Source organism: Oncorhynchus kisutch, linkage group LG17 (assembly GCF_002021735.2).
Source record: "Oncorhynchus kisutch isolate 150728-3 linkage group LG17, Okis_V2, whole genome shotgun sequence".
Taxonomy (NCBI): Eukaryota; Metazoa; Chordata; class Actinopteri; order Salmoniformes; family Salmonidae; genus Oncorhynchus; species Oncorhynchus kisutch.
In genome coordinates, this window is record NC_034190.2 from 28,314,117 (window position 1) to 28,386,205 (window position 72,089).

Consider the following 72,089-nt stretch of genomic DNA (forward strand, 5'->3'; position numbering starts at 1 on the left):
TGATTGGGAACCATACTTAGGTAGCTTTTTCCCACATGGGTTTTGTGGGTAGTTATTTTCTGTTTAGTGTTTGCACTTTACGGGACTGTTTCGGTTTCATTTATTTTCTTGTTATTTTGTATTAGTGTTCAGTTCAATAAACAAAGATGAACACTTACCACGCTGCGCTTTGGTCCGACTACTCTTCCTCATCCGTCAACGAAAGCCGTTACAGGCCTGTTGGACATGGGAGGCGGCTTATGGTAGAGAAATTAAGATGAAATTCTCTGGCAACAGCTCTGGTGGACATTCCTGCAGTCAGCATGCCAATTGCATGCTCCCTCAAAACTTGAGACATCTATGACAATGTGTTATGAGACAAAACTGCACATTTTACAGTCGCCTGTTATTGTCCCCAGCACAAGATGCACCTAAGTAATGATCATGCTGTTTAATCACCTTCTTGATATGCCACACCTTTCAGGTGGATGGATTATCTTGGCAAAGGAGAAATGCTCACTTACAGGGAGGTAATACGTTTTTTTTGTGCATATGGAAAATGTCTGGGATCTTTTATTTCAGCTTATGATACATGGGATCAGTACTTTACATGTTGCGTTTATATTTTTGTTCAGTGTAGCTTTCCTAGTGCAATGGAACCAATTCTATAGTCCCCAAAGTGCAAACCACTCCAGACCGGCTCAGTTGATGAGAAGCTTCTAGGGTAGCATAGAGCCTGGAGATATTTAGAGAGACTTTGAGGCTTTAATGTTTGGACGTGAGAGATCATCGTGGTTTTCATTTTCAAGTACTGTGTAGCCCCTTAATAAAGGTTGGCTTCCCCAGCTTCTTGGAAACTTACACAGTATGTGCTTGAATACTTGAGCCTCACAGAAAAACTAGCAGTACACAGCGCTGAGGTCTCGGATGCTGTTGTCGTCACACTGTGATACATGATTCCAATCGCCTTCCATACATTACAGGACCTTATAATAGGTGGGCTGACAAGAAGACAGAAGAAAGACAGAAACTCTCTAACATCTGCAGCAGAAGACATTTCGTAAGAACCATGACAGTAGCTGTAGCCTACAGTATACGGTTTGGCGGTTAAATGTGAGTTGGAGAAAGGAGGAGGAGGAGGAGGATGATGACGCCCACAGCAGCAGCCTACCAAAAAGTCTGGGTCCTTTACTGTGACGTTGTCTTTTTGTAGAAGGTGGAGGGTCAGAACTGCCTCTTGTAAAAACTGCAGGCTACTGTAGTGGCATGAGTTGTAAATAAACAGAATTTATTTCATTGTAAATACTTTACTGTAAATACATTTGGGTGAGTGAATTCCAATCTTTCCTTTTTAGCTGGACATGAGTCACGATTCATCTCAGGAATATAATTTATTTGTCCGCCACAGAGAGAGCTTGTTCTTATTGTGTACAGTAGGCCTACCTACTAATTACCAGGGTTCGTCTCTTTCACTCTCCTCTCTTCTGTCATTGTCTTACGTCAGATGGCATCACTCCTGCGTGATACTCGTCCCTCAGTGCAGACAACGCTCTTCAGTATTACACAACACAAGTCTCTCTTTCAGACAGGACCAATCAGGAGAGGAAGGGTTCTGACATCACACAGATCTTCTCAAGATTATGCATTATTGAATCTCTTCTGCACCTTCATGTCTACTTTACAAACCTCACACACACTTTTCTCTGAGATGTGCCACAAAACTACACACACACACACACTCCTCCTGGAGACATGCCACAGTTCCCCCTCTCATCTCTCTCTTTTGCTCCTCTTCTGTCCTCTTCTCTTGCTCTCCAACTCTCAGCGCTCCAGTAAAACAAACACACACTCCGTAGCGTCTCAGTAGTCCCGTCGCGATGGCCCCCGTGGTCAGGTGTGTTTACATCATCGTCTTTCAAGAGGTTACTGATAAAGAGGTTCTGAGAATTGAAGCTGAGATTATAGGAAGAGATGGCATTATTCTGCTCCTTGTCCTGCGAACGAGGGTCGTGCAGGCAATTCAGTTATCTAGTTAGGAAATACTGAGACACTTAATAATAAAGAATTGAGGAAACATAGATCTTTAGCTGCCGTATACCTGTTAATTTCTACCATATGTTTACACTTCTATTCTTAGGTTTGACAATATAGAATCTATACCTGGTACCATGTTTGTGAAAGTGTGTTTGAATGTGCTTGCCTACTTTTCATCTAATTTCATCTAATCAATTCAAGTTTAATGGAACTGGATGGAGTGCATTTTTTTACGAGGCATATTTACAAGGGTTATGGATTTACAGTATATGCAACGCTGGTCTCTGTTAGTAGTTGGTGCCTGTTGGGTCTTTATCAATATAAGCAGAGGCAAAGCCAGAGATTTCACTCTCGCCGAACATCTGTCCAAAATAAGACCAATGCGTTCCTATGGGCTTAAATTGGACCTAAACTTGTCGCCTGCCTTCCCGCCTTTGGGACAATGACTTCTATTGTTAGGGCGGAGACATGGGCATCTCGTCATTATATTCAGATCTCAGATATAACCCACAGAGGATTCCTTCTAAGACCTGTAAAGTAGCCTGGTTGCCAGTCTCTGTTTAGCTAACGTTCCACTCCTTGTACTTTGTGTCATGTGACAGAATACAAGGAATGGCAACCCGTCTTCGTGTTTAGACCCACGGTATGTCATTGGATTTGATCCTAGTTGAGCTCCAACCTTGAGTAAAGAGCAGGAATGAACATTTCTCGCCTCAACTCAGCTCCAGTCAACTCTCTCCTCCAAGGTCCCTGCTGAACGCACTCCCAGCTCCAGTCAACTCTCTCCTCCAAGGTCCCTGCTGAACGCACTCCCAGCTCCAGTCAACTCTCTCCTCCAAGGTCCCTGCTGAACGCACTCCCAGCTCCAGTCAACTCTCTCCTCCAAGGTCCCTGCTGTACGCACTCCCAGCTCCAGTCAACTCTCTCCTCCAAGGTCCCTGCTGAACGCACTCCCAGCTCCAGTCAACTCTCTCCTCCAAGGTCCCTGCTGAACGCACTCCCAGCTCCAAGTCATTACAGAAGTAACATTTCAAAGTAGAGCAATTGAAAATGAGAAATTATCTATGATTCAGACATACATTATCCAAATGGGCACTTTATTCAAATGGTTGTGGCTATTAATTTTTATTAGCTTGTTATAATTCATTTGAATGCTGCCTTTAAGTGATAGTTTCTCTCCATGCTTTTCTTGTCGAAGTATAAGGAAATAAGGTTGAAAGCTTAGCCAGAATAAAAGGCAGATTTGGTAATAAATGTTATTTAGAATAGAGGTTTGTACTTTACGTTTGTGTGGGTGTTGGTTTATTTGTGTGAATATTTCTAATTATTATGTGTGCCCATGAAATGCATTTGTGAAATATTGAGTGTGCGTGTGTGTCTGTACAGTACCAGTCAAAAGTTTGGACACAACTACTCATTCAAGGGTTTTTCTTTATTTTTTACTTTTATCTACATTGTAGAATAATACTGAAGACTCCAAAACCATGAAATAACACATATGGAATCATGTAGTAACCAAAAATGTGTTAAATAAATCTAAATATATTTTATATTTGAGATTCTTCAAAGTAGCCCACCTTTGCCTTGATGACAACTTTGCACACTCTTCGCATTCTCTCAACCAGCTTCATGAGGTAGTCGCCTGGAATGTATTTCAATTAACAGGTGTGCCTTGTTAAAAGTTCATTTGTGGAATTTCTTTCCTTCTTAATGCATTTGAGCCAATCAGTTGTATTGTGAGAAGGTAGGGGTGGTATGCAGAATATAGCCCTATTTGGTAAAAGTCCAAGTCCAAATTATGGCAAGAACAGCTCAAATAAGAAAAGAGAAATGACAATCCACTTAAGACATGAAGGTCAGTCAATGCGAAAAATTTCAAGAACTTTTACAATGATGAGGAAACTGTCTCTCATGAGGACTGCCACAGGAAAGGAAGACCCAGAGTTACCTCTGCTGCAGAGGATAAGTTCATTAGAGTTACCAGCCTCAGATTGCAGCCCAAATAAATGCTTCACAGAGTTCAAGTAACAGACACATCTCAACATTAACTGTTTAGAGGAGACTGCGTGATTCAGGCCTTCCTGGTCGAATTGCCGCAAATAAACCACTACTAAAGGACACCAATAATAAGAAGAGACTTGCTTGGGCCAAGAAACACAAGCAATGGACATTACACCTGACGGAAATCTCTTTGGTCTGACGAGTCCACATTTGAGATTTTTAGTACCAACCACTGTGTCTTTGTGAGACGCAGAGTCGGTGAACGGATGATCTCCGCATGTGTGGTTCCCACCGTGATGCATGGAGGAGGAGGTGTGATGGTGTGGGGGTGCTTTGCTGGTGACACTGTCAGTGATATATTTAGAATTCAAGACACACTTAACCAGCATGGCTACCACTGCATTCTGCAGTGATACGCCATCCCATTTGGTTTGTGCTTAGTGGGACTATCATTTGTTTTTCATCAATACAATGACCCAACACATCTCCAGGCTGTGTAAGGACTATTTGACCAAGAAGGGGAGTGATGGAGTGCTGCATTAGATGACCTGGCCTCAACAATCACCCAACCTAAACCAATTGAGATGGTTTGGTATGAGTTGGACCGCAGAGTGAAGGAAAAGGAGCCAACAAGTGCTCAGTGTGCAAAGCTGTCATCAAGGCAAATGGTGGCTACTTTGAAGAATCTCAAATATATAATATCTTTTGATATGTTTAACACGTTTTTGGTTACTACATGATTGCCTATGTTATTTCATAGTTTTGATGTCTTCACTATTATTCTACAATGTAGAAAATTTAAAAGAATTAATAAAAACCCTTGAATGACTAGGTGTGTCCAAACTTTTGACTGGTACTGTGTGTGTGTGTGTGTGTGTGTGTGTGTGTGTGTGTGTGTGTGTGTGTGTGTGTGTGTGTGTGTGTGTGTGTGTGTGTGTGTGTGTGTGTGTGTTTGCGTGCGCATGTGTGTGTGTGTGTGTGTGTGTGTGTGTGTGTGTGTGTGTGTGTGTGTGTGTGTGTGTGTGTGTGTGTGTGTGTGTGTGTGTGTGTGTGTGTGTGTGTGTGTGTGTGTGTGTACAGTATGTGTACATAGAGAATAAAGCAACACAATAATACAAACTAATCTAAACATTATAATGCATAGCCAGACCGTGTCGGCACTGTTCTGGAACTAATTATGATTGTGTCAATTTAATACGGGTCAAGAAGCACCACAATTACAGTGAAAATGTGGTCATCGTGTTTGTGCCTCCATTTGCACAGAGCAGAACTGAAGAAGTGATATTTTGACGTACTACTAAAGAGGGCATGGTTTGTCCAAACATAATCTCTTGTGGATAGACTATGTAAACATCTGACATCTAGATTAACTGGGATTAGTCCAAACAGCAAGCGAGGGTGATGGTTCAGTGACCCAAGCTTTTATGATTTGCCCGTGACCTGAACACTAGCGTTATCTCCCCAAGCTAATGCGTCATATTTTCTCTTGATTATTCCTAATTAGGAGATGTTTCCAGTGTGGTTGGCCAGCATGACATTGTAAGAGAGCCTGCTGTGGTAGTACCATTCTAAAGGTTTAAACTCTCCTCATCCTGTGTATCATTGATCCGTAAGGGGTGGGAACAGCCTAGTCTGGTTAATCAATACCTAATACTGAGAGCAGCATCATTATGAGTCATTAGTTCAGAACAAACAGAACTGCATGTTTAACCTCAGTGGAAACATAGTGGTTTAAATGGCACCCTATTCCCTATCGTGCACTTCTTTTAACTGGCCATCTGGTCAAAAGTAGTACACTATATTAGGAATAGGGTGCCATTTTGGACTCACAACAGACTATAAATGAATAGGCAGGTAGCATAGCGGTTAGATGTGCCAGTAACCGAAAGGTTGTTTGTTCGAATGCCTGAGCCGATAAGGTGAAAATTCTGCCGATGTGCCCTAGAGCAAGGCACTTAACCCTAATTGCTCCAGGGTCGCCGTTGATAATGGCGGACCATGGCCATGACCCCACTCTCTGGGATATGCAAAAAAGCACATTTCCAATTCACACCTGTGTATTAATACACACTTGTACATGTGAAAATAGGAAAAAATTATATTTGACCTTTATTTAAATAAGCAAGTCAGTTAAGATCAAATTTGTATTTACAATGACGGTCTACACCAGCCAAACCCCGGAAGATGCTGGGCCAATTGTGCGCCGCCCTATGGGTCTCCCAATCACGGCCGGTTGTGATACAGCCTGGATTTGAACCAGGGTGTCTGTAGTGACGCCTCTAGCACTGAGATGCTGTGCCTTTGATCGCTGCGCCACTCTTGAGCCCAAATACTGTATAAGCAGACCATAATAATAATAATGATATATACCACGTAGCAGACACTTTTATCCAAATAGACTTACAGTCATGGGTGCCTACATTTTACGTATGTGTGGTCCTAGAAATCAAACCCACAATCCTGCCGTTCTGAGCGCCACGATCTACCAACTGAGCCTTACAGGACCACTGTATTCCATTCAGACTGAGTCTTCCTCTCTTCTATACTTTGTCCATGGCTTTCCCTCATCTTACTTTCCCTTCTCTGCCTCTTCGTGCTCTTCCATCCCTCCATCCTTAACCTCCGACACTGAGAGTGTGTAAACATAATCATGGGTTTAGAAACTCACAACGAGCCTGATGGAGTCAGTAGATTCTCCCTAAAAGGGGTTGGTTGGACAGGAGGAGTGGTGACAGAGACAGTGGAAACAGAGTTAATGTTGTACCTCCTCCCAAGCTAATGTTGCACATTCTAAACACCGTAATTCATCAATGTCACAAACCGTAGGGACCGTTTAATAGTGCTGTAATGTAATTCACGTTTACTCATTTTAGTGTAATCAAGTTTCTGCTGATTTGTTGCTTTCTTGTACAGGGTGGTAGGAAGAGGTAAACCTGTAATGTGCACTCAGAAAACCTCCTGAGGACATAAAAGCCTTTAGAAGTAATTAACAGTCAATCAATAGACTATAACTCTTTCTAACACAAATTAATCTCTTCCCATTTCATATAGTTCAAGGTTAATCTTGTCCACAAGTCAGCTTTCTCTCAGCAATTTGAGGCTGGGGACAAGGTTAGCTCCAGGCAAACCCCCCAAAAACGTTTATTTTAGGGAACAGTCTCTAAAACGTTATATTTTCCACCAAAGGTGAGACATTTTGGTACCATCATAAAGTTACAGAGACATTTAAATGTCTGATGGACATTACGAATCAAGCCTAGACAAAAGTAGGCATTTCCTCCAGATCTCATCTAACTACTCATTATCTCTTGCTGGATACTTCTGAGGGATGTTTTCTTTGAGATGAGACTTTGTGATGTCCCAATGTAGAAAATCCAATTAACTCTATCCTCAACTAAGTTTAGCATTTTTATCAGTAAAAGTATTCCACTGGGGCTCACATCTTCAGGTGAAGCTGAATTACATCATAACCCGAGTCATCCTTCACCACAAAAGGATTTTATTTCATTGATATGCCATAGTGGTAACAGCTAGTTAACCCTTTTAATCATCACTGAACAGTAGGATAGACTTCTCTGTCTCCCTCTAGAGGTGAGGGACTAGGACCTGTCAGCTGCTGACTGATGGACTTTACAGTTAAAGGCACCAATGCTCAAGCTCTCATAGTTAGACCTCATCATAACTAGTGTCCCAGAGTTACCGGGCCAGGAAAAACTCCTGGCCCCAACTCTCTATTTCTCTATTTGTATTTACTGTAATATTTCTTGAGAGGCTAACTCAATCCAGTCACCACTGAGTGTGGCAATTGTTCATTCCAGTCAATGGTGTGCTGGTGAATAGGCATAGCAGTATCAGTGTAAAAAGGCCTGTGTCATCACCTGCCCTGTGTCAACCCTCATCGGTTACCAGGCTGTTCGTCTGCAGAGGTCCATCCTTCCGACCCTCATTAGTGACGTAATCATTATCCGGGTTTGCTTTGTTTCTTCATCCATCAAACACATTAAGAAATTACAGCCTTGTGACGCAGATGGGTCCTATGGTATTGATATATGTTGTAACAGACTCGAGCACTGAAATGAACAGACAAATGATGTATTTCTGTGCCTGGCTTCAACCTGCGTTGTAAGTTAGGCATCGATCATCACACCTATGAATCAAGGAGGACCAACTGCCTCACCATCGTTCACTTCCCCTCATCTATTAGGTTTCCCTCAACTTGGACTATCACTCTAAATCATTTATTTCATAGGCCTACACCGTAGTCTACGGTAGTCCTACACCATTATAGGACAATGAGGAGGCTATAACCATTTAATAATGCAGTAACATAACTGTAGTAGTCCTAGCTGTGTTTATCCCGTCTATATTTTATAACTAACAGAAAGTTCCAAACTCGAATTATGCACAACCTATATTTTATTTGTACGCCTACAATTCACTTGTGCGCATTTAATGATTTGTATGCCTCATGATTTGTTTTATTATTCTGCAATCACAGTGTGAGCTACTTGAATTGGCTGTTGGAAGCAGAAGTCAATTCCGGGAAGAAGCGAAGCAGAGCAGGGAGCACACCGCGGAGCGCGATTTTGTCGCGTGAGCAGAGCGGTGTCCGACTCCAAGACAGTCAGAGGAGAGACGTAACATTGGAATTATCACAGAGCAGCAACCCCAATTCATTCACGCTGGGCTCTTCTCAAATCCGCGGGGTCTTTTCCAACTGCTCTATCGTGAGTCTCGTCCGGTTGAGTGGGTTATTTTGTTAATGTCAGTTCCTTCGATTTAAAACAATCATAGTATTGTTCAGTATTTTGATTATTCTATGCGGGTGTGCAGCAAGTTTACCAAACCTTCAAACTTGCTCCTAATGGTTCAGAAGTAAAGCACGTGACGTTACCTGGGACTGAGTGCACCTGTCCTGGTATAAAGTCAAGTAACCATGTTAGGACCATTTATACAGAGGACGGAATAGACTGGATCATGTATTTTATGTTGACCAATATGCGCTTTCATAACTGATATCGAAATGTGGGGAAGTTCTCTGCCAATGGACACAAACCGAACACAGCGGGTAGGTGTGATAATCATGAATGATATTTCAATGTTTGTACAGACACTTAGACAAATATTTATTCAGCATTTATTTTTGTAAGTGCGCGGCGAACTTGGGCTTCCCGGCTATTGTCGGCTATGCTGTAATGTCCATACATATTATAGGCTAGCTAGCCTAATGTTTATTCACGGTGCATGTTGTGTAGATTTAAAAAAAATGCATTTTAAACCTTCCCTTACAATGAATTATTTGTCCAACGGTCTCTCTCGGTCTCTCTCTCTCTCTCATATCCCTAGGCACGGTAGGCTACGGCAGTGGCTCTTTTTTGCAAGATGGGCAAAATCAGAGACAGGTTGAAAGTTGTCTCCTATATAAAATTAATCTCTAGATTATTTCAAATATAGGCTTTTAAACCGGAGTATTCGGGTTTGACCAATTTGGCTCAGTGCAAGCATTCTGGATGCCAATAATTGTATAACCCCAAAACAATAGGGGCTATAACTGTATATAACGCAATAGAAATGATGTTTCTATTGCAGGCGTCTAAATGTTACCCTCTAGGCTCAACTCTGTCTTGAGCCTATCATGGACCCTTATCAGAGGATCCACCATACAGACTATTTGTTTTTACAGGTGAATAGTCAATACCTGGGAGATTGAGTTATTTTCAAGTCAATGGGTTATACACCCTTTTAAAACAGCTCCTACCCTCTCGAAGGGCTCTCCTTTTACTGCCTGTATGGATTATCTATATATTTTACACTCCTCCCGCATTTCATTAACTTGTTGATGTGTGGTCTGGACTGGGGTTCGGGTTAGGGTGGAAGTATAGGGATGTGGACTGGGGGTCGGGAGGCTGGTACACATGACACTTCTCCCATTTGTCCTATACGTTTCCTGGAGCCACATAGACAGACCATGTAATACGTGAGGATTTACAGGGAGAGATGATTACCTTCAAGGCCGATGCTGTAGGCACGATCAACTTTATTGCCCTCAAGGGGGAAATTAGTCTTAGTGCAGCGATGATGTCCACATATAAACTACATGATACAGCCACTATAGACCACCTACATTTCATACATCACATTCTACCAATAGAAAAACAACCACTGTTTCGTGTGGTTGTGTAAAGATGCAAATGTGTGGAAAACTAGAGAGACTTGCCTGAAAGTGTTATTGTTGATGGACTTCTCATACCGGTGCCTGTACAGAAACCAGTGCTCTACTGTGCATCACAGAGGGCATCAAACAGCGACTCTTAAGTCTTTACCTTGAGGTTATTTATCTGATACTGTACCTTGCATTCTCTCTAAAGCCCTTTGCAAATTAACAAAGTATTGCATTTTTAATAACAAAACAACCCAACTACTAAGATTCCATTCCTTTCTGTTTCAATAGATCATCTGAGTATTGGTCCACTAGAAAGCTCACAGCTCATTTTTGAATATCTACTTTCACCTGGTGCAGTTTATAATTGCTTTTATTAATGGTGTGTTCGTAAATTCAATCAAGGAGTGCTATAGTGCGCTCTAGGCATTCGTAAATTCAGAGCGTTGTCAGATTGTCCATTCTTAAATTCAGAGCCTTTAGCTCTAGGATTGAAAGATGGCGCCGACAGAGATGGTCACCTCGCTTCGAGTCCTTAGGAAACTATGCAGTATTTTATTTATTTATGTATTATTTCTTACTGTTACCCCAGGAAATCTTAAGTCGTATTACATACAGCCGGGAAGAACTATTGGATATAAGAGCGACGTCAACTTACCAATATTACGACCAGGAATGCGACTTTCCCGAAGCGGACCACAACCCAGGACAATGGACCTAATCCCAGAAGCCGACCCAAAACAACGGCACCGCAGAAGGGGCAGACGGAGCAGCCTCCTGGTCAGCCTCCGTAGACTTGCACATTGCCCACCGCTCCCGAGTATGCTACTCGCCAATGTCCAGTCTCTTGACAACAAGGTAGATGAAATTCGAGCAAGGGTTGCCTTCCAGAGAGAAATGAGAGATTCTAACATTCTCTGTTTCACGGAAACATGGCTCTCTCGGGATATGTTGTTGGAATCGGAATCAGCTACCGGGCTTCTACATGCATCGCGGCGACAGAGATAAACTCCTCTCTGGGAAGAGGAAGGGCGGGGGTGTATGCTTCATAATTAATCACTCATGGTGTAATCATAACAACATACAGTAACACAAGTCCTTTACTCACCCGACCTAGAATTCCTTACAATCAAATGCCGGCCATATTATCTCCCAAGAGAATTCTCGTCAGTTATCCCCACCGGTGTACATTCCCCCTCAAGCAGACACCAAGACGGCCCGCAAGGAACTTCACTGGACTAAACTGGAAACCATATATCCTGAGGCTGCATTTACTGTAGCTGAGGATTTTAACAAAGCAAATCTGAGAAGAAAGCTACCTAAATTCTATCAGCATATAGATTGCACTATGCGCAGGTGTAATACACTCGATCACTGTTACTCTAACTTCCGCAATGCATACAAAGTAGAGGTCGACCGATTATGATTTTCAACGCTGATACCGATTAATCGGACGATTTTTATATATATATTTGTAATAATGACAATTACAACAATACTGAATGAACACTTATTTTAACTTTATATAATAAATAAATAAAAATCAATTTAGTCTCAAATAAATAATGAAACATGTTCAATTTGGTTTAAATAATACCAAAACGCAGTGTTGGAGAAGAAAGTAAAACTGCAATATGTGCCATGTAAAAAAGCTGACGCTTAAGTTCCTTGCTCAGAACATGAGAACATATGAAAGCTGGTGGTTCCTTTTAACGTGAGTCTTCAATATTCCCAGTTAAGAAGTTTTAGGTTGTAGTTATTATAGGAATTATAGGACTATTTCTCTCTATACCATTTGTATTTCATATACCTTTAACTATGGGATGTTCTTATAGGAACTATAGTATTGCCAGCCTAATCTCAGGAGTTGATAGGCTTGAAGTCATGAACAGAGCTGTGCTTCAAGCATTGCGAAGAGCTGCTGGCAAACACAGGAAAGTGCTGTTTGAATGAATGCTTACGAGCCTGCTGCAGCCTACCACTGCTCAGTCAGAATGCTCTATCAAATATCAAATCATAGATTTAATTATAATATAATAAACACACAGAAATACGAGCCTTAGGTCATTAATATTGTCAAATCCGGAAACTATCATTTCGAAAACAAAACATTTGATTCTTTCAGTGAAATACGGAACCGTTCAGGTTTTTATCAAACGGGTGGCATCCATAAGTCTAAATATTGCTGTTACATTGCACAACCTTCAATGTTATGTCATAATTATTTACAATTCTGATAAATTAACAGGCAACGCATTGATTATTTGCAACGCAGGACAAGCTAGTTAAACTAGTAATATCATCAACCATGTGTAGTTAACTAGTGATTATGTTAAGATTGATTGTTTTTTATAAGATAAGTTTAATGCTATCTAGCAACTTATCTTGGCTCCTTGCTGCACTCGCTTAACAGGTGGTCAGCCTGCCACTCAGTCTCCCCGTGGAGTGCAATGTAATCGGCCAAAATCGGCGTCCAAAAATGCAGATTACCGATTGTTGTGAAAACTTGAAATCGGCCCTAATTAATCGGCCATGTTGAATCGGTCAACCTCTAATACAAAGCCCTCCCTTGGGCAAATCCGACCATGACACCATCTTGCTCCTATCGTCTTATAGGCAGAAATTCAAACAGGATGTACCAGTGACTAGAACCATTCAACGCTGGTCTGACCAATCGGAATCCACGCTTCAAGATCGTTTTGATCACGCAGACTGGGATATGTGCCAGTCAGCCTCAGATAACCTCAGATAACAACATAAATCTATCCACTGACTCGGTGAGTGAGTTTATAAAGAAGTGCATTGCGGGCCTCCCGGGTGGCGCAGTGGTTAAGGGCGCTGTACTGCCAGCTGCACCACCAGAGACTCTGGGTTCGCACCCAGGCTCTGTCATAACCGGCCGCGACCGGGAGGTCCGTGGGGGGAGACAAAATTGGCCTAGCGTCGTCCGGGTTAGGGAGGGTTTGGCCGGTAGAGAAATCCTTATCTCATCGCGCGCCAGTGCGCACTGTGCCTGTGGCGGGCCGGGCGCAGTGCGCGCTAACCAAGGGTGCCAGGTGCACGGTGTTTCCTCCGACACATTGGTGCGGCTGGCTTCCGGGTTGGATGCGCACTGTGTTAAGAAGCAGTGCGGCTTGGTTGGGTTGTGTATCGGAGGAGGCATGACTTTCAACCTTCGTCTCTCCCGAGCCCGTACGGGAGTTGTAGCGATGAGACAAGATAGTAGCTACTAAAAACAATTGGATACCACGAAATTGGGGAGAAAAAAAAGAAGTGCATTGGAGATGTTGTACCCACTGTGACTATTAAAACCTAACCCTAACAAGAAACCGTGGATGGATGGCGGCATTCGTACAAAACTGAAAGTGCGAACCACCACATTTAACCATGGAAAGAGGTCTGGGAATATGGCTGAATATAAACAGTGTAGTTATTCCCTTCGCAAAACAAGCGAAATACCGGTACAGGGACAAGGTGGAGTCGCAATTCAACGGCTCAGACACGAGACATATGTGGCAGGGTCTACAGGAAACCACGGACTACAAAAAGAAAACCAGCCATGTCAAGGACACCGACATCACGCTTCCAGACAAACTAAACACTTTCTTTGAACGCTTTGAGGATAATAGGACCACCGACCTCGCCCCTCCCCCTTCTTCGTGGCCAATGTGAGTAAAACATTTAAATGTGTTAACACTCGCAAGGCTGTGCCCAGATGGCACCCTAGCCGTGTCTTCAGAGCATGCGCAGATGGCTGGTGTGTTTACAGACATTCAATCGCTCCCTATCCCAGTCTGCTGTCCCCACATGCTTCAAGATGGCCACCATTGTTCCTGTACCCAAGAAGGCAAAGATAACTGAACTAAATTACTACCGCCAAATAGCACTCACTTCTGTCATCATGAAGTGCTTTGAGAGACTAGTCAAGGAACATATCACCTCCACCTTACTGGCCATCCTAGACCCACTTCAGTTTGCACAACGCCACAACAGGTCCACAGATGATGCAATCGCCTGCACACTGCCCTATCCCATCTGGACAAGAGGAATACTTATGTAAGAATGCTGTTCATTGACTACAGCTCAGCATTCTACACCATGGTATTCTCCAAGTTCGTCATCAAGCCGTAGGCCCTGGGTCTCAACTCCGCCCTGTGCAATTGGGTCCTGGACATTCTGACAGATTGCCCCCGGGTGGTGAAGGTGACCCTCAACACTGGGGCCCCACAAGGGTATGTGCTCAGCCCCCCCTGTACTCCCTGTTGACCCACGACTGCGTGGCCATGCATTCCTCAATCATCAAGTTTGCAGATGTCACAACAGTAGTGTGCTTGATTACCAACAACGACGAGACAGTCTACAGGGAGGAGGTGAGGGCACTCAGAGTGTGGTGTCAGGAAAACAACCTCTCATTCAACGTCAACAAAACAAAGGATATGGTCGTGGACTTCAGGAAACAGTAGGAGGGAGCACCCCCCTATCCACATCGAAGGGACAGCAGTGGAGAAGGTGGAAAGTTTTAAGTTCTTTGGTGTACACATCACAGACAAACCAAAATGGTACACCCACATAGACAGTGTGGTGAAGAAGGCGCAACAGCGCCTCTTCAAACTCAGGAGGCTGAAGAAATTTGGCTTGTCACCCAAAACCCTGGCAAACATTTACAGATGCACAATCGAGAGCATCCTGTCGGGCTGGTACGGCAACTGCACCGCCCTCAACCGCAAGGCTCTCCAGAGGGTGGTGTGGTCTGCACAACGCATCACTGGGGGAAAACTACCTGCCCTCCATGACACCTATAGCACCCAATGTCACAGGAAGGCCGAAAAGATCATCAAGGACATCAACCACCCAAGCCACTGCCTGTTCACACCACTACCATCCAGAAGGCGATGTCAGTACAGGTGCATTAATGCTGGGACTGAGAGACTGAAAAACAGCTTCTATCTCAAGGCCATCAGACTGCTAAACAGCAATCACTAACTCAGAGACGCTGCTGCCTACATTGAGACCCAATCACTGGCCACTTTAATAAATGGATCACTAGTCACTTTAAACAATGCCACTTTAGATAATGCCACTTTAATAATGTTTACATATTGTCACGCCCTGACCTTAGTTATCTTTGTTTTCTTTATTATTTTGGTTAGGTCAGGGTGTGACGAGGGTGGTATGTGTGTTTTTGTCTTGTCTAGGGTTTTTTGTATATCAATGGGGTTTTGGTATTGTCTCTATAAATTTAGGTCTATGGTGGCCTGAATTGGTTCCCAATCAGAGACTGCTGTTTATCGTTGTCTCTGATTGGGGATCCTATTTAGGTTGCCATTTCCAGTTTGGTTTTGTGGGTTATTGTCTATGTGTAGTTTCATGTCAGCACTCGTTATGATTAGTGGCACATTTTGTTAGTTTGTTTAGTGTTCTTCGTAATAAAGAAGAATGTATTCAAACCAAGCTGCGCCTTGGTCTCATCAATACGACGAACATGACACATCACATGTATATACTGTATTTTATACCATCTGTTGTACCTTGCCTATGCCGCACGGCCATCGCTCATCCATATGTGTACATATGTACATATTCCCATTCACCCCTTTAGATTTGTGTTTATTAGGTAGTTGTTGGGAAATTGTTAGATTACTTGTTAGATATTACTGCACTGTCGAAACTAGAAGCACAAGCATTTTGCTACACTCACATTAACGTCTGCTAACCATGTGTATGTGACCAATAAAATGTTATCTGATAGGGGCGTTCAGAGCGCACACTGGACGCCCTGGCCGAGGAGTAGGGTTGATCCGAGAGTTCTGACCTCACAACAGTAGTCAAGCACCCACGCTAACTGCCTAATGTTGGCTAGCTTGCTAGCTACTTCCAGATACAAATGAGAGAACACTTCACTCTGACCATTTTACTCACCCTAACAGAGCTGGTTAGGCTGTTTTCATGTTCTCCAGAGCGTTGGGGACTGTAACTGTGCTGCTGACAACAATTTAATTATGCTTTTTTGCCGTCATTTGCTGACACCGGTCAGATTCAACGGGTGTTGAGCGTTCATAAATTCATCAGTTATTCTGCACTCTCAGACGAGAGTGCTATGAAATCGGAGTAGATAGCCAGAGTGAATTTACGAATGCACCCTTCAGGGCTGCCTAAATAGGTCACAATTATCATGCATCCAAGGAAATGAGTGACACAAACAATTTTCTATAACCCCCGGGGCAGGAGATGGACTTTAGAAAATACGTTTTATAACCTGAAAACTTCTATTTGAAGTGAATTCATTAGAATGGATTTTTGGTTTTGTCATTTTCATTACCCCATCTTGGGCTTTCAGAATGTTTATGGTAAATGTGAATTTGTCAAAGTGGTTAGTGAAGCAGGACTATGCTTCCATGTTTCAGTAGTTCAGTCACACACCAGCAGCACTAAGAAGGAAAGAACCAATTCCACAATGTTAGAACAGCCATGGCTGAAAGAGCAGCACAGCAGCTCTCTGTTATCTCTGCAGATAAACGTTTAGTCCTTCAAATATGGATATTGGCTTCTTCCCCAAACCGTCAGAGCACTGTTACAGACACTATCACAGATTAAGTTGGAAGCCCAAATTACTCTAGTATGGCAGGATATGTAGAGTAGACATGTTGCTATGGTACAATATCTTACTATAGAGACGACACGGGACTCCTTTTTGAGAAGGATGGTGTAGTCCCTCCAGCGGTCACAACTGGTGAGCACTACCTGAGTGAGGCTACTTATAGCTTGCCACCAGTGCAAAGTCACAGAGGACTAACTTGTGTTTCACATCTGTCAGTAGTCCTGCATGTAGGACCAAGCATTGTACTACCCTCAGATTGATGATCTGTCTAACTAGCAAGACGGCACAAACGGATCTGGGACCAGGCTACTGTCTCAGCATTCATTATTATGTTGACTACTAGTCAAAGGTCCTATATGTATGAATACATGGTCCATTATAAAGATGTAGGGTCTTAATTTGACCAATATTGTTGTTGCAAAATAATCCTGCAGCAACAGCATTTTAACTTTAGTCCATACTGTTGCTTGATCGGTGGTTAGGCTATTAGCTGGACAAAAGTAGGCTACATGAAAAGTGCAACTCTGTTAATATAACCGTGTGTTAGTGCAAGTTTTCAGTTCATTTATGTAAATCACTGAGTTAATCTGTATTTCATGCAGTGCAGGAAAATTGTCAGCAGTAAGAGTGATCAAATTTAAGATGCTACACCTGTAAGTGACTACAGTGTATGGTCTTTAGGTCTCCTGGGTGTTATGTTACGGTCCATAACCAACCACCTCCTCTCAGGGGTGGTGTTCTGTGCATTTATGGACCTGTCATTTTCTGAGCACACAGAGAGAGAGAGAGAGAGAGAGAGAGAGAGGGAGGGGCCAGTTTGACTGACATTGCTAACCAATGACATTTGTGTACACTACACAGAAGACTTTTATCCATCTGCTTGTATGTTGCAAATCTATTGACATACACAGGGTTGGGAGTAACTGATTACATGTAGTTACATGTCATCTGTTTCCAAAAAAACTCATTGTAATCAGTTAAGTTACCCGGAAAAATATTGTAAGCAGATTACAGATACTAGAGTATTACTTGGATTACTTTTAAATTCAGAAAGGATGTTTGCAAAAAAAAATACCTGTTTTGTCAATGATATTCAATTCAGCATTGAAAAAAGGCGTAAATGTAAGTTTGTTCCACATGAGCGAGTCTGACCACAAGTCAGAGACCATTGTGATGACAGGTAACGAGTAAATGTATCGAATTAGAAAGTAACCTACCCAACTCTGGACAAACACACTCAATTATCTGCACTTGACCCTGAATCCATTCCCATTTTTGTGCCCCTTCTGCCCATTGTAAAATAAAACAAAGAGCATGTGGTAAATACATTAGAACACACAAGGCTTCAGCAGAAGATGTGACATTTTATCTGGAGCTTATTTTCCCCTCGGTTGTCCCATCAGTACGTGTGAAAGGACCGTTACTGAGCCAATCCACCCAGGCACTGGAGCGCACTGACACGTTTCACTGTGTTTAATCAGCAGGTGATGGATACTCCTGGCCCAACCTTGTTTTCTTCTGGACTTTCTAAATCTGCAGTTGTCTTTCATGCATACACACTACAGCATTAATACATATATTCTGTCATGCTGTCACCTTGTCTGTCTTTCTCTCTGTTTCTCTCCCTCTCTGTTTCTCTCTCTCTCCCTTTCTCCCTGTCTCTCAGTCCATGCACCTCTGTCTTTCTGTCTGTCCTGTCACAGCAGTAAATTGTGTCCAGGTCAAATCATTCTCTGTTTGTAGTCTTGTCCCTAGCTCGTTAGGTTGTCATCTTTGCCATTAGTGTAGCAGCTTTCAACGCTCTACTTCAGTTGCTGGAGAAGGGACTGACTTTTGTTTTTACATTGTAGAACAATAGTGAAGTATGGAATAACACATATGGAATCATGTAGGGTTAGGACATCTACTTTGTGCATGACACAAGTAATGTTTCCAACAATTGTTTACAGACAGATTATTTCACTTATAATTCAGTGTATCACAATTCCAGTGGGTCAGATGTTTAAATTCACTAAGTTGACTGTGCCTTTAAACAACTTTGAAAATTACTGAAAATGATATCATAGCTTTCTTTAGAAGCTTCTGATAGGCGAATTGACATAATTTGAGTCAATTGGAGATGCACCTGTGGATGTATTTCAAGGCCTACCTTAAAACTCAGTGCTTCTTTGCTTGACATCACAGGACAATCAAAAGAAAGACCTCAGAAAAAGGGAAGACCTCCACAAGTCTGGTTCATCCTTGGGAGCAATTTTCAAACGCCTGAAGGCACCATGTTCATCTGTACAGACAATAGTACACAAGTATAAGCACCATGGGACCACGCAGCCGTCATACCACTCAGGAAGGAGAGGAGTTCTGTCTCCTAGAGATGAACGTACTTTGGTGCGAAAAGTGCAAATCAATCCCAGAACAACAGCAAAAGACCTTGTGAAGATGCTGGAGGAAACAGGTACACAGTAAAACGAGTCCTATATCGGCATAACCTGAAAGGCCGCTCAGCAAGGAAGAAGCCACTGCTCCAAAACCACCATAAAAAGGCCAAAGTTTGCAACTGCACATAGGGACAACGGTCGTACTTTTTTGTATAAATGTCCTCTGGTCTGATGAAACAAAAATATAACTGTTTGGCCATAATGACCATTGTTATGTTTGGAGGGAAAAGGGGGAGACTTGCAAGCCGAAGAACACCATCCCAACCGTGAAGCACGGGGGTGGCAGCATCGTGATGTGGGGGTGTTTTGCTGCAGGAGGGACTGGTGCACTTCACAAAATAGATGGCAACATGAGGCAGGAAAATTATGTGGATATATTGAAGCAACATCTCAAGACATCAGTCAGGAAGTTAAAGGGTCGCTAATGGATCTTCCAAATGGACAATGACCCCAAGCATACTTCTAAAGTTGTGGCAAAATGGCTTAAGGACAACAAAGTCAAGGTATTGGAGTGGCCTTCACAAAGCCCTGACCTCAATCCAATAGAACATTTGTGGGCAGAACTGAAAAAGCGTGTGCAAGCAAGGAGGCCTACAAACCTGACTCAGTTACACCAGCTTTGTCAGGAGGAATGGGCCAAGTTCACCCAACTTATTGTGGAAGGCTACACAAAACGTTTGACCCAAGTTAAACAATTTAAAGGCAATGCTACCAAATACTAATTGAGTGTATGTAAACTTCTGACCCACTGGGAATATGATGAAAGATATATAACCTGAAATAAGTCATTCTCTCTACTATTATTCTGACATTTCACCTTCTTAAAATAAAGTGGTGATCCTAACTGACCTAAAACAGTGAATTTTTACTAGGATTAAATGTCAGGAATTGTGAAACTGAGTTTAAATGTGTTTGGCTAAGGTGTATGTAAACTTCTGACTTCAACTGTACGGTGTGTGTGTGTATATATATGTATATATGAGTTTCTCAAAAGATTTTGGAAGAGTTTGTAAAGTTTTCCTCTTATTCACCAACAGTCACAATGTGTCCTGTTTTGAGGTTCAGAACATTCTCGTGAATGAAACTGATTAAAGTTTTAGTGTGAGGCTGCATCATGAAGAGGAGTTTTGTGGCTGACAGTAGTTCACTGTGATCTAATTTGGCTTTGTATGAATCATTTAACCCTCGCTACGCAGAGCTGCATTCTGTCAGTTGTAAGACTGGAAGGTGCCATTGGAAAGTGCCACATTTTAGGAGTTTGTTCCATCAGCTGAAGCTGTGGTTATACTGATATAAAAATCTATGTTGGAATAAGAAGATTAAAGCCAGATATTATTGCTGCAGAATGAATTGCACTTTTTCTGTTGTCATAAACAAAGTCAATGGCCCATGAAAGATTAATCACGGGAAGTTTTACCAAGTATATCCAAACAGTTTGTTCTTTTCATTGTCGACATTCCACAGCTAATTGCTCTGTATTTATTTTAATTTAGTGAACCTTGATAAACAATCCTTTAAAGAGAAACATCTCATTTAGGCCCTCAGCGATGCGTTAAATACCACAACAACTTAACAAATTCCTCTCTCTGCATCGGGGTTCCTGCTGATGCAAAACTTGTTGGTGTGACGAGAGAAAGAGGGGACAAAAGGAGCCTGAAGAGTGTCTTGTATATGGTTCATCCTGAGATTCTGAAGTAATCCGTCCCAATAAACCAGTGGAAGTCATTTCTATGTCTAAACATTCTTTCATCTGCTTTGTTTCCATAGAGCCCAACCCTGCTCCTGGATGGGTGAGGTCCCTGCCAACCCAGTCGGTCAGTGAACCCCCCCCACTCCCCACCCATCGCCTCCCAACCAGGACCCCCTGGGTCACCCAGAGGAGCAGCAGGGATGTACCAGGAGGTGGCCTTCCTAGCGGGCAGCACGGAGAAAGAGTTCACGCCCTTCCACTTCCCCATTGAGAACCAGCAGGAGGTGGTAACTAAGAAGGGTGTGTTCTTCAAGCGACAACGGCTGCTGCGGAGGCCCAATGAGGGGCAGGAGGAGAACGACCTATCAGCCGTCATCAACGTGGGCGGGATCAGGTACAATACCAACAGAGTCAAGAGTTGCTGTGTTCATCTCAGTAATCAATAGTTCATAATCAGAAGTCTTTGGGTGCAATATTTAAAAGGCAAATAATCCAGACATTGGTCTTGCTGCTGCTCAAGAGCATTATAACTTGAAGAGTATTTGAAGAGTATTTCAGTGACTATTGTGCAAAGTCATTGTGCAGCGGTAACATTGTGAGTTTTCCTCTCACCAGGTACCGTATCCCCTGGTCCGTTCTGGAGGAGTTCCCTCTGACGCGGCTGGGCCGGCTGAGGGGCTGTAGCTCATTGGACGAGATCATGGAGGTGTGTGATGACTACGACGACGGGTGCCAGGAGTACTTCTTTGACCGCAGCCCATCTGCGTTCCGCACCATCGTGACGTTCCTAGCGGCAGGGCGGCTGCGGCTGCTGAGGGAGATGTGTGCCCTGTCCTTCCAGGAGGAGCTGGTCTACTGGGGCGTGGAGGACACCAGGCTGGAGTGGTGCTGCCTCCGAAAGCTACGCATCAGGCAGGAGGAGCTCAAGGAGCAGCTGAGGATGGAGGAGGCAGAGCTCACCACAACCCTGACCCCCCAGAGCTGTGAGGATGGGCAGGGGCACGTCGGGGAGGGAGGGGGGGAGGAGGAGGAGAGCCGCATGGCGGGGTGTATGCGCAGGCTGCACGACATGGTGGAGAACCCTCAATCTGGACTACCTGGAAAGATCTTTGCCTTCTTGTCGGTGGTGTTTGTGGCCATCACCGCAGTAACGCTCTGCATCAGTACCATGCCCGACCTCCGGGAGGAGGAGGAGAGGGTGAGTTCACTACCTGTTTACTTCCTACTCACAGGGTTTTACTTCTGGGTCACACTCGGGTGGGTTATACATAGGACCAGGAGTTTGACCTAACCGAGTTACAGACCTGGAAACTCTGAGCACATCCACATCTACATTCTGCTCTTAGTAGGATGAAGTTTGAGGGACAACCTCCACATGGCGAGTCTTCCCCCTTATAGTAACTAATCTTCACAGAGGTAATGTGATGGCTCAGGGATGTTGTCAGGGACGACTGCCACGCTACAACTCCAATCACATTAATACCAGATTATTCCATTTGCCAGATCACTGCTGCTGCTGTTAAGGCACTCGCGTATTGCTCTTATTCAGGCAGTAAAGGAATAATGAACATAGAATATACAGTGCCTTCAGAAAGTATTCAGACCTATTACATATTTTGTTGTTACAGACTGAAATATTAGCAATTGTATTGAAAATGAAATATGGAAATCTCTCGTTTACATAAGTATTCACACCCCTAAGTCAATACATGTTAGAATCTCCTTTGGCAGTGATTACAGCTGTGAAACTTTCTTGGTAAGCCTTTAAGAGCTTTGCACACCTAGATTGTACAACATTTGCACATTCTTTAACAAGTCTTTAAGCTCTGTGAAGTTGGTTGTTGATCATTGCTGGACAGCCATTTTCAAGTTTTGCCATAGATTTTCAAACCAATTTTAAGTCAACTGTAAATAGGCCACTCGGGAACATTCAATGTCATCTTGGTAAGCAACTCCAGACTGAACCAGGTTTTCCTATAGGATTTTGACTGTACAGTCATAGACTTTGCCGATGACAAGCACGCCCATAACATAATGTGTTGTGTTGGATTTGCTCCAAACATAACGCTTTGTACTTAGGACATGAAGTTCATTTCTTAGACCAATTTTTGTTGTAGTTTTACTTTAGTGCCTTATTGCAAACAGGATGCTTCTTTTGGAATATTTATATTCTGTACAGGCTTCCTTCTTTTCACTCTGTCAATTAGTTTAGTATTGTGGAGTAACTACCATGTTGTTGATCCTTCCTCAGTTTCTCCTGTCACAGCCATTAACTCAAACCGTTTTAAAGTCACCATTGGCGTCAAGGTTGATATCCCTGAGTGATTTCCTTTTTAGTGACTAGGTATATTGAAGTGTTAGTAATAACTTCACCATGCTCAAAGGGATATTCAATGTCTGCTTAAATTATTTTTAATCTACCAATAGGTGGCCTTCTTTGTGAGGCATTGGAAAACCTCCCTGGTCTTTGTTGTTGAATGTGTTTGAAATTCACTGCTCGACCGAGGGACAGACAATTGTACGTGTGGGGTACAGAGACGAGGTAGTCAATAAAAAAATAACACAGTGTGAGTCCATGCAACTTATAAAGCTCCACAGTGGACGTGTCATAATACCCATAAAATCTAGCGGTCAAACAGGGAAATGGTCCTAATCGTTTTTCCACCATTCATTTTTCCCATAGGTGATTTTAGAAATACTTCAAATAAGGGCTGTGGTTTGTGTAGGCTTACCCTTGCGTGATATTTTGATAACCGTGTAAATCTCTCTCCAACAAGATGACTATTATCAATATATTTGGCTCAATTCGAAAATGCTAATTAGCATCAGAGTAGACATCATGCAAGACTACAAACTCTAAATACAGGCAAATATATTGATTTTAAAAGTCACCTTGTCTGAGATAGATTTACATGGTTATCAAAACAGGTCAGGGTAAGCTTACATGAAACACAGCCCTTATTTGAAGTGGGAAAGATGTATGCTGTAAAAACAATTAGAACCATTTCTCTGTTTGACCGCTAGGTTTTATGGGTATTATGACACATACTGTGGTACTCTATGTGACTTGTTAAGCACTTTTTTACTCCTGCACTTTATTTAGGCTTGCCATTGCAAAGGGGTTGAATACTTATTGACTCAAGACATTTCAGCTTTTCATTTTGATTTATTTTGTAAACATTTCTAAAAACATAATTCCACTTTCACAGTGTGTGTGTGTGTGTGTGTATGTGTGTGTGTGTGTGTGTGTGTGTGTGTGTGTGTGTGTGTGTGTGTGTGTGTGTGTGTGTGTGTGTGTGTGTGTGTGTGTGTGTGTGTGTGTGTGTGTGTGTGTGTGTGTGTGTGTGTGTGACAAGGGGTCAGGGGGTATGAATACTTTCTGAAGGCACTGTAGATTAATAATCAGTACATTAAGCCAGAGGTTGTCCTCTTGTGGTCCTCAGGGGTCCCATAGGGCTTAGAACTTGGCCAGTGGCCACCTAATGTTACTGCACCAATTCCACTGACAAGTAATTATATTATCTTCTTCTTCTGGGTGTTTCATGTCTAGTAGTTGTGCCTCTGAGACCTCAGTGTTCCTGCTGGAGTGTCTTTGTGGGGCAACACAGTCAACCTCCTGAATGACATTAATAAAGCTTTAGAATGATTTATAGAGAACCTCCACAGGCTTCTCCCGCTACCAAAGAGACCTCTGCGTCGGGGTGAGAGGAGGGTGGAGAGGGGGTGAGGGGGCTGAGGATGTGCTGTATCTTCAAAGTGGAAATCAGAGTGCAAGGAGGGTTAACAAGCAAGCTACAAGGAGGGTTAGCGAGCTAGCTACAAGGAGGGTTGGTGTTAGCGAGCTAACTCCCCAAACAAAACCTTCTCTTGAAGCGCTCATCTCCTATTAGGTGAGGTTACTGGCTGAGCTTTAAAAGAGTAAATACTGTAAGTGATTGAGGAAGGCAAAGGTCAGGCAAGGATATATACAAATGCTGTGTTATAATGAGAGGGAGAGAGAGACTTGACAAACGGCCAAGAATACTCTGTACTTGTTGATAGGGAGCAGTATCTATGGAATGTTCTCTGTTTATTCTCATGTCCATGTTTGAAGGTTAAGGAGGGTTGTCTAGGCCCATGTTGTAGGTTACGCTACGGGCTGTGTTAATGTTAAGCAGAGCAATATTGTGACTAAACACTTCAGAGAAATCCAAATCAACTATCTTCATTAGTAAGAGCTAATAACCTGAGCCGTGTGAATGGAGTCCGCCCACCATCCTCCTCCGTTAGTTGAGCTAATATTCATTAACGGGAGGCTTTGATGGTGATCAGCATAGATCTTCCCACTATGGATGTAAATTGAATGAAATCCCTAGGACGCTGTCTTTATTGAGGGGTATGCTGAACAAAAATATAAACACAACATGTAAAGTGTTGTTCCCATGTTTCATGAGCTGAAATAAAAGATCCCAGAAATGTGCCATACGCACAAAAAGTTTATTTCTCTCATTTTGTGAACAAATTCTCCTTTGCGAAGATAATCCATCCACCTGACAGGAGTGGCATATCAAGAAGCTAATTAAACAGCATGCTCATTACACAAGTGCACTTTGTGCTGGGGAAAATAAAAGGCCACTGTAAAACACAACACAATGCCACAGATGTCTCAAGTTTTGAGGGCGTGTGCAATTGGCATGCTGACTGCAGGAATGCCCACCGGAGCTGTTGCCAGATAATTAAATGTTCACTTCTCTACAATAAGCCGCCTCCAACGTAATTTTCAAGAATTTCATCTGAAACCAGCTACCCACATATCTGACGAAACTCTGGATTTGCACAACTGAAGGATTTCTACACATACTGTCATAAACCTTCTCAGGGAAGCTTATCTGCGTGCTCGTCGTCCTCTCTATGGTCTTGACCTGATTTCAGTTGGGTGTTGTTCTCACCTTCAATGGCCACTGACACACTGGATAGGTGTGCTCTTCACGGATGAATCCCGGTTTCAAATGTACCAGGCAGATGGCAGACCACTATGTATGGCATCGTGTGGGTGAGCGATTTGCTGATGTCAACGTTGTGAATAGAGTGCCCTACGGTGGCAGTGGGGTTATGGTATGGGCAGGCATAAGCTACGGACAACAAACACAATGTAATTTTATCGATGGCAATTTGAATGCACAGAGATACCGTGACGAGATCCTGAGGCCCATTGTCGTGCCATTCATCCGCCACCATCATCTCATGTTTCAGCATAATAATGCACAACCCCATATCTCAAGGATCTTGTCACATATCCTGGAAGCTGAAAATATCCCAGATTTTCCACGGCCTGCATACTCACCAGACATGCCGCCCATTAAGCATGTTTGGGATGCTCTGTATCGACGTGTACGACAAAGTGTTCAATTTCCAGACAATATCCAACAACTTCGCACAGCCATTGAAGAGGAGTGGGACAACATTCCAGGTCACAATCAACAGCCTGACCAACTCTATGCGAAGGAAATGTGTCACACTGCATGAGGTAAATGGTGGTCACACCAGGTGACTGGTTTTCTGATCAACTCCCCTACATTTTTTTTAAAGGTACAGTATCTGTGACCAACAGATGCATATTTGTATTCCCAGTCATGTGAAATAAATAAATTAGGCCATAATCTATGTATTTTAATTCACTGATTTCCTTATGAACTGTAACTCTGTAAACATATTGAAATTGTTGCATGTTGTGTTAATTATTTCTCAGTGTAGATTCAGATGCAGTTTATCATGATATGTTTCAGCTATAGGCTAAACTCACGAACGAACTAGACCAGCAGATAATAATCTAATACATTTGTAGTCTTACAGTAAGAGTTGGTGTCCTCAACCATGTTAAATGTTACATTCTGATTATGCATTTAGCTTGTTGTTCCTCCGTCCGCAGGCTTGTCTCACCTGCACAGAGATGTTCTGACAACCCTTGTCTTCCAGACTCAGTTAGACTCTAACCTTCATATCCCTTTGACTGCGTGCAGTTGTGGATCCATTAAAACTGAAAAGAAGTTGTGGTTTTTGTAAAAGCATCAGAGGACAAAGCCAAGGTGGTGTTGGTGATGGACAGCACTTAGCTTGTCTGTTCTGATACAGCTCAGTGATTCAGGCCCACATAACAGCTGCACATACACACATGTAGAGTTTTATGGGTGTGCTTATTGCCTCTATCTGGATGAATAGAGGATTAAAGTGTGTGTGTGTGTGTCCTCAGAGTAGAGTGTTTCCCAAACTCGGTCCACGGAGCCCCAAGGGGTGCACGTTTTGGTTTTTCATCAAGCTTTGATTATTTGAATCAGCTGTGTCGTGCTAGGGCAAAAACCAAAACGCGCACCCCTTGGGGTCCCAGGACCGGGTTTGGGAAACGTTGCTCTAAGTAGTGTGTCCTCTGAGTTTGTGTGTCAATTTCAGTCTTTTCACACCTCAATGTCAAAATGGCTTATTTCTCCCCCTGTTAACGTCTGTGGAAATTTAGAACTTGTTTTATCCATTTTCTTCTCTCTTATAATACAGTGCATTCTGAAAGTATTCAGACCCCTTGACTTTCCACATTTTGTTACGTTACAGCCTTATTCTAAAATAAAAAATGGTCCTCATCAATCTACACACAATATGATCAATAATGACAGTTTATAAAAAACTAATAAAAACAGAAATACCTTATTTACATAAATATTCAGACCCTTTGCTATGAGACTCAATTGAGCTCAGCTGTATCCTGTTTCCATTGATCATCCTTGAGATGTTTCTACAACTTGATTGGAGTCCACCTGTGGTAAATTCAATTGGTTGGACATGATTTGGAAAGGCACACACCTGTCTATATAAGGACCCACAGTTGACAGTGCATGTCAGAGCAAAAACCAAGCCATGAGGTCGACGGAATTGTCCTTAGAGCTCCGAGACAGGATTGTGTCGAGGCACAGATACCAAAATAATTCTGCAGCATTGAAGGTCCCCAAGAATCTCTCTTGACAGGCAACAAGACCGCCTGGGTTGAGGCCAGCGTACGTCTGCTGTAATGTAATTGATTGCCAGCGTGAATTATGGGAATTATTCCACTGAGTTATTTCAGTCTAGTGAGAAACAAATACATTTAAGAAACATAATAAAAGATTTAAATAACTGGAAAAGAAGCCAGGAAAATAGATTATTTAATGTGGGAGATTACACTTCTCTCACTCAAATGAAAAATATCAATGACTTCGAAAGTCTAAAGAAATGTCCTACTGTGGAGAAAGTCTGTTCTTCAGTCATTGTATTGGATTAGTGTGTTAGTCATCATATGGGGAACGCTTTGCCAAAAACAAAATCATCCAAGACAAGGCTTCCACATAAACACACACGCACACACCCTTTGGAGAGGAATGAGACAGCTACCATCACTCTGCTCTGATCATACACCAGGATCCTGAGGCCATCTAGCCTCAAGCACTTTCTCTCACACGTACACACACAGCATGGCTGGCGGGCTGCACCTTGATCCTCTGGATCTCCTACTGTCTCGAACAGCATCTCTGTGAGTCGAGTGCCCCTACTCCCTCCTTAGGCAGCTTTATTTAACTAGGTAGGCCAGTTGAGAACATGTTCTCATTTACAACTGTGACCTGGCCAAGATAAAGCAAAGCAGTGCGACAAAAACAACAACACAGGGTTACACATAAACAAATGTACAGTCGTGGCCAAAAGTTTTGAGAATGACACATATTCATTTTCACAAGTCTGCTGCCTCAGTTTGTATGATGGCAATTTGCATATACTCCAGAATGTTATGAAGAGTGATCAGATGAATTGCAATTAATTGCAAAGTCCCTCTTTGCCATGCTAATGAACTGAATCCACCAAAACATTTCCACTGCATTTCAGCCCTGCCACAAAAGACCAGCTGCCATCATGTCAGTGATTCTCTCATTAACACAGGTGTGAGTGTTGACGAGGACAAGGCTGGAGATCACTCTGTCATGCTGATTGAGTTTGAATAACAGGCTGGAAGCTTCAAAAGGAGGGTGGTGCTTGGAATCATTGATCTTCCTCTGTCAATCATGGTTACCTGCAAGGAAACAATTTCCGTCATCATTGCTTTGCACAAAAAGGGCTTCACAGGAAAGGATATTGCTGCCAGTAAGATTTCACCTAAATCAACCATTTATCGGATCATCAAGAACTTCAAGGAGAGCGGTTCAATTGTTGTGAAGAAGGCTTCAGGGCGCCCAAGAAAGTCCAGCAAGCCCCAGGACCATCTCCTAAAGTTGATTCAGCTGCGGGGCACCAGCAGTACAGAGCTTGCTCAGGAATGGCAGCAGGCAGGTGTGAGTGCATCTGCACGCACAGTGAGGCGAAGACTTTTGGAGGATGGCCTGGTGTCAAGAAGGGCAGCAAACAAGTCACTTCTCTCCAGGAAAAACATCAGGGACAGACTGATATTCTGCAAAAGGTACAGGGATTGGACTGCTGAGGACTGGGGTAAAGTTATTTTCTCTGATGAATCCCCTTTCTGATGGTTTGGGGCATCCGGAAAAAAGCTTGTCCGGAGAAGACAAGGTGAGCGCTACCATCAGTCCTGTGTCATGCCAACAGTAAAGCATCCTGAGACCATTCATGTGTGCTTCTCAGCCAAGGGAGTGGGCTCACTCACAATTTTGCCTAAGAACACAGCCATGAATAAAGAATGGTACCAACACATCCCCCAAGAGCAACTTCTCCCAACCATCCATGAACAGTTTGGTGACAAACAATGCCTTTTCCAGCATGATGGAGCACCTTGCCATAAGACAAAAGTGGTAACTAAGTGGCTCGGGGAACAAAACATCTATAATTTTGGTCCATGTCCAGGAAACTCCCCAGACCTTAATTCCATTGAGAACTTGTGGTCAATCATCAAGAGGCGGGTGGACAAACAAAAACCCACAAATTCTGACAAACTCCAAGCATTGATTATGCAAGAATGGGCTGCCATCAGGATGTGGCCCAGAAGTTAATTGACAGCATGCCAAGGTGGATTGCAGAGGTCTTGAAAAAGAAGGGTCAACACTGCAAATATTGACTCTGCATCAACTTCATGTATTTGTCAATAAAAGCCTTTGACACTTATGAAATGCTGGTAATTATACTTCAGTATTCCATAGTAACATCTGACAAAAATATCTAAAGACACTGAAGCAGCAAACTTTGTGAAAATGTATATTTGTGTCATTCTCAAAACTTTTGGCCACGGCTATACAGTCAATAACACAAAATAAAATAAAAATAGACAAATCTATGTACAGTGTGTGCACATGTAGAAGAGTAGGGAGGTAGGCAATAAATAGGTTCTAGAGGCGGAAATAATTACAATTTAGCATTAATACTGGAGTGATAGATGTGCAGATGATGATGTGCAAGTAGAGATACTGGGGTGCAAAAAAGCAAGAGGGTAAGTAAAAATATGGGGATGAGGTAGTCGGGTGTGCTATTTACAGATTGGCTGTGTACAGGTACAGTGATCGGTAAGCAGGGCGGCAGGGTAGCCTAGTGGTTAGAGCGTTGGACTAGTAACCGGAAGGTTGCAAGTTCAAACCCCCGAGCTGACAAAGTACAAATCTGTACCGTTCTGCCCCTGAATAGGCAGTTAACCCACTGTTCCTAGGCCGTCATTGAAAATAAGAATTTGTTCTTAACTGACTTGCCTGGTTAAATAAAGGTTAAAAAAAAAAGCTGCTCAGACAGCTGATGTTTAAAATTAGAGAGGGAGATATAAGACTCCAGCTTCAGAGATTTCTACAATTTGTTCCAGTCATTGGCAGCAGGGGGTGCTGAGATGTTGGCCAGGGTAGGGGTAGCCAGGTGGAAAGCATGGCCAGATGTGGAAAAATGCTTATTGAAATTATATATTTTCTACCAGGTGTCAGAGTATTGGAGCTGGCCTTCTAGTCCGCTCCAATTTCACTCCAGTAGCGCTCACTTCACGAGTTCAGGGCATGGGCATGCCCGGCCCAGCATGCATCTGTAGTCTACTTGTGTGCTGCTATAGCCCCTTGCTTTAGCTACTGTCACCAAGTATCCTAAATATTTTCATAAAGAAACTACTAAAACACACAGGTGACAAATCAAGGTGACTTACCAATATGAGGAGGACCAAGAGGACGAGACGAAGTGTGGTGATGTAGTGTCCACAACTAAAGAATCATTGTGGAATCTGAAAAGACACATATCTCGAAGGCAGGATAGTGTACTTACTACGTGCACATGCTAACAGAAAGGAATGAGGTGGGTAGCTAGGTAAATGTGTCATTGTAGAAAAGTATTTATGAACAAAGATCTGACCTCTTATACAATAGGCCATCATAGATTTTGGCCCAATAGTCCTGGCATATTTCCTCTTTCAAGGAGCTTTCCATTTTGATCAGGTTATTTTACCTCAGATCTTTTGGGCTTACCTACAGAAAAATAAAAATAAACTATGCATCCTGCCCAGCCTGGCAAGAATAGTCCGAAGAGTTTTTAGCATCCCAGTGGCTCTGCAAGTGTGGAGAGAATATTCTCCACTGCTGACCTGCTCTCCAGGCACCATCGCATGAGCCTGAAGCCACAGACTCTGGTCAAACCCGTGTTTCTAAAAATTAATTCAAAGACACTGAAGACTGAGCCTAATAAGGCATTTAAAAAAAATGTATTTAATGTTAAGCAAGTCACTGCCTATATGTGCAATTTATAGACTATAATGATTTAATACAATGAAATGTTGTTTAAATGCTGAGTGCTTAATGTCTCTGCCAGCCTAGTGTGTCACACTCACAAATGCTTCAAAATATATTTATTTGTAGACTAAAACCTTGAAATAATTTAAATAGTATAGCGTATTTAATTAGGCTACCTGTCTGGCTCTTGACTTATTTAGTGTTTATATGCTGTTTAGTACATTCATGCAGCCTATTTGAAATGATGAGCGATTCTTAGTCACCTTTTCATTCAAATCATATGGTTCGGTTTCGATACTTCAAAACCGAATGGTAGGTCCAGGTAGTTAGAAAAACAGATGTGTGTTGGTCAGGGCTGTGGTGGTCATGAAGTTTTGTCAGACGGTAATTGTCAAGCAAATAACTGTCTCACGGTAATTGACCGTTAATTAACATAAACACATTTAGCATCTCCTGGCTTCCACACGCAGCCTACAAGCCACTGATGCAGACCTTTGGAACATCCCTATCTATAATAAATCCAGGTAATATAGCCTACACCTTCACAATAAATCCATTATTGATATTAGACAGGTCTAAAGAAGCATGATAATGTAGTGTATTTCAGAAGAACAGAATATTATGAGTTGGCTATGCCAAACGGCTGTGGGCTACACTAGTTCATTTAGCAGACAAGATTTGCTTAGAATTCCGTGACATTATTTGATAGTATGAAGAATACAATTGAGCAAAGCTGAATAAAATAGAAAGGATATTTTCTCCAAAGGATTTGAGGGAGTGTGCACATACGGCTGTGTTGAGCGCTTAACAAAGAAATAGGTCAATCCTATATGCTTAATATAGAGTTATTCATTTTACTTTAGTTGTTCTACTAACATTGTTTAGATTTTTAATACGTTGCATGACGTGACTAATGATGATTTGAAAATAGTTGCTTGAAAAGCATGAGCTCTGCTTTGTTTTCTGTGCAGGCTGCACACACTACATCAGTCACTCATTCACAATTTGACAAGGACTTGATAATGCCTAGAATTTCACGGCACATCCCCTTTGTGTGTCCGTAATGCACCCAAATTAATACAACCACTAGCATCCCGAAAACTTTTTTACACAATGTGGCTGATGCAACAGATTAGAACGTTTATCTTAAAATGTTGATAAACTATTAGGCTATTTCTTCACATTATAAGCGCAGCAATGCGCACATGGTAATAGGCTATAAGCGCAGCAATGCACACATGGTAGTAGGCTATAAGCGCAGCAATGCGCACATGGTAGTAGGCTATAAGCGCAGCAATGCACACATGGTAGTAGGCTATAAGCGCAGCAATGCACACATGGTAGTAGGCTATAAGCGCAGCAATGCGCACATGGTAGTAGGCTATAAGCGCAGCAATGCACACATGGTAGTAGGCTATAAGCGCAGCAATGCGCACATGGTAGTAGGCTATAAGCGCAGCAATGCACACATGGTAGTAGGCTATAAGCGCAGCAATGCACACATGGTAGTAGGCTATAAGCGCAGCAATGCGCACATGGTAGTAGGCTATAAGCGCAGCAATGCACACATGGTAGTAGGCTATAAGCGCAGCAATGCGCACATGGTAGTAGGCTATAAGCGCAGCAATGCGCACATGGTAGTAGGCTATAAGCGCAGCAATGCACACATGGTAGTAGGCTATAAGCGCAGCAATGCGCACATGGTAGTAGGCTATAAGCGCAAATGTTCCATTAGCTGAAAACACCATTATCAAAAGTAATCGCAAATGCAATTATGCATGTCATGCTTTTATTATAAAGGTGCTTTTTTATGGTGAAAATGATCTTCCCCAAACTTGAAACTCACACGCTGCTTATGTATGCCAGTTAGGCTCTACACTCCTTGTAAAGCGGGTTAATGTGCTTAATTTTAAGAAGTTATTTGATTTGACCACTTTAGTTGTAATACAAACCATATTAAAACATATAGGCCTATGGGCTAGGCTACATGAGGTGTGCAAATATGATTAGAAAAAGTCACAAAAAATTTGGCATAATTCACGTGATAATATATAATTCACAAGTGAGAGGATAATATTGTCAGCGATCAGACTATTCTTGATTTAATCTTGACTTTACATATATTATTTAGTAAATGTGTAAAATTGGTTTTGTTTTAGAATGGACCATTATCATGCGCCTGTATCGAAACCGGGTAAGTGGGGAAAATACATGTCATCTATGGACTTAAATAGTGAATGGAGGATGCTTTTCCCCGTGGTTTATTCTCATGCCAGCCAGGTAGGCTATACTCCTGTTGTAAAGATAAGCAATGTGCTTAATATTAGGAAAGTTGAGAAACAAATATAGTAGGCCTATCCTATATAAAACTGAGCCTCCTATTTTTAGTAGAGGCCATCCCTCTGTTTTCTCACACCTATTGAAACGTTGCGCAACATGAGCTCATAGGCTCTCATGAAGTGTTTGATTAGAGGGACAATAGAGTGCTGAGTACAATGCAGTCTACAAATCCGGTGTCAGCCCACAGTCTGAAATTGAGCAAACAAGTGTAGAATTTAAGCAACCAGGAAATGACTGAGCAATTTCTGCTAGATAATACAGCCACAAATTCAGAACAGCTTTCCCATTTTGACAACAGTTGCTGCTCCGGTGGTATAAATCAATAGGTGAATATCACAGCCAATCACAACACTGGTGGGGAAGTAATACTGTGAATCACTATCGTTATCAACAAATATACAGTAACTGTCAAAGGTTTGGACACACCTACTCATTCAAGGGTTTTTCTTTATTTTGTTTTACTATTTTCTACATTGTAGAATAATTGTAGACATCAAAACTGTCTCTGAGTAAGTGTGTCCAAACTTTTGATTGGTACTGTATATTATGGACATTTCCAGAAATTACAATGCAAAAATGTAAAATATCCTATGTGTAGCACCTTTAACATCTAAACATTAAACCACAACAGCCTTCAGAATCACAAGGTGCAGGCTCTCCTGTTCACTGAATGTGAGATAGCTGGCCAGTGCCCTCTCACATTGATGAGAAGGAGATGATAATTTTACAATAAATAAGTCATTTTTATTAACTTGCATGACATACCAGCAGTAACCTTCACACACTGAACACCATTTCCCATTCAAAGAAACTGCAGTGCTTGAGGGAGGAGGCCACAGGTGTGTGCAATTTGATAATTAGCAAAGCTTGCAAGCAGTCAGCTGACAATTAAAGGGACATCCCACTAGGCAAAAACTTGTTGAATCAACATTGTTTCAATGTAATTTGTCAAAGTATTGTGATGTGGAATCTAAGGGGAAAATATGTTGGATTTGAAAAAAGTCTTAACTATTGTTTTGAGGGTGAGATTTCCATCACATGATTATGTAATTATGGTAACTCAATTTCAACAGAGAAACCTTGTAGAAAAATATGTTGAATTTGTACCTTTTAAACCAATGTCAGGTATTCACCAGTATATCCACTATCAGGAAAAACAACAATAGGCTGAGCAGCACCACCTACTGGAGAATTGATCTATCTATGGCTACCATTTGGTCTCCCATCCAGGGTTTTAACGAAGCCCAGCCCTGCTTAGCTATAATATTGTCACTAACTATTACCAATGTGCTATTGTGAGAATGATTGTTAATAGATCTCCATTTAAAAATGAAATAGATTCACTGTTGCTATCAAAGTCATTCCAAAGGGTAGGTTAAACAGAGCAAATGAAACGTAGCTATACTTTCACTCATATACCATCAATGATGCTATATAGACCTATATAACACAGCTATTGTTTTAATTTAACCCATAATAATAAAATAGACCTATGATTTCAAGCTCTGGTTGATTTGAAATTGTATGATATTTAGCCATGTTTAATTGTTTGGTTGTCAAAGCAACCAAATATCAATATTTGAAGGAGATTCATCTTCTGCTTGGATAGTTCCATCTGTGCCACGGACTTAGTCTGGCTTTAATTTCAGTCTGTCTAAAAATGTATAATTGATATGTTGGATTCACGTCTTTACCTCAACCAAAAATGAAAGAATAGGACTAAATCAAATAAAACATTATTTAAAGCGCATTTAAAGTTTGATTTGATCTAGTCCTAATGTATAACTTAAATTTTTGGTTGAGATGGAAATATGAATCACTTTTGAAATACCATAAATAGCCTATTAACTTGTTGTCAAGTTAACAAATTATATGTTGAATTCACATCTCCATCTCCAACTCAAACAAAAATTAAAGTTAAAGAATAGGATTAAGCCAGTGTCTCAGATGGAACTATCCAAGCAGTAGATACATCTCCTTTAAATGTAGATATTTGGTTGCATTGTCAACCAAACAAAATTCAGTATTACTTTTGTAATACGTAAATAGCCTATCTTTCAAACGAGTGTAACATTCAACCTTAAAATGGCCACATTGAGGTTACTGTAACTATACATTTCTACTTATGTAATCATATCAAGCGTGCATGTTCAGGATAGCATGCATAGGTCATCGCAGGTCTGTGGAGATCTTCACAAGTGCTGTTATAATCTGCAGAAAATATCGAATGACATTGATCACTTGCACTATGTACTTTATGGTGCGTTTTTAAATGGTTGAAAGAGCAGTGATAGACATTTGGATGACAACTAAACCGAAAATTAGACATCGTTTTTCCATTGGAATTTGGTTGTGCTTTTAGATGGTTGAAAGCATAGGGATAACACACTGGAAATTCAACTAACTTTTGGCTGTCTTTTTGAGTGGGTGAATATAGGTTGTAATCATTAATCAACGTCTCCACCAAATATTATCCACGTTGAAATACGTGGTGTGCTCAGTGGGTTAGGTTGAGCTGATTGGAAAAGATCAATTAACATGTGATAATGAATTGACATTTTATGATCCTAGCTATATAAACACACAATAAATACATTTATAGAAATTACAGGGAAGGCTACTCCTTCACACAGAGAATGTACCATAGCTCTAACAACAATTCGATGAAACAACTAACAGATGATTATCTACCACATTCTACACTGCTGACAAGTCGTGCTGTGTTGTTATTGTGGTTCTGTAACTAATATTTAACACCAGTTGGAGAATCTAGACCAAAGAAATGGGTGTTCTCGTATGGGGAACTCTTGAAACGTAATATGGCCATGTTCTGTAGCTCCTATGTTCACACACTCCTCTCCCAGCCCTGCCCCGCCCAGTGAGGTGAAGGAGATGAATGTTATAAGGGCCGAGGTAAACAAATTGACTAAAGCCATTGAAAAACTGTGTGTAATAACAGCCAGCTCAGCATTACGCTAAGCCTGTTTTTGAAATCATGCCCACTTACACACACCTTGGGGACCAAAGGTCATCCTCCTCTTGTGGTGATTGGCCATGTTGTTTAGTTAACACGCGACATGGCTGCTACACACCTGTCTGGAGCTCTGATATGGTCAGAGTAGCGTGTTTGCTGAATCTGATTATTGTGTGTGTGTTCATTTGATCCACTGTAGCCATGTATAGGGACTTCAGAAAGTATTCATACCACTTGACTTACAGTACTCCACATTTTGTTGTGTTACAGCCTGAATTGAAAAGTGATACAATTTATTTTTTAAACATTTTTACAAATGTATTAAATTAAATGCATAAATATATCATTTACATAAGTATTCACACCCCTGATTTAATACATGTTAGAATCACCTTTGGCAGCGATTACAGCTGTGAGTCTTTCTGGGTAAATCTCTAAGAGCTTTGCACACCTGGATTTTACAATATTTGCACATTATTCTATTGAAAATTTTTCAAGCTCTGTCAAGTTGGTCGTTGATCATTGCTTGTCTTTCCACAGCCATTTTCAAGTCTTTCAATATCGTCTTGGTAAGCAACTCTAGTGTAGAATTGGCCTTGTGTAAAGTTATTGTCCTGCTGAAAGGTGAATTTGTCTCTGTTGGAAATCGGACTGAACCAGGTTTTTCTCTAGGATTTAGCCTGTGCTTAGCTCTATTCCATTTATTTTTTATCCCTAGTCCTTGCCAATGACAAGCATACCCATAACATGATGCAGTACCCACCAAGCTTGAAAATATGAACAGTGGTACTCAGTGATGTGTTGTGTTGATTTGCCCCAAGCATAACACTTTCTATTCAGGACATAAAGTTAAAATCTTTGCCACATTTTTAGCAATTTTACAGGGTGCATGTTTTGGAATATTTTTATTCTGTACAGGCTTCCTTCTTTTCACTCAGTATTGTGGAGTATCTACAATGACAAACTTAAATGTTGTTAATCCATCATCAGTTTTCTCCTATCACAGCCATTCCACTCTGTAACTGAGTGGTTTCCTTCCTCCTTATTTAGCCTTGTCATAACAAAGGGGTTGAATACTTATTGACTCAACCCATCAAAGGACATTACTACAACAACAACTGGCCAAATTGTGCATTTATTTTACATGCACACACACTTGCAAGCACTTACGCACACATACACACTTCCCTCTGGGGGAGAAATTGGTTGATTCAACGTTGTTCCACGTTATTTCAACAAAAAAAATCTATGTGATGACATTGAATCAAAGTGGAAAACTGATTGGATTTGCGAAGTCATCAAGGGATTTTCTTATAAAAATAAAAAATAAAACTTTTTGCCTAAATCCAATGACATGGTGACATCTTTTGTTGATTTCACGTTGAATTCATGTTAGTTGGTAACTCAACCAAATGTAAATCAAAACTAGATGTTGAAATGACGTCTGGGCCCCATGGGTTTATTGTTGTGTTCTGTGAATAACCAAGCATAGTGAAGCAGTTGCATGTTGTTTGGATTAGTAAACGTGGAAGAAAGGTTTATGTTGCTCTGGTTTATATTTTTGATTGCTGATTTCTGTGCTGCCTTTTGCCTTTCAAGCCTTTCAGATACAGCTTTGCGTTGATTAAAGTATATTTACTGGAATAATGAGAGGCTAAAAGTCACCCAGCCTAGTTTTTACACTCCCTCCTCACTCCACTATGTCTCCAAGGATACACTGGAGTGGTTTTTAAGATGCATATTCTCTTGGTTGTTTTTTTAAGCACCTCTAGCATCTTATTCACAAGTGATGATTCTCTAACAGGTTAGAGCTCAACCGCTGGTCAAAAACACGTGTTCCCTAATCACATTTAAGGAGTAATTGAGGAGACTATGATGGAACGGAAGGATGTACTAACTGGAGGAAAGTTACTAAAAGTTGGCAAAAGTAATTAAGACATTATTTCATGCTCACTTCTTCCTAAACATGTTGATGAAGCGTAGCTAGGTTCCCCAGAGCGAGAGTGCAATAAAAGGAGAGGCCGACAGCTTGGCTTCTTTCTTTCATAGAAATGAATTATTCTAGATGTTTGTACAGTATAAACCTTTACACATACACCCCATCTCCACCCCCACCTCGCTCCTCATTCTCCTTCTGGGTCTGTTTTCATAATCACATGTAAATACAGTTATGTAATATTTATGGACCCATTTAGAGCAGACGGAAAATTGATTACACTACAGGAAGTAAGGATATTTCATCATGCCAGAAGTAAATTAAAGTATTTATAATATATTTATAATGTAGTCAAGGTTGGCTTTAGCTTAGTCCCTGCTGATCCCAGGAAGGAAATTAATTTCCTTTAATGAAGTTGCATTAATAACAGTCAGATTGGAGAGAGTGGGAGGAAAGGGAAGGAATCAATGGTTTCTCCTCAGCTTCACGTTGCCGTTGACATTGTGGCTGCATGAGTTCTATGGATCTGTCTCATGGCACACTTGTATGACTTTATTTATTGTGGCTGGACACCAGTAATTCATTTTTTGGGTACAAAGATTCTGAATGTATGACCAGATATTGCTACCAGGGTGATTTGTCTAAAGGAGTTGACAGTCTACAAACAGAGCCTATAATAATATAAATACATTGTACTGTATAGCCCATCTTAGCCTTGCCAATTAAAGGAAGGAATTTCTGACATCATCAAAGCCTCTCTTCTCAGTTTTATAAATCATGTAAAGTACTGCTGACAGACTGCCTGTCTATTTTATAATACACAGGAAGAAAAAAACATATCCCTCAGGCTGTTTGATCAAAGTTACTTGTCTCTTTTCCTTATGATCCCAATCAACTAACAGGGATGTTCAGATGGTTTATGTGCTGCTCCAAGACCCTCTCCAGCTCTCCCTCGAAACATTGCTCCTCCCCAAATCTCTACCCCCTCACCCCCCCTGGAGCCCCTGCTGGTGTAGAGGAGTCTGACGCCACTGGTGGCTGTTGAACTGCTCCTTCGAGCCGGATAGGAACAACTGACAACTTGTGTGATTAGGAAACAGTTATCCAGAATGTTTTATAATAGTGAATGTAGTGTCGTTTCCTACCAATGTCTTGCATTATAATTGTTGCTTGCCTTAACACTGTGTGTTCACTCTCTTCTACTGTGAGTTTTTCTTAACACTACGTTTCCTCTGTCTTCCAGGGTGAGTGTTCTCAGAGGTGCTACAATATCTTTGTCCTGGAGACTGTGTGTGTGGCCTGGTTCTCTCTGGAGTTCCTGCTGCGCTTCATCCAGACGCCGAGTAAGTGTGTGTTCCTGAAGACGCCCCTCAACATCATCGACGTGGTGGCCATCCTGCCCTATTACATCACTGTGATCGTAGACTCTCTGTCTGAGGGAGGGGAGAAGCCCAGCGGCGGGAACAACTACCTGGAGAAGGTGGGCCTGGTGCTGCGGGTACTCCGGGCCTTGAGGATCTTCTACGTGATGCGTCTGGCGCGCCACTCCCTGGGGCTGCAGACCTTAGGCCTGACGGTCCGACGCTGCACCCGCGAGTTCGGCCTGCTCCTCCTGTTCCTGTGTGTTGCCATGGCACTGTTCTCCCCGCTGGTGTTCCTGGCGGAGAGTGAGATGGGCGCCAAGTACGACTTCACCAGCATCCCCGGCACCTACTGGTGGGCGGTGATCTCCATGACAACGGTGGGGTACGGGGACATGGTGCCGCGTAGCATCCCGGGTCAGGTGGTGGCGCTCAGCAGCATCCTCAGTGGGATCCTCCTGATGGCGTTCCCCGTCACCTCCATCTTCCACACGTTCTCTCGGTCCTACCTGGAGCTGAAGGAGGAGCAGAACAGAATACTGAGACAGAAACCAGACTTCCAGGACTCCAGCAAGTCTCAGAACAGCGAGGACTCGGCCGAGACGGACAGTTAACATGGCATCACTGTCGCCGCTTCTGCTTTACGCAGGAAGTCCATCGCCCTTGCGTCACAGAGGAGGGCCATGCAGACTCAAGACTGAGTGTGTGTGCAACGTGAGAGCCTGTGGGTGTGCAGTGCACTGTGGGAAACTCGTACTAAAGCTGGAGGATCTAAACAGGGATGTGACGTTTTTTTCAAGCTTAAGAAGAAAAAGGAGCTCCAACATTTTATGAGCCTCCATAGCTCTGTCCATCAGAGTGTGTTCAAGAGTTTCTAAGATTTTATAAGACAGCTGCATAAGTCTTTTTGCTGACATTACTGGTGTAGAGCTGATCACATTATAAAATCACAAGTTCTCTGTGGTCAAAGGACATTTCACCCAGGAGTATAGAAGCCCTACAACACAGGAGTATAGCCCTACAGCACAGCATGGGGAGAAATCTTCTCTCTCACAAATATTCAGTGTGATAAAGCTATTATTTTAAGGGAAAAAACACTAAAAATATTATAATTTTGGTATATATTTAGGATAAGAAATATTGCAACAAGATAAAAGTGCAATAAGAAAGATTATTTAACTATAAACAACACATTTACATATTTCAGAATGCTTAGTTTGCGTCTATATAGACTCAGGATCTGCATATTTTAATAAATGTAAGAAAACCATGACCTCGGCTGATGCAATGTATGATTCTACACTTTATTAAATTCATTTGATCCCATGATTCTGTCTGGAGGTTTTCCTCCAATTTCACATCTCCTCTGAATAATAATGGCCTTGGCTCCAGACATGTTATGTTCAATCTAATCAGAGGTGCAACTTTGGTTTTAGAAGTGGGGGGGACATAATTATTATTATTTTATATCCAGTTGGATAAACACTCCATACAGCCTACCCGACCGCTCGGAGGCGTCCGCATGGTCCTAAAGCACACCATTGCCCTGTTTTGTATCACATTCCAATGATAAAACTGGGGGGGACAAAATTTAATTTCAGAATGTGGAGGGGACATGTCCCCCCGTCCCCAGTGACAGTTGCGCCCCTGCATCTAATAAGCATCTAACAATTATTGACAAATAATTGTATGGCTTAGATCATGGAAACCCATGGGAATCAATATGGACTGAACAGACTGACTAAAGGGATTAGAAACAAATTAAAACACAATCTTGATAAGATCTAGAAAATCGTGTGTTAAGTAGATATAGATAGACCTTTTTTGAGAAAGAGCATGGGCAAGGTTAGAACCTGTGACCTTCTGGTCCTTATCCCAGTGCCTAGTCCACTGTGCTAGTAGGGGTGAGGGCATCACCACTGTTATTTCCACATACATAAAGCTGTTAAATCAGTCATTTGGAATGTCAGTAGATGACAAATGTGATTAGTTAAAGGGCAGCTGAACTCAATGATTCCGCATGTTTTTCTGCATGTTTTTCTGCTGCTCATTGTTATGTTCGCTATATCGTACCCGCAGTTATATTGTTTTGTCCCTCTTGAGTCCCGGGAGAAACCTTTCGACCTCAAAATAGTCTGAATATGATAATTCAAGAAATCTGTAATTTGGACATTTTTGCAGAGGTCTTTGTCGCGCAATTTTACATCTAGCTAAGGTGTTTGATGCATTCTCTACTGTAGACAGTAGAATCAGCCGATGCTGCGCTCACTACTGATTTCTAAGAACATGTCTACAACTTCATCAGCAAGCTGTCAAAATATCAAAGCTACATGCTGTTTATCAGTGCCCTAAATTACTTCTTAGCTAGCTAAGTTCCATCTCTGTGTTTGTCCATGTAGCTAGCTAGCAGGCACATTTAGCAGGCAAGCCACGTTGGCTAAATCAGCTTAACAAGTCACTGGCAAGTGGCAAAGTACTTTGGTGCCACTTAGTTTTTACAACTTTCTCACTATGTATTACCGGAGTGAGTCTGTCTGGCAGTGTTTCATAGCGAATCATGTTACGAAACAGGTCACGGCGGTACACGATTGAATTTTTTTTAGATTATCAAGTGACAGTTGGGATGGAAGTGCACATTGTCTCAATTCTCATTTTTCCCTCAATTCTCAGTTTAATTAAAATACATTGAAGATGTGTTGTCTTATGTAAACAAGACCGAGGCGCAGCGCAATGTGGACAGTTCTGTTTCACTGGCTGTAGGTTTTGCCATATGATTGAATAGAGCGCAATCAGCACAGCTGATTGATAGTTTGAGTTAGTGTTCCCACTCAGCCATATCTCCATGTTACAGTGCTTGTTTACGGAAAAACAGACAGAAGACGAGGCGACGACCTGTGCTAATTAGCTATCTAGCATGCTCTGAACACCTGTGTGTAAGCTTAACTCGGCAAATGTAGCGGAATGGAGCTAAGAACATAACAGCTTCTCTATATCTCTCAAATATCCGTTTTGGTAGATGCTGACCAAAATTATGCTATTTACACTCAGTAGTACATCTTTACACCTTAATCAATGTTTCTGACTGATATCGATGTAACAGGCCATTTTCAACCAGATACATTAGTTGTTGAGTTCAGCTGCCCTTTAATATGTTTAGGAAGTTTGGAAAACGAAAGATACATTGGGATTCGAACTGGCGACCTTCTGTGTTTAATCAAAAGTGCATTTAAAGTTTGATTTGATTTAGTCCTATTCTGTAATTTAGATTTTTGGTTGAGATGGAGACGTGAATACAATTGATTAATTTGTAGACAAACTGGAATTAAAGCCAGACTAAGTCAGTGGCACAGATGGAACTATCCAAGCAGAAGATACATCTCCTTCAAATGGTGATAAATAGCCAATTAACTTGTCAACAAATGATATGTTGATTCATATCTCCAACTCAACCAAAAATAAATGGGATTAAGCAAGTGGCTCATGCGGAACTATCATAGCAGTAGATACAGATGTAGGATCTTAATTTGAGCCAGTTTGCTACAGCAGGAAAATTATAATCCTGTAGCAACAGGAATGGATTTATGTGGATTACAATTAATGGAAATGTTTGTAAGGGTTTATACAATTTAAGAGAAAATCAAATCCTAGATTAAAATAATAATAATAATAATCAGATCAAGCGTTAACAGACGATAGCAGACACCCGCATAGCAGATGCTTTTGTGGTGGAAATGCATTGGAGCTGTCAAATCGGTGAGCAGCTGTCCTGGCAATCATTGTGACAAGAATCAGCGAGTTGCACGTTCCGTGGTGCCGTTCTGCTCTGCTATTTGCAACTCGCCTGGTAGCTTGCACGATTCTCGCCATTCTCCTTCGACCTCTCATCAATGAGCTGTTTATGCCCAAAGGACTGCAGCTAACTGGATGTTTTGTTTGTCGCTCCATTCTCGGTAAACCCTAAACACTCTCCTGCGTGGAAAAGCCCAGGAGACCGACATTTTCTGAGATACTGGCACCGTCGATCATAGTCGCTTAGGTCACTCATTTTGCCCATTCTGTTAAATCTAACAGTTACTGAATGCCTGTCTGCCTGCCTTATATAGCAAGCCATGGCCACGTGACTCACTGACTGTAGGAGCAAACCATTGTCGTGAACGGGGTGGTGTACTTAATTCAATTGGCACCCGAGTGCGTTTATCCTGTCTTGAATGAAAAGGTCATTTTGCAATCTATGACAAGAGACAGGCATTACAAACACTACACTTGTCCATTCAGTAGCGGGACAAGACTCCCAACTTGGATGACCATTCAAAAAAAAAATACCAATCTGAAATGTCTAAATGGAATTAAACTTCAGGAGCCTTTTTAAGTCTCAAATACACTACAAGTTTAAAATGTCCTGCAACAAGGTGATCAAATTAAGATCCAACATCTGTAAGTCATCACAGGTCTCTGGAGAGCTTCACAATTGCGGTAATAATCTGTACAGAATCTCAAATGGCATTGATCACTTGCACCATGTACTTTTAATGTCATCTCAACTGCAATCCAGTTCATTTGGTTCTGCTATTAGATGAAGCACAGTGACATCACATTAGTATGCTGTATAAAAAATGTACAAATTATCACATTGTATTCCCATTTGAACTTTGGTTGTGCTTTTAGATGGTTGAAAGTGCAGTGATAACACATAGGAAATTCAACAAACTTCTGGCTGTCTTTTTGAGCGGGTGACTATAGGTTCTAATTTCATTGATCAGTTTCAACAAAATATTACCCAATTATCCATGTTGAACTAACCCAGTGGGTTCTGTACACTAATCGAAATCATCCTCCTCCCCTCAACAAAAGTTTATATAATTTGTATGTTTACTAGAATTTATAATTAGGCTTGCAAGGTACAATGCTGCGTTTATAACCAAGTGGGAAGGTGGTAATTACCAGTTGTTTAGTCATAAATACGAGTTGGGTGCATTTACATTTGAATACCATCAAACATGGAGGTTAGAAGGCTTGTGATTGTCTTGCTCTTTTTTGCCCTTAAAGTATATCCAGAGATGATCTTCCTTTTGATTTAGAAAGTGAACAAGACAATTCATTTTCTATCAACAATTAGTATTTTGTTCTTATCATAAACAACAACTGCTGAAGTTGCCGCCATGCTTGCCCTCTTTTTTTGTAGACAAATGACGTCAGTGGTGCATTCAAGCGGATTTTTCCTAGTCGTATGCTGATATTTATGAATTTACAAGACGTGATCGCATCATTAGTCCATTCGTCCTATGATCAGATTGGACTAATGCTACGATCACATCTCTTAATTTAGTAAATACCAGGATACGACTGGGAAAAATGTCCCACTTGCACCGTTGACGTCATGTCTACAAAAGAGAGAGAGAAAAAGGGCGCGCATGGCGGCATCTTCAGCAGCTCTTTTGTTCCTCCCAGTTTTCCAAAAGGGGACACCTTATCCTATACAGTACACTACTTATGACCAGGGCCCATAGGACTTTGCTCAAAGGTAGTGTACTACTACTGTATGTAGGTAATAGGGTGCCATTTGGAACTGACACCCAGTATAATTTCCCCTGGACTATTTCTGCTGCGGCTGGCCTGTACATTCCTGTTTGTTTAGAATATGCTCTACGTAAATCATTTTGACTAATGTTGGTATGGTGTGGTCAACACAGTGCTTGTTGTGAAGACACAGCGAAGGTGCATTACCATGTATGTTGTTGATAGCCGTGGAGGCCACATGCCTGGAGCCCAAACATGGGCCGTGGTTGGTGAGCCAGTAGTTCCTCTGACAGAAGATACTAACCAGGTCTCCATTGTTGATGGAATAGTATTATCAGGACAGTGCTAATAGACCTGCATCAGAAATTGTACCCTATTCCCTGTATTGCACACTACTTTTCCCCAGGGCTCTAGTACAAATGAGTGTACCATTTAGGGAATAGGGTGTCATTTCAGATACACCCTTCATGCAAACATCACCAGCATAATACATTTACACAAAGAACAGTAGGATACACCTTTTTACATTGGTCTTTAATGACAGCGCCACAGAGCTTTCATGAATATTGGCTTTTTAACATTATTACCCCATATGGGCTAACGACAACAAGTAACAGTATAAGACGGACCATAGTGAGGTTGATTTACAGTGCATTCGGAAGCTATTCAGACCCCTTTCCATTTTTTTCCATTTTTCCCCATTTTGTTACATTCCAGCCTTATTCTAAAATGGATTAAATAAATGTTTTTCCCTCATCAATCTACTCACAATACTCCATAATGACAAAGCGATAACAGGCTTTATAAATGTTTGCAAATAAACAGAAATACCTTATTTACATAAGTATTCAGAACATTTGCTATGAAAACTCGAAATTGAGCTCAGTTGCATCCGGTTTTCATTGATCAATCTTTTATTATTATAATAAATATATATATTTTTTCATTTGTACCCCCTTTTCTCCCCAATTTTGTGGTATCCAATTAGTAGTTACAGTCTTGTCTCATTGCTGCAACTCCAATACGGGAGAGGCGAAGGTCGAGAGCCGTGTGCCCTCCAAAACACAACCCAACAAAGCCTCACTGCCTCTTCACAATGCCCACTTAACCCGGAAGCCAGCTGGACCAATGTGTTGGAGGAAACACCGTGCACCTGGTGACTGTGTCAACATGCACTGCGCCCGGCACGCCACAGGAGTCGCTAGTCCGCGAAGGGACAAGGACATCCCTGCCGGCCAAACCCTCCCCTATTCCGGACGACGTTGGGCCAATTGTACGCCGCCCCATGGATCTCCCGGTCGCGGCCGGCTGCGACAGAGCCTGGAATCGAACCCAGAAACTCTAGTGGCACAGTTAGCACTGTGATGCCTTTGATCAAAGACCTGAGTGGCGCAGTGGTCGATCTTGAGATGTTTCTTCAACTTGATTGGACATGGTTTGGAAAGGTACACCTGTCTATATAAGGTCCCATAGTTGACAGTGGATGTCAGAGAAAAACCAAGCCATGATTTCGAAGGAATTGTCTGTATAGCTCTGAGACAGGATTGTGTCAAGGCACAGATTTGGGGAAGGGTACCAAAAAATGTTTGGAACCAACAAGTTTCTTCCTAGAGCTGGCCGCCCAGTCAAACTGAGGAATCAGGGGAGAAGGGCCTTGGTCAGGGAGGTGACCAAGAACCTGATGGTCATTGACAGAGCTCCAGAGTTCCTCTGTGGATATGGGAGAATCTTCCAGAAGGACAACCATCTCTGCAGCATTCTACCAATTAGGCCTTTATGGTAGAGTGGCCAGACGGAAGCCACTCCTCAGTAAAAGGCACGTGATAGCCCGCTTGGAGTTTGCCAAAAGGTACCGAAAGGACTTTCAGACCATGAGAAACCACATGCTCTGGTCTTTTGAAACCAAGATTGAACTATTTGGCCTGAATGCCAAGTGTCACTTTTGGAGGAAACCTGGCACCATCCCTACAGTGACGCATGGTGGTGGCAGCATCATGCTGTGGGGATATTTTTTAGCGACACTGACTGGGAGACTAGTCAGGATTGAAGGAAAGATAAACGAAGCAAAGTACAGAGAGATCCTTGATGAAGAGCGCTCAGGACTTCAGACTGGGGAGAAGGTTCACCTTCCAACAGGACAACGACCCTAAGCACACAGCCAAAACAATGCAGGAGTGGCTTCGAGGCAAGTCTCAATCCCCTTGAGTGGCCCAGCCAAAGCCCGGACTTGAACCCTGATCGAACATCTCTGGAGAGACTTGAAAATAGCTGTACTGCTACACTCCCCATCTGACTTGACAGAGCTTGAGAGGATTTGCAAAGAGTGGGAGAAACTCCCCAAATACAGGTGTGCCAAGCTTGTAGCGTCATACCCAAGAAGACCAATCGCTGCCAAAGGTGCTTCAACAAAGTACTGACTAGAAGGGTCTGAATACTTATGTAAATGTGCTAAAATTTCTAAAAACCTGTTTTTGCTTTGTCATTATGGGGTATTGTGTGTAGATTGATGAGGGGAACAAAACAATGTAATACAGTTTAGACTAAGGCTGTAACTTAATAACAAATGTGGAACAAGTCAAAGGGTCTGAAAACTTTCCGAATGCACCGTAAATGTGTCTATTGATGAAGAACTGGCAATTCTATAGAAAGAACTGGCCATTCCATGGAAAAAAAAAATTAATATCGTTGTAAAAAATAAATAAAGAATCAAATATAAAAATGCACATTTTTTCATAACACAAAAGGGTTTGATAAACATACAATTTTGATAGCCATACAAAAAATATATATTTTTGGTACATAAACTGAGGCTTTGATTCAGTACAAGGTGCCTTCCAGAGCACTGCACTGGGCAGCCGACAATGCGTATTTTAAAAGGCAATTTCCCCCGCATTCGCAGGACAGCATTCATGGTATGCACTGCGAACATCGGCTTAAGTGTAAAATTGCCTTTAAAAGGGGCATTGTCGGCAGTCCATTGAGCTGCACTATAACATGCCTTAGCTTGAATCCTGACCTAAAACTAGTAAAAACAATTAAGGATTGAAGGTTTGGCATTGTTTTATAAGCGTCTACATTCTACACAGAGGAAAGGTTTGTCAGTTTTACCCATGAACAACTAAAACTGAATAACCACTAATAAAACTTAACATGACAAACATTTGGAACAGTGAGAGGGGTTGAGGCCATTTCTGCCCTGTTGATAAGACACAGCCAGAGGTCACTAGGTGCACAACTTCTTCATACAATTACAACAACTATCACCATTTGACATGCACCCATCATCACCATGAAAAAGAGCTTGACAAAAGGGCAAGTGTACAAGGTTTGTGATTATATTGGCATTTCAGGACTATAAAAAGATAGATAACAAAACAAATATGAATCACCAGTGATTAAAAGAAAGTTTACCAGCTAGAGTTTACCATCCAGGCTGTGCACATTCTGCCGTGATTGGGAGTCCCAGAGGGCGTCATCCAGGTCTGGCTGGAGTAGGCCGTCATTGTAAATAGGAATTTGTTCTTAACTGACTTGCCTAGTTAAATAAAAGGTTAAATAAAAATAAATACAATATCCAGCGTGAAACTCAATCTGCGTCTGAAATGGCACCCTATTCCCTGTACACTGCACTACTTGGTCCAAAAGTAGAGCAATAAACAAGGAATAGGACGTCATTTTGGACACAACCAACAACTACGTTTTAGCCAGCAGTCCAGAGGTGAGTATAACAGCTGTAGCGCTGGTATAGTCTTGGTTACACCCAGAGAGATTCTACTTACCTTATGGTCAAACATACCAAGTGGTCTGGACACACTTACTGCTTGGCTAGAACAAAACCCTGCACCCACACCAGCCCTCGGCAGGGTAAGATTTGGCCACCCTTGACTGATTCCTGATTCAGCCACTGTTCCCACCCAAAGCAGATATCGAAAACACTTAACAGCTGAATAAATATATAAATAAATAAATGAATTAAAAAGATCACATTTAAAAACATTTAAGGTTTCTAGATGTGCTTGAGGCTGAGAGGAGCAGGGAGGAGAGGAGACTAAAGATGAAGTGTCCACAGACCAGCAAACAGTCCTCAGAAGCCTTGTTTATACCTGGTGCTAACACACATCCACACACACCTGTCTGGTAAGATCAGGACAAAGGACTCATGTTAGAACCAGGTATAAATGGTGCTAGAGGCAGAAGGTTTATACTTAATGTCCTTCCTGATGCTTTGTTGTTTCCATAACAAAGGGCCTCCAGTTCCCTGGCCTAGCAACGTGGTTGCTACTCATTGAAATTAAAACAGTAGCATAACAAACGTAATATAGATTTGTTTCACACAATTTCCTCAAGTTGAGACTTCCAGCCCTCCCTCCACTGACTCCCTTACTGTCAGTAATACCAGCAACATAGTGATCCACTGAACCACTGAGTCTTCAACCTTTTCCTAGGAGTCATCTGAAGGAAACATGTTGGGCTCCCAGGAACCTGGCCCTGACAGCCTTAGCGGTTTTACAAAAAATGAAGTTTTCAATTGCTTTCAGCTGAATCCATCTTGTGAATTTTCCTACAAGCAGCAGCAGGTCATCTTCCAACCAGACCAGATCAGAAGAGGCCCGAGTCAGACAGACCAGACCAGTGGAGAACTGACCAGCATCAATCCACTGAGACCGAAGAAATAGCTATCTAAATGAAATGTAGATTCTAAATGTCGATTTTAAATTCCCTTGTACATTCAGTGAGGTTGCTGTTAGTTATTTTGATGATGGGTTGTACATTGTTATCACTGGCTGGGTAACCAGCCCTTTGGGAGTCTGAAGGTTTTTCATGCAGGTCTATGGACAGGAAAGCTGGTCCACGTGTTCATCCATACACACACTGTGCATGATTGCAATGTAGATTTTGGATGTATGCTTAGGCATATTCGTATACAGGGATACATTCTTAGGGATATATTTGTATAACCATATGCACCACATACACATAACTGGGCGTCCCATCTGTTTTGAAAAAAAAACGTAGTAAGTGTCATTCAGCAGGAATTCTTCAGGAAAAGTTACACTGAAACTGTGTGCGACATGACCGACTGATAACGATGTGTGTGTTAGGGGTGTCAGAGTGCCTTGGTGCTGGTTTGTGTGTGACGCACTGTGTGAGACGGGTTTCTGCGGGTAGCGGCTGTAGTAGTACACCTGGAAGAGAATGGTAATGTCCACTCCCACCTGCAGCAGACCACAGGTCCAGAACTGGACAGGAGCCTCGGTCAGCAGGAAGTAACCCGTCTTAAAGGTGTCCCCACTCGTCCACATCATCACCACCTTTATACTGCAGGGAGTGAGGGAGGCGAGAGAACAGAGAGGGTGATAAACAGAATTTCAATGTTGGCAGAGCTAGAGACAGTGGCTGTGTACAAAACATGTCTTGCTTAAAACATACTAAAACTACATACTGTGTACTAATCATACTACATACTATTTATTACAAATGCATGCAGTAAGCAACAAATTAACATGCTCATCTATACTGAGAATGCGTCACCAAATGCACAATTGCGTTGTTTCCCGCCATTCATTCGTTCGTTTTGCTACAGCCTGTCCTCTTATCTAGTTTAGAGGTCGACCGATTCATCGGAATGGCCGATTAATTAGGGTCGATTTCAAGTTTTCATAACAATTGGAAATCGGTATTTTCTGGACACCGATTTAAAACTTTCTTTTTTTTACACCTTTATTTAACTAAGCAAGTTTTATTTTTTTATTTGACCTTTATTTAACTCGGCAAGTTAGTTAAGAACACATTCTTATTTACAATGACTGCCTAGGAACGGTAGGTTAACTGCCTCGTTCAGGGGCAGAACAACAGATTTATACCTTGTCAGAACAGGGATTCGTTTTTGCAAACTTCCGGTTACTAGTCCAACGCTCTAACCACCTGCCTTACATTGCACTCCACGAGGAGCCTGCATGGCAGGCTGACTACCTGTTACGCGAGGGCAGCAAGAAGCCAAGGTAAGTTGCTAGCTAGCATTAAACTTATCTTATAAAAAACAATCAATCTTAACATAATCACTAGGTAAACTAGTAATATCATCAACCGTGTGTGGTTATCTAGCGTGTCCTGCGTTGCATCTAATTGATGCGGTGCCTGTTAATTTCTCATCGAATCACAGCCTACTTCGCCAAACAGGTGATGATTTAACACTGTCGTTGCACCAAACCTAACCATAAACATCAATGCCTTTCTTTAAAATCAATACACAAGTATATATTTTTTAAACCTGCATATTTAGTTAATATTGCCTGCTAACATGAATTTCTTATAATTAAGGAAATTATGTCACTTCTCTTGCATTCCGTGCAAGCAGTCAGGGTATATGCAGCAGTTTTGGCCGCCTGGCTCGTTGCGAACTGTGTGAAGTCCATTTATTCCTAACAAAGACCGTAATTCATTTGCCAGAATTGTACATAATTAAGACATTACATTGAAGGTTGTACAATGTAACAGTAATATTTAGACTTAGGGATGCCACCCGTTAGATAAAATACGTAACGGTTCCGTATTTCACTGAAAGAATAAACGTTTTGTTTTCTAAATGATAGTTTCCAGATTCGACCATATCAATGACCAAAGGCTCGTATTTTTGTGTGTTATTATGTTATAATTAAGTCTATGATTTGATATTTGATAGAGCAGTCTGACTGAGCGATGGTAGGCAGCATCAGGCTCGTAAGCATTCATTCAAACAGCATTTTTGTGCATTTTTCAGCAGCTCTTCGCAATGCTTCAAGCATTGAGCTGTTTATGACTTCAAGCCTATCAACTCCCGAGATTAGGCTGGTGTAACCGATGTGAAATGGCTAGCTAGTTTGCGGGGTGCGCGCTAATAGCGTTTCAATAGGTGACGTCACTCGCTCTGAGACTTGGAGTAGTTGTTCCCCTTGCTCTGCAAGGGCCGCAGCTTTTGTGGAGAGATGTGTAACAATGCTTCGAGGGTGGCTGTTGTCGATGTGTTCCTGGTTCGAGCCCAGGTAGGGGCGAAGAGAGGGACGGAAGCTATACTGTTACACTGGCAATAATAAAGTGCCTATAAGAACATCCAATAGTCAAAGGTATATGAAATACAAATGGTATAGAGAGAAATAGTCCTATAATTCCTATAATAACTACAACCTAAATCTTCTTACCTGGGAATATTGAAGACTCATGTTAAAAGGAACCACCAGCTTTCATATGTTCTCATGTTCTGAGCAAGGAACTGAAACGTTAGCTTTTTTACATGGTACATATTGCACTTTTACTTTCTTCTCCAACACTTTGTTTTTGCATTATTTAAACCAAATTGAACATTTCATTATTTATTTGAGGCTAAATTTTAGATTTTATATTAAGGTAAAAGAAGTGTTCATTCAGTATTGTTGTAATTGTCATTATTACAAATAATAAAAACGAGAATAATAATACTTTTTTTTTTTTTATCAACAAAAATAAATTGTCCGATTAATCGGTATCGGCTTTTTTTGGTCCTCCAATAATTGGTATCGGTGTTGAAAAATCATAATCAGTCGACCTCTAATCTAGTTATCAACTGATTATCAGCTGTTGTCAAACACACGTGGGTCTGAAAACATGTTTTTTTCTTCCTTAGTGTACAGTGATTTCTACTAGATGAAAAGTCAAAACGAGTATGACATCCAGGAATTTAAAGCCTACTACATTTTAAAAATGTCACACTATAAAACGTTCTATTTTCGCATACCAAAAAAGTTTACTATTTAGAACACAACTAGAGGCATTCGGACACTGCCTTAATCCTGACAGAAATAGACATCATGGGAATCATGGGAAAAGATTAACACAATAACAGACCAAACAGTTTCAGATGGGGATACTGACCCACTATTTCCAAAACAAACTTTTAAAAAGGAAAGATTACTGGAATTCCTTCAAGTTCATTTGCCACCTCAACGCTTCTGGATTTGAGTTTGTGACGAGAGTGTTTCTTTAGGGCAGAGCTCATCAACCCTGTTCCTGGAGAGCTACCTTCCTGTAGGTTTTCGCTCCAACCCCAGCTGTAACTAACTGATTCAGCTAAATATTAGAATCACGTACGCTAGGTTAGGGTTGGAGCGAAAACCTACAGGACAGTAGCTCTCCAGGAACAGTGATGGAGAGCCCTACTTTAGGGTGAGATGTGGTCCCTCCTCTCGGTGTCACTGAGCAGATAGGGGAGTAAAACACTAACAGTCACAGTAGTGGTACAGCAGGAGGCCTCTCTGTGCATGTTGTCTCCTGTGCAAACACAGCTTTGACAACCCCCTTCTTAGATGAAGAAAACAGCATTGCTTATTATAATGGGTAAACGTAAAGTTTCATGGCAAGCTGGGTTCCCAGGAACTCTGCTCTACTCAGTTTGTTTTTAAAACGAGAAAAGCCTTGACAGAGTGTTGGTGATTATGGATGAAGCACTATAGACTGACAGTAGCCTCAGCTACTCCTCTTCCACCTGCCCTCTCTCCTCTGTGTTTGTCACCCCAGGCTTCGTACTGAAGACAAGGACGGAAGGTAATGACTGAGGCACAAACACAGTTAGCTAACAGCACTCAGCCTTCAGAAGTGTTTACAATAACTGCCTACCGCAACAACAGTCCTTTCTGAAAGCAGAGGCATCCTTCATCTGCTCTTCTTAATACAACCTGCCTTGTGTCGTGACATTTTGGAGTAGGGCCCTCTGCTCTGAGTGCCAGAGTCAAACCTGACACGTCAGGACTTTCGCTAATCTGAATAGAAACGCATTCATTAAAAGGTGAGGGAGATGGAGAGGCTGAGGGGGGGAAGCCTAATCTAATTGGTGTCAAGGGAAAACCTGGGTACGGTGTTGTATGGTTGCGGTGTACGTTTAAAATTAAAAATAATTATTCAGACAAAAAATTTCTAGGCGTTACAGGGAATGAGTTTCTGCCCTAAGCAAATACACTGATGCCATATTCCATTATGGTATGCAGTACTAGGCCTAATAAATGAATCCATAATAAATCCAATATACATCCTATGAATATTATACTGTATCTGTGAGGTTATAATGATTGGGTCATAACCATACATGAATGTCTAGTATTGACTAGGCCTGGGCGGTATACCGTGTAGGGTAATCTTACCGCTACAGTATACAATGACATTCTAGACGATTCTCTGCTTCCTGTGGCAAGAGTTTGGGGAAGGCTTTCCTGTTTCAGCATGGCAATGCCCCCGTGCACAAAGCATCCATACAGAAATTGTTTGTCGAGATCGGAGTGTAAGAACTTGACTGGCCTGCACGGAGCCCTGACCTCAACTCCATCGAACACGTTTGGGATGAATTGGAACTCCGACTGCGAGCCAGGCCTAATTGTTCAACATCACTGCCGACCTCACTAATCCTCGTGGCTGAATGGAAGCAAGTCCCCACAGCAATGTTCCAACATCTAGTGGAAAGCCTTCCCAGAATAGTCTAAGCTGTTTTTCCCCCTTTTGTATCCCAAAGTGTAATGGATTTATACTATAGTTTAGTTGGAAGCTGTAATGCAAAATTGGATGCCAGACGATGACGATGAACACGAAGACCGGAGCCGTGTGAGTGACTCACTGTTGTGCAGCATGCACCAGGTGACCTAGTTACAGTATGGAATTCACAACTACACATTTACCAGTTAGATATCTTATAACTATCAATTTAATTGTCTAAAAATGTGCTTTTGTTTTCTAATTTACAAGCTAGTTAGCTATCTAGCTAAGTGGTTAGCTTCTTCCAAAATCCAGCATTCGGTTGGTAACAGCAGAAGATCCCCTCCTGTTTTGTGCGTGCAGCAAACCGCGAGTAGCATTTTTGAGTTACTTACATAGTTTAGGTCAGAAACTGTATAAAATGTTTTCAATGTGCTTGTTAGCATTTAGTTAGCATTCTCTATGGGATTTTACATGTACTTGTTAGCATTCCAGGAAACGTCCAGTATTATACGGAGCCATGAGTGCATGGAGCTCCATTCCATCTTATATAGCGCAAGTGAACAGCAAACCTGTTTTTTTTTAAACAAATTAAAAAAACACATTGTGGCACAACATCTCTCCCCCATGTGCCCTACTTGTTGTGTGTATGTACTGACATGCATGTGTAACTGATAGATGCACACACACATTTAAAAACATTGTGTCGGACCCCAGTAAGACTAGCTGTCTCCATTGGCGTCGGCTAATGGGGATCCTTTAAATCAAAATCATTGTTAACCTTCGGATTTAAGATGGGTTTGAAAACAGCTTCCCTTGTGTTCAGTGCTAGTATTACCGAATATCCCTGTATGGCACAAGGTCGGTATGAAGGTATGACAATCTGGATACCGCCTAAGCCTAGTATTGACTACACTGCCAATACTGCCAATGTAATTTGTCTGACACTTTATCAATGTTATTGGCAAGGTAACATGTTCAATGATCCATACAAATGAAATTAATGTTTTTTATTGTATTTATTTTTTTAACCTTTATTTAACCTGGCAAGTCAGTTAAGAACAAATTCTTATTTTCAATGACGGCCTAGGAACAGTGGGTTAACTGCCTGTTCAGAACGACAGATTTGTACCTTGTCAGCTCAGGGATTTGAACTTGCAACCTTCCGGTTACTAGTCCAACGCTCTAACCACTAGGCCACCCTCCCGCCCCATTGATGAAGATTTGATGCATTGAGGCCACAATGCTGGCTTCAAAGTAAGAAGACTATTCTCCATCAGAAGCCACTTAGCAGATATTCAGAAGGGTTTGGAGGTAATTATCTTCAGGCTCATTACAGGGTAACAGGTTCACCCCTCAACCCAAACACAGCCCCCATCGCAGTCTGTCTAATAGCTCGCACCCACAGGATGAGGGGAGAAGGAGGAGTGGGACCTGTCAAATCTTCTACATTATTCATGTCTCCATCTTCACCTCCCACCACCTAGCTCCCATTTAGCCCTTTCAGTTGTAACAAACTTTTTAATAACCTTACCCTGCATCTACTCATACTCCCCCTCCCCCTTGCATCTTTCTCTCCCTCCATCCTCCCCCTCCAAGGTACAAAACTTGTTAGTCCTGGGGAAGAGGAGCAACATTTCTTTATTTTCTCTCAGAGTGCTGACATACAGTTTGGGCCAGCCCAGTGTGTAATGATGTGAAAGCTGGTTTGAGTGTTTTATCAGTCCTCCTGCTGACTGTCTACGTCCCAAAGGGCACCCTATGTAGTGCACTACTTTTGACCAAAGCCCATCTATATAGGGAATGGGGTGCCATTTGGGACACGCACTCAGAGAGAATGCCGGGAGGTCGGGGATGGAGTCAGAACATACCTGGGAGATGATTCTAGAAGTCCCCAGCCACTTACAGAAGACTGACTAGGAGGTTAAATAAAGAGTATGTATCGGATGTGGTGGAGGATGAAAGACGCTCTGCATTTCATCAGGTAATCAGCAGCTCCAAAGACGGGGGGGGGGGGGGGGGGGGGGTTATGTTTCTGCTTAGACAAGTTGTCGCAGACTAGTCTGACAAGGTAGTGATGTAGTGTTGTTGAATGCAGACAGAGACTTGTATACTGAATTGATTTATTGGTCAAACAGTCAGACGGCAGGCTAAATAAGGAAGTCTCCCAGAGTGCTATCTGTCCGTGTGAAACAGTATATACAGAGAGGACTTATAAGGGCAGTCAGTCAGTAGGTGGTCTGCAGAACCTGTCCCTCCATGTTTCATTACCTGAATCTCAGGCCAGGGGCCCAGACACCAGCACCCCAGTCTCCCCTGCCTCGCTCTCCCCCACCACCAGTCTCCCCCGCCTCACCCCCCTACCCCAGTCTCCCCCGCCTCGCCCCCCCACTCCCCACCGCCTCGCTCCCCCCCACCCCAGTCTCCCCCGCCTCGCTTTCCCCACCCCAGTCTGGACCAGTCTCTGAACATAACATCAAAACACACTCTGTTCTACTCATAGACATTAACGTCATTGGTTCGACTTCTCCCGTCAGTTTGTGTTCATTGCTGCCCCGCTACACACAGACGCATGCACACCCACACACCGCTGGAGACTGGTGTTATGCCAGCACACCTAGAACAAAGTGCCATCATTTCTACACACAGAGAGGCTGAGAGGGGCAGCCACACACACACACTACATAGAGCAGTCTCCAAAACCACTGGTCAAACCAACCTCACACTAAATCACCACACCAGGAAATATTCACAACATAATACCTCTCATCTGAAGTGGCCACAGGGGATACATGCAGCAGGATTATCATTATGTGTTTCGTAATTTACTGTGGAACAGAGTTTCATCTTCAAACAGTTCACACAGCCCTGTAGTTAAGCCTCAAATTCAAATTCATTCATTGTCTTTGACCATGGAGCTTGTTTTGACCTTGGAGCTTAGTTTGACAATGGAGCTTTAGAACAAACATTTTCTCCTCAAGGTCATTCAGCTAATCAGAACTCTCATTCATCCCCTTAAAACAAATACAGGATCGAGTGCAGAGGTAAAGTAACCTAGCAACAGCCTACCATAAACCCCAGTCCATAAACTGCCTGAACAGGTACAAAACAGTGGGAGAGAGAGGGGGCGGACGAAGTACAGACACCTAACAGAGCAGAGCAGGCAGAGAGAGAGAGGGAGCAGGACAGAACAGGCAGAGCCACTGCTGAGCAGATAACGCCACACTGAGATCTGCTCTTCACGGAGTCTGTTTGTACTGGGGACAGGACACGGGGCCAGGCACAGACACAGAGCCAGGCACAGACACAGAGCCAGGCACAGGTGTGTGCACACAGCAGAAAATGGGGTTGACTTGGCAGCCTTGAAGTAAATACATGATTTGAAGCAGTACTGTAGCTATAGAAATGAAGGACTATATTGACATCAACTTTCAACTTAATTTCCCATCAAACCATGACAAGACAGATCAGCATTCACTTCCTGTAGACCAGCCTCCCCTATAATCTCTTCCCCCAGCCAACATCCACCATTATAGCAGCCATGTTGGGTCACCTATTGGTCCCCAGTAGCCCTCCTCTTTGTCACAAATGGCACCCTTTTCCCTAATGGGCCATGGTCAAAAGTAGTGCACTATATAGTGTCATGACTTTGGCCTGTGGGTAAGGTTTATGACCACCCCATAAATACCTTTCTCCCCTCTCTCTCTCTTGACTCTACTGAAGGACTCTTGAATAGCCTTTGTTAAACAGAGAGTCTGGGAACATCAAACAAGTGAGGGGAAAGGAACCATATTTCGGTAATAGAACCAGTTGAAAATATGCGTTGGTACTTAATGAATATGATGTCAGTACGGTTGTCATCTGAGACATTATGACTGATGACAGGACGACATAACTAGAATGTGTAGACTTTCCCAGATACAGGGAGGTAATTTAGAATGCATAAGATACTGTATTTACCATAGCATGGCTTCTCCCTTTGTTCCTCAGTCTTCCCGCTCTTTCACTCACACCCAACCCACTTTCCTTTGTGTAACCAGAAATTGTCGGCTCCGTCCAATCAAGAATTTACACCTTTCAGATGAGACTGAAATAAGGTGACGATTAATATTGACTGCTATTGATGTAAAATATTACTAGGTCTTTCAGAGTTTATTCGGAAGATAACAGCTCTTGTGGTGCCCCGACTTTCTAGTTAATTACATTTACATGATTAGCTCAATCAGGTAATATTAATTAAAGAGAAAGGATTTTATAGAATTGCATGTCATAGCACTTAATCCAGCATAGCCAAAGACACGACAATAGGGAATAGGGTGCAATTTGGGATGCAGTTCTGTTGTCATTAACCATCTCTGGACCTGACTGGCATGGCATGTTCTGAGGTTTGGCTTAACCAATTGATTATTTGATAAAAAAAGGTATATTTGTTATTATGTGTCCTTGATAATCAATATGGTAATGAGCTACTCAATCTTTCTATTTTTAGTGATATTATTTTGCCCATATTAGTCTGATGCGTGGTCATTCAGAGACTATTTCAATTGTGTGTGTACATGTGTGTGTGTGTGTGTACATGTGTGTGTGTGTGTGTGTGTGTGTGTATGTGTGTTGGTCATGACTAGTCACTACTGCATGACTCACAATAAGAACACGGAGAACAGAGCCACAAAACTAAATGACAGCAACGGCACTAAAGCTTGTATTATTGAACATCTCCATAATCATTATGATGATGATAACAGCATTAGAATGGAGCATTAACAATGAAGGTTCATGTTTTAAATGGATTTCATTGTCTCAGTGTGAATCCTGCCTAAGGATTTAATCGCTGGAGGAATGAAGGCAGTAAAAAGACAATTAATTCAACAACTTAAGACAAATCTAAGGAGGCTTCCTGTTCAAAACAAAGTCATCCGTTTAAATCATATAAACCAAACAATATCTTCACTTCTAGTAGAAAATCCTTTCACTGAATGAACTAAATTCAGTCCCAGGCGGGTCTGTGAATTATACCCAAGTGTTTAAGTGTTCCATAAATGAGAGAGAATTTATACACAGGTCTGCAGATTAAAATTAAAAGACCAGTTTGAAGTAATAGATCTCATATTATAAACTGGGTGGTTCGAGCCCTGAATGTTGATTGGCTGAAAGCTATGGTATATCAGACCGTATACCACGGGTATGACAAAACATTTATTTTTACTGCTCTAATTACATTGGTAACCAGTTTATTTAAGCAATAAGGCACCTCGGGGGATTGTGATATATGGCCAATATACCACGGTTAAGGGCTGAGTCTAGGCACTCCACGCTGCGCATAAGAACAGCCCTTAGCCGTGGTATATTGGCCATATACCACACATCCTCGGGCCTTATTGCTTAAATTAACCACTGAAGCTCAGCAGCTGGGATATGAAGAGTAAGGAAGCAAGAGATGGGATGAAAGAGAGGGAATATCAAGTGAGAGAAAGGGAAGACAACTGAATGGCGGCTGTAGTGTGCGTTTCGTCCTCACCTCATCCCCTCAGTACTCTTGTTCTGGTAGTTACAGTAGAGCCACGGCGTCCCCAGCATGGCCTCAGCGAAGACAGCCAAGAAGCCCAGGGTATCTACGAACACAGAGGAGTCCAGCAGCAGGTAGGTGATGTTCACGCTGCTGGCGGCCTACGCCACCACACACTGCATGTAGTCCACGAAACGACTCCACGACCAGAAGTGGCTCCATTCAACGTCTGAGGCAGACAGACACATGCAAAGAGAGGAGACAAGTAAGACACTACGAACAGTGATAAAACTAACAGTTCTTAACCTTTTCAGCTCGATTTATCTCCATAATAATACACTGGCTTTTGAGAAGATCATAATAAAAGCATTGCGTGTGACGCGAGACAAGGACACATAGCTGCATGGAAAATGCATTTGGAAAACCCTGAATGATTTACTCCAAAATGTTTCTGCCTCACCAAATGTTCCCTTAAGTTAGTTTTTGCTTTGTTCCCTTTTCATCAGGGGAATAAACGACAAAAAAATAAACAACAAAGTTGAGTTTAAGTCATGAATTCAACATGAAGATGATAACAAACTGCAGGACTGCAATACAATCTATAGTGACATCTCAGCTCGGAGACTGGCACCGCCACAACACATTGTTCTGCCTCAACCTTTGACCTCTAACCTATACAGGTACCCAAAAACAAATCGTAAACACGATCAGCGAACGGATAAGAAGGTTAGCGAGGAGGATGCATCCTTGTTTGGAGTGCTGAGGATAATGTTATGTCAAAATGTCAAGCGTTTATTGTCTTCATTGATGCCTGCTGTCAACACTGAGCTGCACGTAACATATTTTAATACCTCTAGGAGCCTGACCCTGCTCTAAACAACGTTAAGGTGTCGCTGAACGGAGGGGGGAGAAGAGGTGGCGAGAGGGGGGGGGGGGGGGGGGGGGTCCACTGTGCAGTATCTTCAATAGGAGTTTTACAACCCTCTACCTCCATGATGAAATTAGAGATTCTACTGATCTAAAAGACAAGCTCCTTGATATTCCGACTCCAACACACCGAAACTAAATATAAGTGAGCAATTTGAACAAACTCATACAATTTGCACCTTTCTGATTCAGAGGGGTTGGGTTAAATGCGGGAGACATTTCAGGTGAACACGTTCAGTTGTACAAGTGACTAGATATCCCCCTTTCATCTAAAATGACATGGTTGATTTGGTTTCCTACCCTTTTCCATAATCACATTGCCTTCTGATACACACGAAGAGGTACGACACCTTACATTACCCGTCCTGCTGACTTCCTGAGACTGATTGCATTCTAGAGTGGAACAACTAATAGGTTTGACATGTCAATTTCATGTATTTTATTGAAATACTGATGTTAAACTGGTCTGAGATTTACATGGGGTTTCTGACTAATACGCATTGCAGACAGGTGTATTGGTGTGTATGTGAGAGTCAGGGTGTGCATGTTCGATCATCATGTCTATGGTCTGCAACTCAAAAAGCACCCAATCAGGGTCCTGCTAGCAGTCTGACCTGTATACAGGATCTAAAGGAAATGTACGCCCAGAGATGAGTGTATTGGGGATAACAACATAAAGGAGTACTAAAACCCATCCTCCGCAGACACACCACAGAATAGAAATGTTACTTCCAGGTTCCCAACGTGAAAGAAATTAGAGGGAAATTTATTTTTGTAGTGATAGAAGAGAATTGTTTCAGGTGTTAACAGCAGTACCTTAGCGTGCGACACCCAACTGTGCCACTCATCTACCCTGGGGTGCTCTCGTTCCCCTCCTCCTCTCCTCTTTCATCCCTCTGTTTACTCTGACACGGTGCCACTGTGTGTGTGTGTGTGTGTGTGTGTCCACCACGGGGACAGTGTGGGGGAGAGAGCTGGCTTCATGTCAAAACGTACCCCCTGTTGCCCGTGCACAACACGCACACACGCTTTCTGCTCACTGAGCAATGGTAAATGTGTAAGCAGGCAGGCATGTGCCAGAGCTAGATATTGTTTTGCAGTAGTTTATCTCCCCAGGACATTAGTTAGAGGGTGTCGTTTAGCCTGCCAGGTCTACACTTCCCATAATCACATGTTGTCAATCATGTAATTCATAGTCCATAATCATGCAGAGAAAACAGCTACCTAAAAAATGGTCTAGAAAAAAAAAGAACCTGCTTTTTGGGGCTAAGTCAAAGCAAGGTGTGTGAGGAGAGTAGGATGTGAATCGGAAGGGTTCCAATGAATCACACCATACAGGAGAGACTGATGACTAATAAGCAACAAAAGATTATATAAGTAGACTATTCTCAATGCCCCCGTTCGCTGCCCCTGTCCTCCCTGACTGTCCCTGTCCTCCCTGACTGTCCCTGTCCTCCCTGACTGTCCCTGTCCTCCCTGACTGTCCCTGTCCCCCCTGACTGTCCCTGTCCTCCCTGACTGTCCCTGTCCCCCCTGACTGTCCCTGTCCCCCCTGACTGTCCCTGTCCCCCCTGACTGTCCCTGTCCCCCCTGACTGTCCCTGTCCCCCCTGACTGTCCCTGTCCTCCCTGACTGTCCCTGTCCCCCCTGACTGTCCCTGTCCCCCCTGACTGTCCCTTTACCAATACACAGGCCTAATAACCAACTCCCCTCACATCTCTGGTAGTGCCAAATAGTGCTCAATGCTCCTATTCGCTGGTCCAACTGTCAACAGACATCCTAAAAAGGGAACAGAATAGAAGACAAACAATAGCATGTGATTTTAATTAGAATTTTGATGCAGAGTGAAACAAAATGTATCCCTGGGTCTGTAGAACACTACCACAAAACTGAGAAAGATTATCCAAACTAGACCGCCGTTTGAGCAGCTCAATACATTTGACTTCCACCTGGGTAGGTAATCCGTAGGTTTACTCATACACCTAAACGTCGTACTCTCTTAACCTGAATGATCTCTTTAAAGTCAACCTTCCCATCGGGCTGACAGCCGTCTCATAAACCAGATTAAGATCCTATCATAACCAGTCACTAACTTCATAATACCAGAACTACCTTGAGGATTTTTAACAAACAGATATGCTGAGATCCAGGGTACAGTCTCCATGCTTGCACGCACGATACACAAACACACATTACCAAATGACAGGGGCGGAGACAGAGATATAATGGTCTTGTGAAGTCATTACCCTAAATTCACAGCCAGTTTAACCCAGAACAGGTTCCAAAGAAACAGTCCACTGACGCAGGGAGGGAGGAAAGAGTTTGCTCTCGGTTTGAACTCACAAGGAGGAAGCTTAATGCACTTCTCCAGAGTGATTGGGACATAATTGTTTTTGATTGGACAACCTTCCGCGATAATGGAGCCTGGAGAGAGAGCCACAGAGGGGAGCCAGCTCTGTTCTCTGTTCGTACTGTGATGTACAAACAGTTCAATACAAGCACAGAACACACACAACAACGTTAGGAATATACAGAAATATTCTGGTTCCACGGGTCCGCATTACACTTCAGTGGTAATGTGTCAGAATACTGTTTCGTCAGTCTCAGTTTGACACTCACATTTACAACTTCAGTGAAAGCAGGTGAAATGTTATTGAAATACTCAATTGTAGCCAACCTCAAAGCCCGAAACCCCAACAAAGATAAGGAGACGTCAGAACTATCCGTTACTCCCAAACTACATTGAGACAATCGCCCTTTAGGAAGTTTGCCAGAGAGTTGTTGGCTGAGGAATTCCTCTTTCCTCTCTCATCAATAGTGGATTACAACATGCCTCTCCTTCAAATCTCTTCCTGGATTAATCAAAAGATGAACAGACCCATACGTGTATAGCAGACAGACGAGCAAAAGTTCTGTCAATGATAATCAAGGTTGGCAGAGAGAGGTGATGGATTGCCAGAAAGACTGCGAGAGGCCAGGAAGACGGCTGAGAGGCCGCACAGGCCAAGGAGGTAGAGGCAGGGGCAAAGAGAGAGGCAGAGAGAGGCAGAACCAGAGAAGAGGAAGGAGGTCTGGGAGACAGAGATCCAGAGAGCCCGGAAAGCAGAGAGGCTGAGCTCCAGATCCAGCCCAAAGCCAGGCAGAGGCCAAGGAGAACACAGCCTGGCTCTGGTTCCAGCTCCACTGCCAAGAAATGTGCCAACTGAACTCTGGTTCCACTGCCAAGTGCCAACTGTTTCATGTACAGTCCAGAACCATGATCGTACATGTGGCACACAAAACGGCAGCTTTTAAAATGTGTTTAATTATTTAACTAGGCAAGTCAGTTAAGAACTAGTTCTTATTTACAATGGAAGGCCAAGACCTCCCCCTAACCTGGATAACGCTGGGCCAATTGTGGGCCACCATATGAGACTCCCGATCACGGCCGGTTGTGATACAGCTCGGGATCGAACCAGGGTCTGAAGTGACGCCTCTAGGACTGCGATGCAGTGCCTTAGACCGCTGCACACTCGGGAGCCCCTTTTGACAAGGTAAGTTGAAGTCAGAATGAAGCTTTTTCTCCTGTGATGAGAAGAAAGCCAGCTTACCATACCACTGGAGTTGTGCTGTAGAACAACATCATGCTGGGTGGAAAACAATTTGATAAGTTGGAAGAAGTTGGATACAACTCCGCCAGTTAACTCCTAGTTCCCAATCAGAAACACACAACTCCAAACACAGAGGCTGAATAAAGGGCGAAAATGTATTTTTGATTTCTGAAACGAATATCTCAGACAGTCTGCACATTTCTCTGCAACTATCATTGGATTCTACAATGCATAATCAATCAAAGAGAGAAGACAAGTGAACCCAATAAAGTGTGATGGATAGCCGTTCTGAGAAGGCAAATTACATCACTGTCAGTGAGGACTATGGCCAATATACAACACAGAGCATTACTGCATCTTCACAGGCACTGTGGGCATTTGTTATTTCCCAGCACCACCTACTGTTCACATAGAGGATAGCAACTGCTCTCCAAGTACAAAGCAGCAGTGTCAACTAGAACTTAACACGACATTGAGATCCATTGAGATCCATAAATCCATATTTATGAGATGGGCATCACACGCTACTCACACAAACAAAGTTCTCAGCACAATGAAACGGGTACAATTGAGCGACTGAAAGGTTGCGAGACTCCGTTCTCTCAACATTATAGCAGCTGGTCCTCAGCCCCTCTCAGCTGCTATAATGTAACAAGAGGGAGTTGAAACAAAGGGCAAAAGATAGAGGTAGAATAACAAAGAGAGAGCTAGGAAGACCACAGTCTCTAACAGTCCCATCTGAGTTGTCTGTGCCTCTTCAGCAAGCTGGTGTGAATCCAAGTCATCATCATTGTTGTTTTACCAGACAGGACCACAGAGGAGAGGCCGTGGGTTAGTGCACATTAGCTTTCACATGCAGCATTTAATACAATTGTTGTTGTCACGCTATTAACAACAACAAAAAACACTGAGCATAGTTCATTTCAAACCAAGAAACAGTCAAGTCATGACTTTTCTAGCCACATAATAGCCGAGCAGTTAGTCTCACGGTTAATAACATTAAGTAAACAGCAACAATCATAGTCTCAATACATGGTTAATCAATATATAGGAGTCTAGAATGCATGCATTTTAATGTTCTGAGTAAGAATTTGAGTCATCACAATCAGACATCGCAACGAACTGAAGCAAAATTAAATTTCCATGAACAATCACTGCAATACATATGCATGCTATAGTAAACTAATATCAGAAGCATAAAAAGCGTTTTACACACCAACACACTTCAAGCTATTGACTATAGCTAACATGCATTGTGAACTTCCATGCGAACACTATAACAACTATATTGGTTCTTCATGAATCACAAATGTGACGAGGAAGGATCACATGCGATGCAGGAGTATGCATGCCAGGTTAATGCAGGAGTATGCATGCCAGGTTAATGCAGGAGGATGCATGCCATGTTAGTGCAGGAGGGTGCATGCCATGTTAGTGCAGGAGGATGCATGCCAGGTTAATGCAGGAGTATGCATGCCAGGTTAATGCAGGAGGATGCATGCCATGTTAGTGCAGGAGGGTGCATGCCATGTTAGTGCAGGAGGATGCATGCCATGTTAGTGCAGGAGGATGCATGCCAGGTTAGTGCAGGAGGATGCATGCCAGGTTAGTGCAGGAGGATGCATGCCAGGTTAGTGCAGGAGGATGCATGCCAGGTTAGTGCAGGAGGATGCATGCCAGGTTAGTGCAGGAGGATGCATGCCAGGTTAGTGCAGGAGGATGCATGCCAGGTTAATGCAGGAGGATGCATGCCAGGTTAGTGCAGGAGGATGCATGCCAGGTTAGTGCAGGAGGATGCATGCCAGGTTAGTGCAGGAGGATGCATGACAGGTTAGTGCAGGAGGATGCATGACAGGTTAGTGCAGGAGGATGCATGACAGGTTAGTGCAGGAGGATGCATGCCAGGTTAGTGCAGGAGGATGCATGGCAGGTTAGCGCAGGAGGATGCATGCCAGGTTAATGCAGGAGGATGCATGCCAGGTTAGTGCAGGAGTATGCATGCCATGTTAGTGCAGGAGGATGCATGCCAGGTTAGTGCAGGAGGATGCATGCCAGGTTAGTGCAGGAGGATGCATGCCAGGTTAGTGCAGGAGGATGCATGCCAGGTTAGTGCATGAGGATGCATGCCAGGTTAGTGCAGGAGGATGCATGCCAGGTTAGTGCAGGAGGATGCATGCCAGGTTAGTGCAGGAGGATGCATGCCAGGTTAGTGCAGGAGGATGCATGCCAGGTTAATGCAGGAGGATGCATGCCAGGTTAGTGCAGGAGGATGCATGCCAGGTTAGTGCAGGAGGATGCATGCCAGGTTAGTGCAGGAGGATGCATGCCAGGTTAGTGCAGGAGGATGCATGACAGGTTAGTGCAGGAGGATGCATGACAGGTTAGTGCAGGAGGATGCATGACAGGTTAGTGCAGGAGGATGCATGCCAGGTTAGTGCAGGAGGATGCATGGCAGGTTAGCGCAGGAGGATGCATGCCAGGTTAATGCAGGAGGATGCATGCCAGGTTAGTGCAGGAGGATGCATGACAGGTTAATGCAGGAGGATGCTGATGAGTTAGTGGCAGTTAGTACTGTAAATGGAGCAATAACAGAGGGAGTGCCACATAAGTCCATGTAGTAAGGACAGAAAGAGCGAGTTTAAGGGAGGAAGGAAGATGAATGACTGGATGGCAGAGAGAGAAAGATGGCACCTACCCAGAAAGAACTTCTTAGGGACTTTGATCTCCTCCTTAGTGACGGTTACTACAGACAAAACAAAATAAGAGGAAAGGGAGAAAAGAGAGCTTGGTTTCCCTAAAGAGAGGTAGGTTTCCCTAAAGAGAGCTTGGTTTCCCTAAAGAGAGGTAGGTTTCCCTAAAGAGAGGTAGGTTTCCCTAAAGAGAGCTTGGTTTCCCTAAAGAGAGGTAGGTTTCCCTAAAGAGAGGTAGGTTTCCCTAAAGAGAGCTTGGTTTCCCTAAAGAGAGCTTGGTTTCCCTAAAGAGAGGTAGGTTTCCCTAAAGAGAGCTTGGTTTCCCTAAAGAGAGGTAGGTTTCCCTAAAGAGAGGTAGGTTTCCCTAAAGAGAGGTAGGTTTCCCTAAAGAGAGGTAGGTTTCCCTAAAGAGAGCTTGGTTTCCCTAAAGAGAGCTTGGTTTCCCTAAAGAGAACTTGGTTTCCCTAAAGAGAGCTTGGTTTCCCTAAAGAGAGGTAGGTTTCCCTAAAGAGAGCTTGGTTTCCCTAAAGAGAGGTAGGTTTCCCTAAAGAGAGGTAGGTTTCCCTAAAGAGAGGTAGGTTTCCCTAAAGAGAGGTAGGTTTCCCTAAAGAGAGCTTGGTTTCCCTAAAGAGAGCTTGGTTTCCCTAAAGAGAGCTTGGTTTCCCTAAAGAGAGGTAGGTTTCCCTAAAGAGAGGTAGGTTTCCCTAAATAGAGCTTGGTTTCACCTTGTGCTACAGACCAGAACTGACCCACAGTGTCAAGTGAGGAGAGGTTTATTCTTGACATACGGTTAGTGATTTCAAAAGGACGACCCCCATAAGTAATTCCCTGTAGGAATTAACAGAGTTGAAATCTCAATGTTTGTTTTAAGTCAGAGTTGAAACCTCAACGTTTGGGTCGGACAAAGAAGAAACCTCAAATGTTGACCAGAGTTGAAACTTCAACATTTGTTTTACGTCTGATAGAGATGAAACCTCCACGTTCGTTTAAAAGTTTGACTGATCTCAAACCAACTTACCCACCTCCCATGATCCTGCCAATTTGATTGGTTACCAAACTCTGGATTGAGGCCCCATGAGTGCAGCACCGAGAGTTTAATGTTCTAATATTGCGTTGGCAGAGGAACACAGGTGTAGATCAGTCAGTCAGTGTATATAACCAACAGGCTGAGGAAGGGCATTATGAGCCAGATACAGCAGCCAGCACCCTCTGGTTCCGCAACAGATCAAATCTAATTTTATTGATGATCCACATCCTGTTATTATGGCAATATTTAATAAGAAGAATGTTCATGTTTAGAATTTTACATTTTCCCTTTCTGTAATACACATGAATCTACCAGTCTTCTGTTTGTGCAAGGTGCGGGTGAATTTTATTTTTCACCAGATTAGTCTCATTGAGATTAACAATATATTTTACAAGCGAGACCTGGCCGAAAATAGCAGCACACAAAGTTGCAGACACATTTACAACATAAAACACACAGCAATACAATTTTAAAAAACAAAACATCCATTTACACATTGAACAGCAAGATGGTTTGGGAAAGTGTGGTGAAGCTCGGGGTCAAAGCATTGATAGCCCCCTGCATCATCAGTGTGAATATTCTGAATTGTTTTCATATCTCTGTTGATAGTATTTGACACCAGACTGGAGGTGCAAGGCCCGAGAACACACTGATTATTACTGTATTTTGTGACACTGATTCTGCAGCAGCTAACAAATCAATACCTTTTTGTTTTCCTACAAGCCTCTCGGGCTGCTGTTTACAGAACATGTGATGCTGTCTGATTAGGATATAAAGGGCCTGTCTCCAAGAGGCCAGTTAGATACTTCTCTGCTCCAGTGCGGGATATTGTTCTCCATTTTGCAAACTTGTAATAAACTGGATAGATTTTTTTTTATTGAGTTTATCTGTGACTCCTCTTCTCTTTCGTTCACCTGGAAATTCCTATTACAAAGATGAACTAGAGGTGTACAGTACAAGGCCGCGTTCTGTAGGCAAATGGTTTCAAACATTGCAGATAGAAAATGTCATGAAGAGCCAACATGTGACATAATATGATTTACTGCTAAAACCACTTAAATCTAACTGCACACACTCACAGAGATAAACCCGCCAGCTTATTCTACATGTCAAAGGCATGTTTGATCTACAGGTTGGTGATAAAACCAAGCATTATCAGTAGCTCACGCCACAATGCGAACAGGGGCTATGAACTGATTATAAAGCCACAAAGAGGAGCTAGGAACTGGGAGGTTAAAGACACGTGTAAAGAGGTGAGTAGGGACAGGCCAGGGAGGAGGATACTGACCTGTGAATGAACGTTTCTTAGTCTGGAGTTCGGTGGCACGCGGACGTTGGTACACAGGTCGAGCATGCTCAACATGGTGGCGATCATGACCATGCTCTGCCACAGGAGTGGTGTCTCAAAGTAGCGCCCAAACCTGGAAAGAGAAGACCGGGAGGGAGGGACTAGTCAGGCTCAAGGGCAGTAATAAAGTTCCCGTGCTGGAGACAATTGGCATTTGTTGACACCAAACCAGAACTGTGCTATCCAAACTCATATGACTATTCAGTGAGAGGCCGTGTCAAACACTGTCAATTCTGAAGGGCCAAATAGTTGACATCTGTCTGTTCTTTAAAATGCACTTAGTCTACAGCCTTCACATGCATCAATGCACATTTGGAATAATATGCAACAAGTGTACCACACCTGTGGCAAAACTTACCTGAACAGTATACGTAGGATGTTGGCCACCAGTAGGAAGAGGCAGACATAGGTGGAGAATCCCTCTGCGTTCTGTCTGAAGTCCCTGTACTGGGGGATGTAAAGGCACCACTCCACCAAACACCATAGCCCCCGCAGCAATCCATGCCACCAGTTGGTTCAGGACATACATGAGCTGCTCAAACATCTCATCTTCCATGTTCTCTCTCTGTTCTCTAGTCTACCAGAGCACAGCAAAACATGGAAAGTGCCAAAGGGCTGTGCAAAGTTCTAGTGAACTGCACTTGCCTTTCGATAATGCGGTGAAGCCTAGTCAGAGAATGTGGATAGAGTGGTGCCTTTGGATGCTTATTTACAGTCAACTACTGGATCAATAACTAATGAAGGGGACATAATGATGCCTTCCTGACATTGAAAAAAAGTCCCTTCTTTCAACTCGGATGTAATGCAGGAAGAACTGTGTCCATCAATTATGTTCTATTGAACAGTTCAGCGTAAAATCCAGAGGGTCTACTTTAGCAAAAATCCAGAGGGTCTACCTTAGCAAAAATCCAGAGGGTCTACCTTAGCAGAAATCCAGAGGGTCTACCTTAGCAGAAATCCAGAGGGTCTACCTTAGCAGAAATCCAGAGGGTCTACCTTAGCAGAAATCCAGAGGGTCTACCTTAGCAGAAATCCAGAGGGTCTACCTTAGCAGAAATCCAGAGGGTCTACCTTAGCAGAAATCCAGAGGGTCTACTTTAGCAGAAATCCAGAGGGTCTACCTTAGCAGAAATCCAGAGGGTCTACCTTAGCAGAAATCCAGAGGGTCTACCTTAGCAGAAATCCAGAGGGTCTACCTTAGCAGAAATCCAGAGGGTCTACCTTAGCAGAAATCCAGAGGGTCTACCTTAGCAGAAATCCAGAGGGTCTACCTTAGCAGAAATCCAGAGGGTCTACCTTAGCAGAAATCCAGAGGGTCTACCTTAGCAGAAATCCAGAGGGTCTACCTTAGCAGAAATCCAGAGGGTCTACCTTAGCAGAAATCCAGAGGGTCTACCTTAGCAGAAATCCAGAGGGTCTACCTTAGCAGAAATCCAGAGGGTCTACCTTAGCAGAAATCCAGAGGGTCTACCTTAGCAGAAATCCAGAGGGTCTACCTTAGCAGAAATCCAGAGGGTCTACTTTAGCAGAAATCCAGAGGGTCTACTTTAGCAGAAATCCAAAGGGTCTACCTTAGCAGAAATCCAGAGGGTCTACCTTAGCAGAAATCCAGAGGGTCTACCTTAGCAGAAATCCAGAGGGTCTACCTTAGCAGAAATCCAGAGGGTCTACCTTAGCAGAAATCCAGAGGGTCTACCTTAGCAGAAATCCAGAGGGTCTACCTTAGCAGAAATCCAGAGGGTCTACCTTAGCAGAAATCCAGAGGGTCTACTTTAGCAGAAATCCAGAGAGTCTACTTTAGCAGAAATCCA

The 72,089-nt window shown here is 42.6% G+C and overlaps 1 protein-coding gene and 1 pseudogene across 1 annotated transcript; one reads left to right on the plus strand and one right to left on the minus strand.

The window, feature by feature from the left end:
• The first annotated feature begins 8,345 nt into the window (after positions 1-8,345).
• On the plus strand, positions 8,346-41,472 carry LOC109908690 (potassium voltage-gated channel subfamily G member 2-like). The gene is made up of 4 exons (XM_020507341.2): positions 8,346-9,082; positions 20,975-21,291; positions 21,513-22,095; positions 40,082-41,472. The coding sequence occupies exons 2-4, from the start codon at positions 21,098-21,100 to the stop codon at positions 40,811-40,813; spliced, it is 1,509 nt and encodes a 502-aa protein (XP_020362930.1). The 5' UTR covers positions 8,346-9,082; positions 20,975-21,097; the 3' UTR covers positions 40,814-41,472.
• Positions 41,473-48,250: 6,778 nt separating this feature from the next.
• LOC109907121 (solute carrier family 66 member 2-like) overlaps positions 48,251-72,089 on the minus strand; it is a 24,258-nt pseudogene continuing 419 nt past the window's right edge.

Bases quoted from the DNA above. Each gene is read 5' to 3' on its own strand.
- LOC109908690 (XM_020507341.2), top strand. From the start codon at position 21,098: ATGTACCAGGAGGTGGCCTTCCTAGCGGGCAGCACGGAGAAAGAGTTC. The intron at 21,292-21,512 runs GTACAATACCAA...TCCTCTCACCAG, and splicing joins ATCAACGTGGGCGGGATCAG to GTACCGTATCCCCTGGTCCG. The intron at 22,096-40,081 runs GTGAGTTCACTA...TCTGTCTTCCAG, and splicing joins TCCGGGAGGAGGAGGAGAGG to GGTGAGTGTTCTCAGAGGTG.